The 68,189-nt window shown below is 38.6% G+C and overlaps 2 protein-coding genes across 5 annotated transcripts in view; one reads left to right on the forward strand and one right to left on the reverse strand.

Annotated features, from left to right (window-relative positions):
* Nucleotides 1-8,876: 8,876 nt before the first annotated feature.
* On the forward strand, nt 8,877-60,684 carry LOC149827546 (protein STRUBBELIG-RECEPTOR FAMILY 6-like). Of its 2 annotated transcripts, XM_090019457.1 has the most exons (16): nt 8,877-9,105; nt 9,669-9,801; nt 10,084-10,155; nt 10,232-10,297; nt 10,380-10,451; nt 10,567-10,638; nt 11,931-12,002; nt 12,089-12,154; nt 12,242-12,307; nt 12,447-12,742; nt 23,102-23,385; nt 35,503-35,774; nt 52,509-52,644; nt 55,719-55,855; nt 59,385-59,541; nt 60,260-60,684. In XM_090019457.1, exons 1-16 carry the CDS (start codon nt 9,024-9,026, stop codon nt 60,392-60,394), a joined length of 2,118 nt encoding a protein of 705 aa, XP_089875583.1. In that variant the 5' UTR covers nt 8,877-9,023; the 3' UTR covers nt 60,395-60,684. The 2 variants fall into 2 exon arrangements, with proteins under 2 accessions (XP_089875583.1, XP_089875584.1); XM_090019458.1 differs by lacking the exon at nt 11,931-12,002 and having other exon boundaries at nt 8,889-9,105.
* A 3,258-nt stretch (nt 60,685-63,942) lies between these two features.
* Nucleotides 63,943-68,189, reverse strand: part of LOC149827547 (uncharacterized) — a 9,672-nt gene continuing 5,425 nt past the window's right edge. For all 3 annotated transcript variants that reach the window (XM_090019461.1, XM_090019459.1, XM_090019460.1), the window contains exon 5: nt 63,943-64,297. The gene's annotated coding sequence lies outside the window, so the exon portion shown is untranslated. The remainder of the gene's footprint in view (nt 64,298-68,189) is intronic.

Here is a 68,189-nt window from a genome sequence, read left to right on the forward strand (position 1 = left end):
TTGAAAAGCTCCGCATCGGTTACAAAACCGATTCAAGTATAACTAATAAACAAACCCTTTTTGGATCAGATCTCATCCAGATCTAGATCCAAATCCAGTTTCAATGGATCCCGAGTTAGATGCCTCCGATTCGGATCCAATCTAGATCCAAACCCATACTGATCGGGTCCCAAATTAGATCCAATGAACCAAACCCGATCCAAATGTGGTCCATAATAGGACTCATGTAAACCATACCCAGTCCCGACCCGGATACGGTTGGATCTGAATCTTGACTAAGTCTAACTGGATCAGACCTAAGTACGTGTTCTGGTTGGATCCGGATCGTGACCCGATCTTTCTGGATTAGACCAGAACCCAAAAGGGTCCAGGTTTGATCCAACCAGGTCGGATCCGTTCACCAACCCACTTTTTGGATCAGACCCAAACCTGAAACCCAAATGGGTCTGGGTTCAAGTCTAACCCAGACCCGAAATTTCAAATGGATCTGAGTATGGTCCAAACCCTTAAAACGCATCCGAATTAGAGCCCAAACCGACCAAACCAAGGGCTATAAAAAAACCCGATGCATTTCAGCTTCTCAGAAACCAAAAGGCTCATCCGCCCCCACGATGCCCTGGATGTGAGCGGCCACAGGCAAAGGACACCACCTGCGATGCTCAATGATGTAATATATATATATATAACCCCAACCATCCTGCCTTACGTGCCCCCATCCTCGATAAAGCTGGGGAAAAGTAATACATCATAATAGGATACAAATTATCATTATCGTGTATAAGTGTCTCTTCCGATAACCAACCACGCACGGAGTATTATAATTGATCTCATTTATCTGCATTTATTAGAGAAATTGATAGTTCGCATATACAACAGAGTATCCAGGTGCCACAGAGAATGCAATGTTCCCCATTGTCTTTAATGAAAGGGCAGGGACCGGCCTAGTTGCCTAATTACCCTCGGCATCTAAACCTTTCTGCCAAGCTTCAACATGGAAGACATGACACTAAACTATGAAAGTACCCCTCTAATTTTTATGCATTATTATTATTATTATTATTTAATCAAAGAAGGATGGGCATGATTTCTTGGATTCCCAGCAACTTATATAACAAATCGGACGTCAATCATCATCATCATCAATAAACTATTCAGACCAACCACTTTCAACCCATAATTGAACAAATATATTAAAAGGTATTACAGGTCGAGGAAAGAATATGCAAAAAGACAGGTGGCACTATTAACTTATTATATGAAGGGGACAAATCTGAGCGTCTCATTCATCACCAAGAATCCAGCTTGACATCTCACTTTAAGCGACTCCCTCCGTGACTTGCCAAACTTATGCGTCAAGAGCTTCCATCTCTCTCTCTCTCTCTCTCTCTCTCTCTCTCTCTCTCTCTATATATATATATATATATATATATATATATATATATATATATATATATATAAGTCACTTTTTTTCTTTAAAAAATTCCAAATTTTTGTATATCAAATATTGCAGCTGTGTGCTCTACATGGTTTGTTTAGTAGGAAACTTGTTTTGAATCATGTGATTATGACAAGTAATTAAACTTTTAAAGAGGTCCAAAAATCAATGGCCCATAATGTCCCAAAATTTCATAATTCAAAAAATCATATTTTTACATAAAAAATGCACACTCCAGTTAAACAAACTATGCTGAGCATATGATTTCCTTACCTTCAATAGCAATCAGACAACTTATATATATAGAGAGAGAGAGAAAAGAAAAGCGGTAGCTTCTTACCCCTTTTTGAATCTGCTGGCACAAGTAAATAGGTGTTTCTTAGTTGTTTTTAGCATATCTGACCCTGCAGATGTGTTTGGTATGATTGATTTGAAAATGACACTTTTTTCGATAAAAACCATATCTTCAAGCATTGAATATTTTTAAAAATGGTATACCATCAATTTTTAAATCTTATAAAACCTACTGCATGTCTGAATAGGATGTTCAAAGACTCTGTTCCTTTATAATCATGTATGTAAATAACATTCGTATTGTCAGATTTTAGAAAAAATTGGAAAAAATGATTTCTAAAGCTTGGTAAGGTAACGGTAGTCTAAAAAAGTTGTAGGCAGCTACCATATATATACATAAGGGTCAAAACATGAGGAATAAATCCATTTAAATGAGTTTTTTGTTTTTTTTTATTATTCTGACACTGTATATATGTTCAACGTGATTGAGTTACTAAGAATCAACAACTAAATTAGGTTCCTCAAAATTTTGAGTAATTAATTTTTTAAACCTTCAAAAACTTATTCACGGAATCAAATGCTCTGAGAGTTTATTTCTATAAAAGCATTCATCAAGATCACTTTTGTATTGGTCAAAATAAAAAAGTTTAAAAACCTATATATATATATATATATATGAGTGAAAGAGGAGGAGGGGGCGGGGGCAAGTACAAATATGTTTTTAGAGTTTTGTGTAATATATTAGATCCACGTATATAAATCTTAGAGTACATTTGGTTCGATTACATGAGATTAGGGGTGGCAATCGGGTCGGGTTGGCGAGTCGGGTTGGCGGGTCAGCATACCTCAACCCGAACCCGACCCGTTTATTAAACGGGTCGATTGTGGCAAACACTAACCGACCCATTTAATAAACGGGTAACCCGACATGACCCGCCAACCCGTTTAATAAATGGGTTGGGTCAGGAAAACGGGTTGGCGGGTCAGCGGGTTGGGTTGGTGGGTTGACCCGCCCACCTAACCCCTTTATTAAACGGGTCAGCCGGGTTGGCATACCCCGAACCCGACCCGTTTAATAAACGGGTTAGGCGGGTCGACCCATTTATTAAACAGGTTGGCTTAAGCCCAACCCGAACCCGCCTAAGAGGCGGGTCGTGTCAGGTTTTGCCACCCCTACATGAGATCACTTCTTCGCACACTTTAGAAAGTGAATCTCATTTGCACAGTACCCCAAAAACAACAAAACATAAAAATTATGTAACCCTAAATGTGAGATTTTAGAAAATGAATTTCATTTGCGTAAGATTTACTTTTTTTATAAGCTCTCATGACATTTTAAAAATTAATCTCTTTTAAATAGTATTTTCACTTTTAAAAAACGCAACCAATCGCACCTTTAGTATGCGTCGAGAGAGAGGGAGAACCTAGATGAATGACACGGCGGGCAGAGGTGACACCCTTTGTATCGAAATTACCAGAAAGTTAAAAACAGTAATTTCTCACATGTCTTTCATCAAAAACATAAATATAAATGTGATATTTATGTCTTTTTGGCTATTTATCATGAAAACCATGTAGTTTTTATTTTTAAATGTTTTTTATTTATAGTTTCTTATAAAGAAATATTTTTTATATGTTTACTTTATTTTTTATTGATGAGATTTTGACAAAAAAATGCAAGATTTAAAAAAAAATCAAATTCCTGCCAGTTTTTGGCTGCCGATATTTTGCCATTTTAAACTTTTGTCAATATGCTACCTGGATTTTCCGCTTGGTGAGAAATACTCGTAATGGGTCTGGGCCATTAGTTTTTCAGGTCATATCCTGGTCTGTTCTCTTTCTTTTCTATAAAAATAAAAAGAAGTCGTTGGCCATATGCTGGATGATTTGGATCCAGTCGGATCATATGTTCCGGCCTGGATCAAGCTGAAGACTAAGTATTTTACACGAGAAAAGCAGTCACGTTTTAGTTTTTTTTTTTTTTTTCCTATGACGAGGAACCCTTGCGGAAGCGAGAAAAAACTCAGGTGGGCCTCAGACCACCCTGTATTACCTGACCCACCTCTGAGAACTATGGACATGCCGGTGCACCGGTTTGATTCTGAGCCATCATCTCAGCACCTTCACAACAACCCTACTAGCCATGCGGGCGACCTCAGCGGCTGCATTTGCTAAAGAACTGGTTTGAGCAAACGATGGAGAAGTCAAATTGGATCGAGCTAGGGCCAATAGAATCAGGTTCCCATGTGCATTTCTTTTCTGCATGGACTTTATCCAAGTGTGAACCATAGATCGGATCCATCCTTCTCAGTTGGTCTCATTGGGTAGTATTCACGGGGCCGGTGGGGAGGGTCAATGGATCCAGCTGGTGGACGCGGAGCGTGTCCGACACTCAAATGGTGTCAGACTGGATCTCTCTCTCTCCAATCTCTGATCCAATAGACGTGTTTGCTGTTGATGTGACACCCTTGATTTTCTTTCCCATATTGCTCCCACGCATCCACTCAGGTCCGGCCATAAAGTGGGTAAGCAGCTACCACTTTCAATGTACATGTATGGGTAAATATTGGCTACAAATGAAAGTAAGGAACTAACAAATATAAGTCGCTTTTTTTTTTACATGGTTCGTTTAGTAGGAAACTTGTTTTGAATCATGTGATTATGACAAGTAATTATGCTTTTAAAGGGTCCAAAAATCAATGGCCCGCAATGTGCCAAAATTTTATAATTCAAAAAATCATATTTTTACATAAAAATGCACACTCAAAGGCTTGATCCTTAGTAAAAAACTATGTTGAACACATGATTTCTAGCTCTCTAGTTCCTTACCTTCAATAGGAATCAAACAACTTGCAAACACACACACATATATATATATATATATATATAGAGAGAGAGAAGTGGTAGCTTCCTACCCCTTTTTGAATCTGCTGCCAGCCTACCACAATAAATAGGTTTCTGAATTGTTTTTAGCATATCTGGCAGATGTGTTTGGTATGATTGATTTGAAAATGATACCTTTTTCAATAAAAAACATATCTTCAAGCATTGAATATTTTAAAAAAATGGTAAACCATTGATTTTTAAATCTTATAAAAGCTACTGCGTGTCGGAATAGGATGCTCAAATAGTCTGTTGCTATAAAATCAAGTATGTAAATCACATCAGTATGGTCAGATTTTAGAAAAAAATAGAAAAAACGATTTATAAAGCTCAGTAAGATAACGGTAGGCTAAAAAAGTTGTAGGCAGCTACCATATATATATATATATATAAAGGGTCAAAACATGATGAATAAATCCATTTAAATGAGTTTTTTGGATTTTTTTTTATTCTGACACTGTAGATATGTTCAACGTGAAGAATCAACAACTAAATTATGTCCATCAAAATTTTGAGTAATTGATTTTGAAATGATACTCTTCCCAAACAATTGTTGCTCCCTAAATAATGTATTAAAAAAAACAAGATCTCGAATCAGAAATGGAAAATCTTTGAAAAAAGGATGAATTTTTGCAACACTGCTTTGACCAATGTTGTCAGTATCGGTGGGTATGAGCCTGTATCGGCTGATACATATCGTATCCACAGAAAATCGATATGCATCGCCCTTGAATCAGCTTTTTTTTAATAAATAAAAAAATTAAAATTGTTTTTTAATATTATATTATTATTATTTTAATAAATTTAACACGTGTTACGTTCTGATTAACACATAATTTTTAATTAATTTTTGTTAGATTCAAAACGATTCACTTATCGGTATCGGCAGATTCACCTGAATAGTTGACCAAACTACCCATAGCGATACTGATAACATTGGCTTTGACCTTACAGAAAAGAGACCCGCACTTTCGGATGTAACAAAAAAAACAATGATGCAGTTTTTTTTTTTTTTGATAATCCAAGAAAAAACCCGTCTATCACCGACTGCACCTTGGCCGACTTTCAGTTTGTAAAACCCTTAAGGTCCCCCTGCCCACCGTGGAGTATACTCAGTTTCAACCTTGTGGACTCGTAGGTTTCGAACTTGTGACGTCCCATCGACTTGGTGACATTCACAAATCGCCCCTACCAGATGAGTGGAGCCCTTGTGTTCCAATGACAGTTAATCTTGCCAGGTCCAACGTAGGTATTAAGTTTTCAGAATCAACCGCGACAGAATCGACCGATCTCTCAATGGTAAAAGTGAAAAAAAAACGAGCGGGTCAAATCAATATCTGAGAAACAGTTTCCACCTCGAGATGACGGATTCCAGGGAAAATGAGAATCCGACAGATGAAGGTGTCCGGTAACCGAGGCGCGACCACAGAATTGCCCTGAGCCATAGATCGATCTAAACCCCGGTATCAACGCCTCAGAGACAGTCGTCCCACATCCCGAGCTCCATCGGACGGCCAGGAGGCCGCGACGATGCTCACGCCTCTCCGCCTTGAAGGCGTTGCCGTACTCGAAAGAGCCGCTCCATTGCCGTTAAGAGCTTTTAGGGAATCTCTCTGACGCCGTTTGGATCGTCTCTTCCGCCTCCTGTGGGCCCCAACAGCAGAACACGGTAAATATTTTCTTTTCTTTTTCTTTTTCATGGTTTCATAAAAAGACTTTTTTTGCCAAAAAAGGGAAAAGGAAATTGAGTGCGGAAATAGACACTCGAGATAATTCCAAGTCCCAACAAAGTTTTTTTGTTTAAACTACAAAATTGCCCTTGTCTATATAACAATAAACGATAATGCCCCTGTTCGGGAAGTGAAGTTGTGAACTCCCGATTCCACCAACTAAGACACCATTTTACTGAATCAGTCTTTATCCAGTAAGTATGAAGCCTCGTAACAAACACCTCACTTGGTTTGTTGTCCAACCGAGCTTAGAAGCGACAAAAGGTCACGGGTATGCTGCATCTTTTTTTGTTTGAAAGGCAAGTTTGGGTTAGGCAGACTCCCACAAGTTATTATTCAACGTACCACTCGGATTTGAACCTGCAACGTCCCACTACAACGAGACGTGCACTGACAGCTCCCCCGATGTTGTCAGTATAAGTATCACGCCCTGAATCGTTGGGCCACCGATTCAGCTGTAGGGGTTGATACCGATACTCAAGTAATTCGTTTTGGATCTGCCCAAAAATAAAAAAAAATATTATTATGTATCAATCATAACACATGTTAAAAGTTTAAATAATTTTAAAATAATATTTAAAACTAGGGCAGTCAAAGGGTCGATTATCCGACCCATCAGGGTGTATTCAAATTCACCCAAATAACAAATTGATGGGTATAGGTTTTGCCGAGTCATGACAATGAAATCTCAAACTCGGATCCGTATAATTTTAGAAGTTTACTTTTACTAAAAATACATATAAGATACTCAAGTCAGGTTGGGTACTTGACAAAAAAAAAAGGTTGAGTTGGGTACCTGAAAAAATCTTAACCCAAAACCCAGCGGGAATATTGCCGGGTTGGGTTCAGGTTGGCCCGGGTATTATTAGAGTTTAATACTAAGAATTTTGAATTCGGGTTTGGATCGAGTATCCTATAAAAACCTGACCTCTTAACACCCTCAACAAAAACCTTAATCCTACGATGAATTATGCAAACTAAAACAGCATCCGATCAGGGGACAATGAATTTCCTCTCTCTCTCCCCAAACATGGCATACAAACATAGCCTAATTTGATCTTGGAAAACCTTAGGGCTTGTTTGGAATCTTGGCTCTGGTAAAAGAGTTTATGCATTTGGTGGCCTCGACGTAAAATCTTGGTCAAACTATTTTGATGATCGTATTTGGAATCTCGGCGCTGGGATGAGCGTTTATGCATTTGGGATAAGAAGTGAGGCCCTTTCTCCTTCATACTAAATCATGGATTCGGCAGCTACCACCACAACTATTAGAGGTGGTAGCTGCCAAATCCAGGATTTGGCATTTGCCACTTCTTCAAATGCATAAACTCCATAAACCCCTATTCAGGGGCGTAGCTAGGGGGGTAGCTCAGTCCTGACTCCCGAAACAGTTAATTTTTTTTTTTAAAGCCCAGTCCTTGCCCAGGCCCCGATTTCATATGAAATAGATTTTTATCCATTTTTGTAGCCCAACCCTGACTGCAGCAAATAGTTTGATTTGTCCATATGAAATAGATTTTTATTAATAATTGTAGCCATTTTTTATTTTATCTCAATTTTTTTTTTCGGGGGCACTGCCCCCAAACCCCCGACTATGGCACAAATAAAATTTTTTTGCTACACCACTGTTTGCCCCCCCCCCTCACAGGAATCCTAGCTACGCCCCTGCGCCTATTCCAGCTACATTCCAAACAGGCCCTTACCAAACTCAACTCAATGGATTTGATTTGGTGGAAAATCTGACTTAGACCCATAGCTTTGATACTGCCACCCGGACCAACACTTTTGTAGTGCCTAGTGCGGCTAGTGCCCACAGCTTCAACGCCCTCTCTATTTGGGTCCGGACCCATCTCATTTTTGGCCCAAGTCGAGCGAGCTGGGCCCACCGTAACTCAGCCGAGTGGCAGGGACAGGCGGGGAAGCAGATCAGGTCATGTTGAAAATGAGCGTTTTTGCTCATGCTGACATCGTGGCCATCCGATTTGCATTTTAAAAAGCATAAAAGTCAATAAAACCACGTGGCATTCATCCAAAATGCAAACAGACGGCCACGATGTCAGCATGAGCAAAAACGCTCATGTTCAGCATGACCTGATCTGCTTCCGACAGGCGGACACCCACAGCAAACGCTGATGACTCATCTGTTGGTAGGTTTTTTGTTTGTTTTCTTTTTTTTTCAGAAATGACAACTGTGTCCCAGAAAAGGCAGGAACAGCGGAACAACGTCCATAAATTTTCGTCACAAGAAGGAAGAACGATTCTTTGGTCCAGGATTTGACTTAGCAGGAGTTTTTTAGTAATTTACTGACCCCACAGAAATGATTAATTTTTTTATTTTATTTTGAGGGTTGAAAAGGACACTCAAGGCGTGAGGGTGAGTCGTGAGAACTGATAACGCAAAAAAAGAGTGTCTCATTTTCATCTCCTCTGATTTCTTTTTTATTTTAATTTACTTTTCCTGATTTTTTCCTTTTCTATTTTATTCTTTTTTTTTCTAAATCATCTTCCTTCTTACTTGTTACTCTCAGCTTGGTATAAGATGAGAGAGAGAGAGAGAGGTGGGGTGGTGTTCTAATGGTGGTGCTTCGTTCAGCCGCTTGTGAAGGTTCCGGTTTCGTACGTTGCTTTATGTGAATTTCTGGCGGCAGAGAAAGAGAGAGAAGAAGAAGAAGAACTGAAGAATGTGGGGATATCTGGCTCTCCTCGTCTGCGTCTTGACATCGAATTTGGGATCCGTTCATGCACATACAGATCAATCAGATGGTGAGGCATCGATTTTCTCGATACCCACATCAGCCAAGCTCTCGATTCCATTGTTTGTGTGCACAAATCTCTCTATCTCTCACTCTTTTCTTGGGTTTGAAAAGTTTTTTTTTTTGTGTGTGTTTGGTTCTTTATTTTTTCTCTGGGGGATGAATGTATTGACTGTGATTGCGGTGTCTTGGCTGAAAGAGATTATGTTGGTGTGGTTGTTTTGTTTGTCAGAAAAAATGATTGATAATCGATTTCGAGAAACGCTGAAAATACAGAAACAGGAGATGGGTTTCCATGGATTTTGCATCTCCATGTGATTTCTTATTCTGGGGCGGCATTTGATCGGACCATGAGCGAGAGCGTGATGTTGAAACAACTAGCATTCTTTCTTTATGCGTCAAATATGGGATTTTTTTTTCTCATTTTCGAAAAGTGGGTTGGATTAAATCTAGAAGAAAAACCACATCTGGTGGTTCTACCTGGTGATTTTACTTTTATCGGAACCGAAAGGAGCTGTGGTTTAGTTTTTCCTTTGATTAACCTTGTTCATTTGCTCATTTATTTGAATGCAGTCACTGCTCTCAACACTTGGTATAGCAGCATAGGTTCTCCCTCTCAGCTGAACGGATGGAGTTCAAACGGAGGAGATCCTTGTGGTCAATCCTGGAGAGGCATTACGTGCTCTGGGTCGTCGGTTACAGAGATGTAAAGAATTCTTGTACTTGTACTTGTTTTGTTGTGTTCTGAAACTTCCCATTTTTTTTTCTGTATTGATTTATTTCAAGATCTTATTGATAGACGAAATTTCCTCTTAAAACCAAATTTCCGATGCTAAATGAAAAGGGAAAAACAAAAAATGAAAATCTCCAGACACCTTTGAGCTGTCATATTTAATTTTCGTGTTTTTGTTCAATATGTAATGTTATGTTGCACGCAAGGGATGAGTTGCATATTGTGTTTATTCTGTTTTCACTTGAATTTGAGCAGCAAACTATCGGGCGCTGGGTTGGCCGGATTGATGGGTTACAACCTCAACAGCTTCATGTCCCTGATTAACTTGTGAGCACCTGAGTTTGATTCCAATTTGGTCAGGTTTTATATTTTGGAGTTAATCTGATGGTGCATTACCATGCAGGGACTTGAGCAACAATCTCTTCAATGGAGACATACCTTACAACCTTCCTCAAAGTTCTCAGCAGATGTAAGTTGAGAATGTGAATTTCTATCTTCTAGAGTCCAGTGTCAGCACGGTTATCTGAGTTGTTTCTATGATAATTGTGTAGAAATCTTTCTGGGAACAACTTTACCGGAAGAGTCCCGTATTCAATTTCAAAAATGACTTCTCTTGCATACTTGTGAGTGGCATTCTTGTGGTTTTCCCTTTTCTTTCGTTTCCTTAAAAAAATGCGCATTGGGCCCTGTTTTCACTTGACACTGTGAATAAGATTGTGGTCTTCTGGGTGGTTGCAGAAATCTTGCCCATAACCAACTTCAAGTTCCATTGGATGACATATTTGGACATCTTCCAAATCTGGCCACTTTGTAAGTTGACTTCTTTTTTTTTTCCTCTCGATTGTGGATCCTCCTGCAACCGTTTTGCAGATATTGCTGTATCTGTGGGATGCCATCTTGAATGTGTGTTATATATTCTTGATTGTGTTTGGGCCTTAGTTTGTTTCAGTCTGTTTTTCACTTTTCCCATTCTTGAGTCCCAAAGCTGCATTCTGATTGCAATGTGGGACACCACATCACTTCTGTTGATGGAAAATTGGAAATTTAGTTTTTTTTTCTCACAACGAATTAATCAAATTCCAGACTTCATTTTTTTATGAATTTGCTGAGACTCTTTATCTATTCACAAGCATAAAGATCAATTTAAATCTAATAATAAGCTTGTAGATAAGTATTTTTTCTGTAACTATGGTGGAAGCTATATGTGGAGTTCCCTTCAGTGGAAAATTAGCCAATCCATCATAATCATACTCAGAGTCATCTGTTTCTGGAAGTTATTAATCAAGCAAATGCCTCCAGGCCATGGAATTGACCTGGCCTAATTGTCAGCTTAATCTTCAAAGAGTTAGATGTTGGGTGTACACTATGAACTGCTAATGGTAACTCTATTGTTGAGGCTCATCCTCTTTAAGATGAACGATCTGCTTGCTCCTAGATGTCATGATCCAATACAGAAATTTCAATCTATTGGGTCTTTTGTTCTTATCTATCCTCCACCTCTCACACTGTTTGCATCATTACATTGGTCAGAATTAGGACCCCGATATTAAATTTCTGTCTCTACTCTCACACTGTAAGATGCTATGTGTGCACACCAAGGTTCTGCATTTTGTTACCACCTGCCCTAAGAAATGTTAGGAATATCTTTTGAAGTTTTCGATCTAGTCCACGGTTCAGGTCAGTTCCTGCGAACCAATCTGGTGGTCTAGGTCATGGATCGTTGATGAAGCCTGAGTTTTGCTTCTTGTTGTGGATGGACTCTATCTTTATTCCCTTATTTAATTTTTCATTATAGATTTACTTTACTGGTTTAATTATTATAGATTAGAATCAGATATAAATTGATCATGCTGATCATCTAATTGCTATTCATAAATTAAATGCATTGGAGTACTAGTGTGTACATTGCACCTGAATATATACATGGTGATGTTCATTTCTTACCCTGTTACCCAAAACGAGTTTTATTGGATAATATTGAGAGGCCCTTTCTTCTCTTTCAGAGACCATGGATGGTCATTCTATTGTTGTCATTATTATTTTATTCATTGAAATTTGTTATTTTTTTGTTGTCGCTGGGCAGTCACACTTTGATTTTTCAGGGATTTATCTTATAATAGTTTGCCTGGCAATCTTCCCTCTACTTTTAGCAACCTTTCCAGTCTCACTACACTGTGAGTGAACAACAGAAGACTATTAATTTTTCCATTTCCATGTTGGTCTTATTTATGCAGTATCATTGTTATTTTTCTTGTCACAGGTATCTGCAAAACAACCAGTTCACAGGCTCTATTGATGTCCTTGCCTATCTTCCACTACAAGACATGTAAGTGGAAGATGTACTGTGAGGAAATTTTTCATCTCCTTAAAGCGTGAGGGTATGTAGTACATCATCAATTTATTTTGGTTGCAGGAATATTGCACATAATCATTTTACTGGTTGGATACCAGCACAATTGAGAAATATCAGAAACATCCAGTGAGTAATTTATTAGTCATAAAAGAAATTTCCTATTTATCTGGCTTGAAGAAATTTGAAGTGCTTCTAAATTGCTACCCTGTTATAGGTTGTTTCTAACAGCAATTGTTGTGATATACTGCTCATGAAATTTTTTCAGGACAGATGGTAATTCATGGAACACAGGCCCTGCACCACCTCCACCACCATTTACACCACCACCACCTGCTAGAGCGGGTCATAATTCTGGTGGTAATAACAGCCCAAGTGGAGGAGGCGGAAAGAAATCAAGCATAAGTGGTGGGGGTATAGCTGGAATAGTGATAACTCTTTTAGTTATTGGAGGGATTCTAGCATTTTTCCTATTAAGGAGGAGGAGATCTAGACGCTCCTCTGATGAAGAAAAACTTAACCAGGATCAGCCCTTTAGCCTTCTTGGATCAAATGAAATTAAAGGTAATCAAATAGGTTCCTTGATATTAGGTTTGCAGTTGACAATTTCTATTGTTACTGCCTAATGCTATTGTCTTTTCGTTTTTTTGTATTGAATTACTTGTGCTTGGTGTTCAGCTAATGTATTTCAAGAGTTGTATGTGTAATTGTTAGGTTAAGAATTGTAACATTTCTTCCTGTGCCTCCTATAAGAACAAAACTATTCACGATTCATTTTCATAACAATGCCCGATTATCTATGGACAAGAATTAGACATGGAAAACTACTATGGTGTAAACTTTATCATGAATATCACTGCCTTCTGTTGACATAGTTGGTGTTACATACGCAACATATGTCTATCCTCACAGAACCAGTTGATCAAAGACTGAGGGATTCTTTCAATCACTCATGTTGGATCTTAACCATGGATTTTTTGGAAAATATAGGATCTTGATCCCCCCCCCCCCCCCCCCCCAACACACACACACACAATGGATACATAATTACATATGCATATACATCTCTCTATATATTATATTGGTTTCAGTGTTGCGAAAAGCGTTGAGGCGTAGCGAGGCGCTCCACCAAAAACCTAGGCGAGGCATAAGCCTCGAGGCGTAAATCGTAAGCCTCAATTTTTTTTTGAAACTTTAAAAAAATATCTGAAAATACAAATAAAAAAAAATGCTTTATTGATGAAATAATGACCAATAAAAAATAGAAAATCTCAAATAAGTACTAAAAAATATGAGATTAACATATAAAAGTAACTAAAAACTGATTATATAACTGGAAAATATATGATATTAACCAAAAAAGTTAAAATTTACTAAGAAACTGATTACATAACTGAAATAACTGAAAAATATATGAGATTATTCTAAAAAATATAAGATTAACATATAAAAGTAACTAAAAAAATGATTACATAACTGGAAAATATATGAGATTAACCAACAAAAGTTAAAATATATGAGATTATTCTAAAAAATATGAGATTAACATATAAAAGTAACTAAAAAACTGATTACATAACTGAAAAATCTATGAGATTAACAAGAAAAAGTTAAAATATACTAAGAAACTGATTACATAACTGAAATAACTGGAAAATATATAAGATTAACCTACAAAAGTTAAAATATATGAGATTATTCTAAAAAATGTGAGATTAACATATAAAAGTAACTAAAAATTGATTACATAACTGGAAAATATATGAGATTAACCAACAAAAGTTAAAATATACTAAGAAACTGATTACATAACTGAAATAACTGAAAAATATATGAGATTAACCTACAAAAGTTAAAATATATGAGATTATTCTAAAAAAATATGAGATTAACATATAAAATTAACTAAAAAACTGATTACATAACTGAAAAATATATGAGATTAACCAACAAAAGTTAAAATATATTAAGAAACTAATTACATGACTGAAATAACTGAAAAATATACGAGATTAACCAACAAAAGTTAAAATATAGTAATATACTAATAACTTATTACATAACTGAAATAACTGGAAAATATATGAGATTAACCTACAAAAACTTTGTTGATTGTCTCTGAAATCTTTTTGTAAAAATAAATTATTTTTTTTGCGCTTTGAGGCATAGACGGCCGTGCCTCAAGGCGAGGCACACCTTTTGTGCCTCAAGGCGTGTTTTTGATAACATGATTGGTTTATTTGACATTAGAACTTTTATATTAACATTAGCTGTGTTCAACTGATTCAAATGATCAAAATACCTTAAAAGCGATGGTCTTTTTTGAAATTCACCTTGTTACTTTTTGAAAAGAGGTTCTTTTTTTTCTTACAAAACAAAGGACTCATCTTACCAAAAAGGTAGCCTTACATTTTAAAAAATGCTATTGCTTTTAAGGGTGTTTTGATCTGCTGGCATTAAAATAAAAGGTTTAACATTAAATAAAAACCTTATAATTTACATGCCTATATGTAAAGCAAAATACTATATATTTGTATACATATGGAGAGAGAGAGAGAGAGAGTCTATTGTGGTTTTGAAACATGATAGAACACTTGGATGGATCTAGCTGCGGGATGTTGGATCTAAAAGTACAGGTGTTTAGCATAATTTATTTACTAGGGAAAATGTTTGCTACTAACGTTTGTATGTATAAACGCCTCTAGATCACCATGGCACAGGTTGTTTTGATATAATTGGACCTCATAGCTGGATTTAGCATGACCGAAATAGGAGGGATCAGTTTTTGAATTGTTTTTGAATTTTTTGATGAAAAATGCGATTTTATGACCCAGGAAAGTATTGCACATTGTAAAGGGTTGATTTTTGAAGCACTATAAAACCTGCCTACATGTTTTAATTGGATGTTCTAAGATCAGATTCCCACTAAGAAAAACATTTCGATCACGCCTATAAGATTAGTTTCATGAAAAAAACCAAAAAAAAGGCATTTGTACATACAAACCTTTTTTGCAAATATGCTCCCTATCTACTTCGTTTGTATGTTTGATAATCTCCATTTCCCTGAGATTAATTTTTCAAAGATAGGAACAAATCAAGAGCTCACAATTCATGAATATGAGGGTAGTTTTACACTGCCTCAACTATCATGTTGGAACCAATGAAAATAGTAAATGAAATATGCCAAGCATGATTCAGATGGTAGCTCACAATTCTCTCTCTCTCTCTCTCTATATATATATATATATAATGTAGTCAATTCTACCTACAATCTAGATGGAATTTCACTATACATGTTTTCGCTCAATATAACCTCATAAATGTGTTCAACACAGTTGATTTAGTGGAAATTGACTCTTTGATCATGTTTTTTCAATGAAACAATATGTTTCTTGAGTCGGGAAAAATTAGTGCATTTACAAGAACCTGTACACCGGTCACAATCAGGCAATCAAAAAGCTGGTTCCTACTAAAAATGACATGTAGATCACATTTATGATGTCATTTGGCAAAAACAAAAAAATCAAAGTAGTTTATACTATGGTTATACATATTGTACGATATGGTACAATAGATATCGTTACTTCTGTGTTTTGCGATACAATACACACTCGTATTTCGATATGAGTGTGTATCATACCCGTATAAGGTGTATCATACGATACACATGAAATAATGTGTATTGTATGATATAGTATTGACACACTTAAAATGTAACGACCCCAACTAATCTTCGTAAAAATAGTGCATTTTTTTTTAAACATTTGCAGAAACAAACCCAAGGATCCGGGGCTTCACAGATTTAATATACCAAATTACAAATAGACTGTGCATTGAATAAAAAAAGAATAATAATTCAAACTTTATTAATCAATGAATAAATGTCAAATAAACTAAGACAGTAAAATCGTCTATCACATAATGAGCCACACTATCAGAGAACTCAAAACTAGTCATATAAGGCTCGCAGTCTCCAGTCAGCCAATCGAGACATCACTGAGCATCTGAGCCTGTAAAATAATTTTATGAAAATGGGTAAGAACCAAAGTTCTTTGTATGAATTCTTCTAAAAATTAAAACAATAAGAAAATAATATAAACCAAATTCATGCATAAATTTCAGAAGAATATCACAAAAACAATTTACCACAATTAACTTACCATTCAAGCATTTAAACAAATATCATGCAATAACAATTATCATGTGAAACAAAATAAGCATGAATGCATGAACTAATGCTGAACAGTAAAGATGCATGATTCAATGCACTTGCATGAATAACTTATTAATTGTCACATAGACTCTTCTAATATGGCACCGCACCCGGGCGGGTGCGACACTTGGACACAATTTTCTTTGTGTTAGGTGAACTTAATCACACTGAGGTCCATTTCTATCCAAAAGTAGATTCAATTAACCCTAATCAAGTCCATTTTTATCTATATTATATATATAAATACATAAATGCACACAAATACATGAAGTGTTAACTTAAAACTGTTAAAATTTATATATATATATATATCCTCCCCACACGCCCGCACCCAAGGTTTTTTTAAGTGCCACGTCTCCGCACCCGCACCCGCACCCGCACCTATGTGACATAGCTTGTTAAGTTATTTATCAGAGTTGATTTTGCATGTATGTCCCTATTAAATGCACTCAATTTTAGTTTTCACTTTTTCTTAAACCCGCAAATACTCAAAACGGGTACAAAATTCTCGAAGTCCAAGTTAGGTTTTCAGTTGTAGCTTAATATACAATTTATATTTTATTACAAGGATTCGACCTTATTCCTCGATCAATATCAAGAATCAACACCATCCATCAGAACATTAAAAATCAACATATAATGTCGGGACATCTAGAAAATCAACATTCACTGACGTTATTTTCTTAGTATACTAATAACTACAACTGAGTCAACACCACTACCACCATGCAAAGTGGCAGTATCTTCCTAAAATTGTGGTCACGAGGTGAACCACCATATCGGGTTCAGGAGAACAATCACACATAGAGTTTTAGTATCCTCACGGTTCCCTAAAATCGTCATCTAAGATTTTCACACTTTGGAAGTGACATCAATGATGATATTAATTACACTGTTTGATCTCTTTTACTTTTTTCAAATAACTTTAAGTTCTTTAGACAAGAACCATTTTGTAAATCAACTTGCAAAACCAATTTTAGGCCCTGACCCGTAAAATATAACAATGCAATTAATTTTGGAAAAATCATTAATCTTTTAGAGATAAATTTTGTAATGCATAAATTAAAATCAACAATAAATAGAGCAACACATGCTCCTAGCCTATACGGCCTGCAGTAGTTCACACCTGACCACTACAACATCTCAAAAGTGATTTATGCATCTTTTGCAAAATTTTAGTGAAAATGCAAGACACAACTTGGTTCAAAACATGTTCACAGTGCACATTTAAATACACAACATGAATCCACATAAAGCCAAACGCATATGCATGCGAACAAATGATTGCAACACTCATTATCATGATCAATTCCATGCATAAACACCCAAACATGCATACAATCATATTTATGCAAACATCAAAATAAATTTCAGATTCCATAAGTATAATATGCACATTTGCAACATGGTATTCGAATGCATAAGTATACATAACCAAATCAAAACATATAATCGGATACGTAATCCTGTAGTCAACATGAATTTGAGTTTGCACATGGCAAAATTGTTCAGATTTAACATACACGACACAATAGCAAATCTGATCATATTGCAAACCCAACACACTAGAAAATCTGATCAGATTGCAAATACAACTCACATAGACAAATTTGATCAGAACAAATCTGATCAGATTGTTCATGCACACACCCATCGACAGCCTGACCAGGTTGCACATGCACACATTATGCCAAATCTAATCAGATTGCATACGCACAAAACCTTGGCAAATCTTATCAAAATGCACAAGTTCACACGTTGCCAAATTTGATCAGATTGCACAAGTACAAGACATTGGAAAATCTTATTAGAATGCGCAGGCACATACATGGGCAATCTGATCAGATTGAACATGCATACACATCGACGGTCTGATCAAATTGCACATGTACACCCATCGACAGTCTGATCAGATTGCACATGCATACATACAATGCAAATCTGATCACAGCATAAAAAAATAACATATTGCATGTTTGATAACAATATAAAAAAATAACCTATTGGCAGGTCTGATGAGTCTGCACATACACATCGACAGTCTGATTAGATTGCACAACAAAATACATCGGTAGTCTGATCAGATTGCACAACATATTTCGTCAGTCTGATCAGATTGCACATGTATGCACGTCGACAATCTGATCATATTGCACATGTACACACACATCGTAAGTCTGATCAAAATGCATATGCACAATATATATCGGCAGATCTAAAAACAATATTAAAATATCATATTGACAGATCTGTAACATCAACAAAAACATATCGACAGATCTGATCAGTCTTCATCAAACACATATCGGCAGATTGGATCAGACTGCGTAAAGACAATATATTAGCAGATCTGATCAGGTTTGCTAATATGTTGAAATCGGCAAAATTTGATTAGATCAAATCTGATCCAGTCATTTTTTTTTCAGAACATAAAAAGAATCAACAAATATCAAGGTCAACTTGGGCAATATATATATATATATATATATATTATATTCAACATGCTTGGCTATAAAAAGAAATCGACAACATGTATCTCACATTATGTGCTATCTAAAATCAACAAAAGTTGAATACATTCTTTTCCTTTTTTTTTCCTCCTCTCTCCCACACGAGTTTGGGGCTCTCTCTCCCTCTCTCTCTAGAATCATGATTTCTAGAGAGAGAGAGGAGACCGACCCCCTTTTTATATCTTGTGTTTAATAATTTATTTTATTTAATAAATTTTTTAATTAAGACTTATCTAGAGGGTGACTTTCCCTCTAGGTGGCTTAACACAAATAGAGTTCTACTTTATGTAGAACTCTATATTATCCTTTGAATTATCCTTTTTTTTAATTATTTTATTTTATTTTATTTATTATTTATTTTTTTATATAATATTTTGGGAATATTCTAGAGGGTGTCACCCCCACTCTAGAAGCCTCCCTAGAGTAGAGTTCTACTCCAAGTAGAACTCTACCTACCCAATTTAAATTTCAAAGTTTTAAATTGGTTATATATGGATTTTGGATTTAGATTCAGATCCAAGATCCAAATCTATATCCAAAATCCATATGAATCTGGGTCATGGATTGGGTCAAGATCCATATTTTCTTGGGTCAAACGGAGCGGATTCAATCCAATTCAGAAAAAGACAAAAATAGAAGCATGTCATTTTTGAAAAATGCGATTTTCAGGCCAATCGTAACCCGATTTCAGAAAAACAGAACACCAACGTGCTCAAAATTATGAGGTGCATCTAACAGTATAATTACCTAATTTTCGCCTCCGAATTTCGCCTAAATTTAACCTAGATTTTGCTCAAATTTAAAGGTTAAAAACTAGAAATTTCTCAAATTATATTTAGCTTGACTAGATCTTGTTAGTGGGTTCTGGTTCACGCCCAGACCCAGCTGACGTCACCTAGATTTTAATATATTTTTCATATTTTTTATCATTTTCATTAAATAATTAATTAAAAATTCATAATTTTCAAAATTAAAAATCATAGAAAAATACATGATATTACATGAAAAGTTTTAAAGTTATATATATTTTATTTTGGGTTTAAAAGGCCTCTTGAGGGACGAGTTATTCATATGTCTATAGTTCATCAGAAGGAAACCCACGAACCCTAGGTTCTGCCAATTTGTGAGCAAGGGAGAGGGTTTTTGCGATTTTATCAAGTACATTTTCATTATTTTTTCAGTCAAGAAAGTTGGTTGAAGTACAAAATCCCTAATCTGTGCTTCTTATTTAGTGTTTTTGGGAAAATGTGTGTTTTATGCTTCTAAGTTTTTTAATTGGTTATATTTTATTTTAGATCCTCCGATGTTGTCTTCATGTTTATGTCATATTGGAGGTGATCCTCCATGGCAATACTGTGGAAGCATTGATGATGTACCACGAATAGGGTTACCATGAATTTGAGATGTCTGTTTTGTGATGCTATTATTATAAGTGGATTACATAGATTTAAACAATATATTGCGGGTCAAGATCAAAATGTACATCCATGTGATTCTCCATCTATTCTTGCAACTTTTCATGTTGATGTTATTGTTCAACTAGAAGAATTTCGAAGAAAAAATTTGCAAAAAGGCAAAGATGAAGGATTTTCAACCATTGTTCCAGATTTTGAAGATGATGATGATGATGATAACCCACTTGCCAAAAACATGGCCCAACATAAAGAGATCATCGAGCAGTAGTTGGATGCAGAACTTAGGAAATACAATATTGATGGTTGGCAAATAGGCTCTAGAAGATAGTTTAGTTTTAGGATCTTTATTGATGAAGATTGACATGCAACGCGATGGTTAAATATAATGTTTTTAGTCATCATGAACTCTTAGTAGTTTAGTTATGACTTGTGACATTTTAGTATGACTTGGATGTGAATTTAATATTGTTAGTTAATTGGTTAAATGTAAGGCTTTAATTATGTTTAAAATTTAAATTATGTAGTCTTTTATTTACATTGTCAGTTATCAGTTGCATGGTTTGTTATTAATTTAAATTATGTAGTTGCCTTCATATGTGATTTTATGGTTGTATTTTGTGCAATTCATCATTGTTTTATGTGATATGATTGTTTTAGAATATATGTTAATTTTTTTCTAGATATTTTTGGTATTTTTGAAAAATTTTATTAAAAATTTATGATAAGTTTACAATACAATGTTACTTTGGGCATTTGTACAATTGGAGCAAACTCTCACCCTATGTATATGTATGTATGTACCTACCTAGGGAAGGGGGACCGTCCAACCCAATGAAGGTCCAAAATCTACATGTTCGGATGGCTTTCCTTCTCCAATGATTGAGTGGTTCATCAATAGATCTTATATATTCAATCTTTATGATTTATTAGTAAAAAATATGCTTTACATGAATATTTTACAACATCCAGACATTTTTCAAAACATGAAAAATCAATGGCATACAATGCATTTAACTTTTTAGAATACAAAGTATTGTGTATTGTTGATTTTTAATGCTTTAAAGAGCACATCTAGATATTGACAAATCATAATCTAAAACATGTTGCTTACTAATAATGATAAAAACCCACTATTTAGAGTCCAATTGATGAAAATCTCAATCGTTAGAGAAGGAATGCTGCCTGATCATAGTGAAGGAATGCTGCCTGATCATCGTTGGTTGTAGATTTTGGACCTTCCTCTGGTGTACACTGGTCGATAACCGCTCTCGTCTGACACCATAAATGTGCTCAGCATAGTTTTGTTTGCTAGGGGTCACTTGTTGGATTGTATTTTTTTCTGGAGTACAGTCATGTGCTTTTGAGTTGTGAAATTTGGTAGTTTGTCATGTTGATTGTTTGTACAAAAGTCCTCATACACCTTAATCACATGATCTGAAATTTGTTTTTCACTAAACCATGTTGTGCATATCGATTGTGTTCTAGCCATCCAATGATTTGATTGCATGGTCCAAAATGGGTGCACACCTACCAATTTCTCTCTTTCTACGCACATACATACACACACACATATATATAACTTTAAACTGGTTCTAGCAGTGTTCAACTAATTGAAATGATTAAAACACACTTAAAAGCAATGACATTTTCCAAAATACACAGTTCTTTTTTCAAGGTCAAAAGGTCACTTTTACTTTTCAATTCAATTTACTAAGTGCACCTTTTTGTTTCTTGAAAGTTATGTGGTGTTTCCATCCAAAATAAAGAATCACTCTGTGCCTAATAGTAATTATGTACTTTGAAAAATGCTATTACTTTTAAGGGTGCTTGGTCATTTCAATCAGTTGCATGCTGCTAACATTAATACAACTGGTTGAAAGTTACATAGGTGCAGGTTGTTTTGATCCAATTGGACCTTATAAATGGATTCAGCATGGTTCAAATGCTTGGAATCATTGTTTGAAATTGGGATCATGTCTTTTTTTTGGATAATACAAGGGAGAGATGATTTTGGATTATGTCTTTTGGATCTAAAAGTCATGAAAATATTGTAAACTGTGGGCCTTTGATTTTTAAAGCTTTTCAAAATCATGACTGAACATTGTAATCAGATGATCCAAGTGCCGATTCCCACAAACCAAAACATGTGCATCACACCTATGAGGTTAGATTCGTGAAAAACAATAAAAAAAGATGAAAAAAGAAAATAAAAGAGGTGTTTGTACCAGATATTGACCCATATATATCATAGTCACAGATATCAGCAATATTTTTAAAATATTGCGATATTATAGCTGCATTTTCAGCAAACTATATCAAAGGAAAAATATTGCGATATTTTGAAAATATTGGCAATATAATCATATCATGATATTATCACAAGAATCTCGCGATATTTTCAAGTATTTTTACTGTTTTTGCTTATTTTCTGCATCTTAAATGTCTTTCTTCTATTACTTTTTTTTACTAATTTCTTTTATTGTATATGTATTTTATTACCTAAACATGCTATTTTCTTACTTAGTTTTGTTATTTTTATATTAAAACAAAATTTAAGCCCTGAGTTTTTCCTAAGATTTATCACCTACCTATAATATTGCGAGAAATAGCCTCACCGAGATATAACCAATACTGATATTTGTGACTGATATCACTCTTGCCTTTATTCTTGAATTGAAAATATGATCAACATTCTTTCTGCAAGCAAAACTCTGCCATATAAATCTTCCAGTGTATCTTTTAATTATTTAAAGATGAACTGAGGTACTTGTATTTCATTTGGTAGAAATGAAATCTGTACAATCGTCTGCTTCAACTACACCAGTGACATTGCAGCCAGCTCCAGCGAAGACTCTTAAGCTCCCACCTCTTGAACGACACAAATCATTCAATGATGATGAGCAACCGAAAAAAAAGATCACTGTTAAGAAAGCTAATATACCTCCAATCAATGCATCAGTGTACTCTGTAGCGGATCTGCAGATGGCCACGTGCAGTTTCAGTGTGGACAATCTTATTGGTGAGGGGTCAATTGGGCGTGTTTATAAGGCTCAATTTCCTGATGGAAAGGTCTGCTTCTTTCATTTGTTGCAGAGTTTTATTTTTTAATGGCCTTTTCCCCCTTGCTGTTTATGTCATTGTGATAATTTTGATAGCCAGAGTTTCTATAAGTTTGTGTTATTGTTGTATTTGATAATTGTGTGTGTGAAACTCTCTCTCTCTCTCTCTCTCACACACACACACAGGCGTGTCTGGTTGGAGGGTATGGAAGAATGAAGTGTGTAATCATCTACTTTAGACATTTCCTTAGGAAAGTAAATTGGTAACCAGGAGAAAATGATGAAATAATGTTTGACAATATGGACTAAAGCATCTTGGTGACATTTCATGGACTGAAAGGATCCCTTCAACTACAGCTTCTCTTTCTTCATATCTATACCTGGAGTAGTTAGATATCATAATCTGCTACTCATATGTCCCAGCCGGAAAAAAAAAGATCACTGTTAACAGAGCTAATATACCTCCAATCAATGCATCAGTCTAGTGCTATTTTGCTTTAGCTTGCATTTTAGAGGAGACTTGTTGCCACAACTATCTGTAGACTCTGTACCATCGTTTTTTCCCTTTTGATTATCACCTTGTGAAAGGACATGAAAAAAAAAGGTTTTCTCATCTTCCTAGGACATATTGGACCTCTGGTCACCAAGTCATCTGTGTTCTGGTCATTTAGCACTGTTGAAGCTTTAATGGAGCACACAGGAACACACACAAGAGAGAGAGAGAGAGAGAGAGAGAGAGAGAGAGAGAGAGAGAGAGAGAGAGAGAGAGTCACTCTTCTCATATTAGGGTTTAATCTCTACTTAAATAGAGATTAAACGTGAGCACCAAATTACAAAATAACCCTCACACAATATATAAAAATACGTAAACCCAAAATGCCTTTATAGGCATGTCTCAACACTCCCCCTCAAGCTGGAGCATAGATATCAATCATGCTCAGCTTGTCACAACAGTGAGAGAAACTTGGCCTCGCTAGAGCTTTGGTAAAGACATCAGCTACTTTATCTTCGGAAGATACATGATCGGTGCAGATATACCCAACCTGAACCAAGTCGCGAACATAGTGACAATCAACTTCAATATGTTTAGTCCTTTCATGAAACACTGGGTTGTTGTCAATATATGTAGCAGCTCTATTGTCACACATCATTAACATATGTATGGATACTTTCTCCTGAAGCTCTGTCAAAACTGATTTTACCCACATAATCTCAGTTGCGGTCTGGGCCATCGCTCGGTATTCAGATTCAACACTCGACCTGGTTACAACGGTTTGTTTCTTACTCCTCCAGGTAACAAGATTTCCTCCCACAAACACACAAAATCCAGATGTTGACTTCTTATCTTCAACAGACCCCGCATAATCTGCGTCGGTGTAAGCAACAACGTCCAATGAGGGATTTCATTTAAACAACAGACCTTTACCAGGAGATGACTTTAAGTACCGAAGAACCATCACAGCTGCATCCCAGTGAACTTTTGTAGGTTTGTCCATAAACTGACTGATTTATTCACGGCTAATGAAATGTCAGGTCTAGTAACAGTCACATATAACAACTTACCCACCAAGGATCTAAAGCTGACACTATCCACATAGTCAGACTTCTCATCGAACATGTGAGTTTTGGGATCAATTGGAATGTTAGCTGGCTTAGCTCCTAGCATTCTAGTCTCTTTTAATAAATCCAACACATACTTTCTTTGAGACAACACTAAGCCCTTTTTGTTTCTTTCAACCTCGATACCCAGAAAATATCGAAGGTGACCAAGATCTTTAGTAACAAAGTGTTTCTGAAGATGATCTTTTGTTGCAGAAATACCTTGGGCACTGCTCCCTGTTAATATGATGTCATCGACATATACCACCATAACAACAATTTCAGCACTGGTTTTCTTGATAAACAATGAGTGATCTGAAGCTGACCTGACAAATCCAAAACTCGACATTACCTCAAATAATTTGTGAAACCATGCCCGAGGGCTCTGCTTCAGGCCATAAATAGCCTTCTTCAACTTGCATACCTTCTGACACTCCCTCTGAACCTCGAAGCCTGGGGGTTGTTGCATGTAGACAGTTTCATGCAAATCCCCATACAAAAAAGCATTCTTGACATACAACTGAAACAGGGGCCATCCATGGTGCACAACAATAGAAAGAACGAGACGAATAGTGCCAAGACGAGCAACTAGAGAAAAAGTTTCAAAAAAGTCAACACCATAAGTCTGAGTATAGCCTTTTGCAACCAACTGGGCTTTGTACCGTTCAATCGACCCATCCGAGTTATATTTAATGCTATATACCCATTTGCAACCTACAATATCTGCATCAGTGGGAGGATCAACCAAGTCCCAAGTGTCTCGAGACCATAGGACATCCATCTCATCACGCATAGCCTGCATCCAGTTGGAGTCGAATAGAGCTTGACTCTGATGAAGCGGAACAAAGGAGGCAGACAGAGCTGAAATAAAATTCTTCATAGATGCCCCAAGATTAACTTCTAAAACAAATTGTGAGATGGGATGAAGAGTGCACTGTCTCTTTCCCTTGCGCAGAGCAATGTGAAGATCATCATCAGAAGCATAGACTACAGTATGCTCAGAAATACTTACCTCAAGAGAAGGAGATAATGGTGGCATGGAGGTAGGTGGTACCCTGTGAGTGTATACTATGGGAGGGTTTCAGTAGCGAGACACACCAGACGATGGAGCCAAGGACGGAGGAGGAAGCAACTCTAACGGAAAGGGAGGAATCAATAGAGGAGGGATATCACCAAGGCTCTCTTGTAATCTTGGGGTAGTACTCGAAAAATAAGGAATAGACTCAAGGAAGGTAACGTCCGCACTGACATACTCTTTATGAGATATAGGGTCGTAGCAACGATATCCTTTTTGGTTCTTAGGATACCCAAGGAAAACACATTTAATAGACTGCGCAACAAGTTTATCTCGATCACGACCCAGCTTATGCACAAAACACACACATCTAAAAACTTTAGGGGGGATAGGGAAGACTGGAGCCTCCGGATGGAGAATTTGAATTGGGATCTGGTTTTCTATAGAGCTTGAAGGCATACGATTTATAAGAAAGCCGACAGTCAAAACCGCATCGTCCCAGTATGAAGCAGGCATATTGGATTGAATCATAAGGCACCGAGCAACATTGAGGATTTGTCTATGTTTCCTCTCAACCACACCATTTTGCTGGGAGGTACAGGAACATGTAAATTGAGGTTGAATCCCATTAGCAGAATAGAATTGAAGCAAGTCTTTGGATTTGAATTCAAGAGCATTATCAGTGCGAACAATTTTAACACATACTTTAAATTGAGTTTTTATCTCAGTAATTAAAGATTTAAGAATGACAGGACCTTGAGACCGATATTTTAACAGAAACACCCATGATAACCTTGAGATGTCATCAACAATAACTAGATAATAGCGACACTGAGTCCTATTAGGAATCCTACTCGGACCCCACACATCACATGAAGAAGATCAAATAATCCTTGACTTGACGGACTCTGATCGGAGGGAAAAGAGCTTTGACAATGTTTTCCCAATTGACATGTTTCACACTGAAAGGAAACTGAAGGAGGAATATGAGGAATGACACGACGAAGTTTTGTCACTGGAAGGTGACCCAGACGATGATGCCACAATAAAAGACTTGAGGATGATGTAACAACAGAATAAGCCGAAACCTCTGGTTGATGTAGATAATACAGACCACCTTCCTCATAGCCGTCACCAATCCTTCTCCCCATTAGCAAGTCCTGAAAAGTGCACCCCATAGGATCAAAAATCACTCTACAATTCAACTCTTTTGTCATTCGACTGACGGATAATAAATTCTGTGGAAACGAAGGAGCATGAAGAACATGCGACAATTGAAGAGTGGGGGAAATAGACATGTTTCCCTGCCCTACAATTGGGGAAGAACTGCCATCAACAAGAACTACCCCTTTTTGATCAGTCATAGGTTTTAAACTTAAAAAGTTACTCGAATTTCCGCACAAGTGTCTGGATGCTCCAGAATCAATGATCCACCTACCACCTTGGCCAGATAGGCCATCACCTACCAAGCACGCAACCTTCGCAACAAAAGACTTCGATGTGGATGAGCCTAAGGTAAGGAGCTTGTTATATTCAGCCTGGCTAAGGGTTACATAATCATTGAAGTAATCTGCTTCCATAAGGAAAAGTAATGGTCTTGAAAAAAAAAATTGGTACAATCATGTGCGCACACCAACAACCAACTATGAAACCGACTATATCTGGATTGGATTTTACCAATGAAATCTGAGATACACGACTGCCGCCTGTTTAGATCCACACTTCAAATATAATTTTAAAGGAACTTGACCAAAACCTTCCACCTCAACAAAGGATTGCTATAGGATGTGTAGAATGATGTACCGAACCCTAGGTAGAGAGAGAGAGAGAGGAGGAAGAGAGAGAGAGAGAGACAACAACACATGAAGAGAAACTCGATATCTTAACATTAGGGTTCTCTCTATGTTAAATAGAGAGAGTCCAAAATAATAAATTACATCTAAGTCCGATATTTAATAAACATTTCAAATAACCTCCAAACTAAGAAGGTTTAACCTTAAACCACCTACTCTCAACACTCCCCCTCAAGCTGGAGCATAGATATCAATCATGTTCAGCTTGTCACAACATTTTGAGAAATTTGGTCTAGCAAGGGGTTTTGTAAACATATTTGCAACTTGATCTTTCGACTTTAGATATTTGGTATTGATATGTCCAGCTTGAACCATATCTCTTACATAGTGACAATCAACCTCAATGTGCTTTGTTCTCTCATGAAAGACAAGATTGTTTGCTATATATGTTGCAGCCTTGTTATCACACATCATGGTCATAGGAGATGAAACCTTCACTTGAAGATCATGAAGAACAGTACGAACCCACATCAATTCAGCAGCTGTTTGGGCCATAGCTCGATATTCTGATTCTGCACTTGACTTAGAAACCACATTTTGTTTCTTACTTCTCCAAGAAATCAAGTTGTCTCCTAGAAACACACAGAATCCTGTGGTAGATTTTCTATCCACTACAAATCCTGCATAGTCAGCATCAGAATAGGCCACTATCTCCAGAGTTCCACCTTTCCTGAACAATAACCCCTTTTCAGGAGAAGATTTTAGATATCTGAGAATCATAATAGCTGCATTCCAGTGTACCTCAGCTGGTTTGTCCATAAACTGGCTAATTTTGCTTATTGCTAAAGCAATATCCGGTCTGGTCACAGTCACATACAGTAGCTTCCCTACTAGGGAGCGATAGCTTTTGCTATCAACCGGTTTTGACCCTTCTTTAAACAACTGAACTTTATGGTCCATGAGAATATTTGCTGGTTTGGCTCCCAACATTACCGTTTCCTTTAATAAGTCAAGAACATACTTCCGTTGACACAAAACCATCCCCTCACGGCTCCTGACAACTTCTATACCCAGAAAATACCTGAGTGAACCAAGGTCTTTTGTAACAAAGTGTTTTTGAAGATGAGCCTTTGTGGCTTCAATAACTTTCACATTATCTCCTGTAAGAATGATGTCATCCACATATACCACCATAACAACTATGCCAGAGCTAGTTTTCTTGATAAATAGTGTATGATCGACTGCTGACCTATTAAAGCCAAAGCGTGACATCACTTCAAACAACTTTTGAAACCATGCGCGAGGACTTTGTTTCAAGCCATAAATCGCCTTTCTCAATCTACACACCTTCTGACACTCCCTCTCAACCTCGAATCCTGGAGGTTGTTGCATGTAAACAGTCTCAGATAGATCCCCATATAGAAACACATTCTTCACATCTAATTGGTACAAGCTCCAGCCATGCTAAACAACTACTGAGAGAACAAGACGAATGGTACCCATCCATGCAACAGGAGAAAAGGTTTCAAAGAAATCAATTCCATATGTTTGAGTATACCCTTTTGCTACTAATCTGGCCTTGTACCTTTCAATAGAACCATCGGATTTGTACTTTATTGTATATACCCATTTACATCCAACAATGTCAGCATCTGCTGGAGAATCAACTAGATCCCATGTATGCTGAGATACTAAAGCATCCATTTCTTCTTGCATAGCCAGCGTTCAGCGATTATCAAGTTCTGCCTGCTGATAGTTCAGAGGAATAGTTTCAGTAGATAAGGCTGAAAGAAAAGACTTCATCTGATTTCCAATTCTGGCATCGGAGACAAAATGAGATATGGGATATAAGGTACATTGTCGTGTCCCCTTTCGTAGAGCAATAAGCCTGTTATCATCATCATGAAGATCAGTATTGTCAGTAGAACTTACCTCAGGGGAAGAAGAAGATGAAGGCTCTTGCGGAGATGGAGCTCTACGCACATATACCAATGGAGGATTATTAAATCTGGAAGAGGATGAAGTTTGGTTCGGTAATGAGGGCACAGATTCCAACGGAAAAGGAGGTATAGGTAATGGAAAAGACTCAGCTGGATCAACCTGCAGCGGGAAACCGGTACTAGAGTAATATGGAGTGAATTCCAAGAAAGATACATCCGCACTGACATACTCTCGGCGAGAAATAGGATCATAACATCGATATCCGTTTTGATTTTTGGGGATAACCTATAAATATGCATTTTGTAGCTTGAGCAACTAATTTATCACGGTCAGGGCCAAGTTTGTGTACAAAACAAACACATTCAAATATTTTGGGTGAGAAAGAAAAGAGTGGGGCATTAGGTTTTAGGATATGTAATGGAATTTGATCACCCACAGAAGACGAAGGCATGCGGTTGATCAGATAGCAAGCAGTGGTAATCGCATCACCCCAGTATAATGCAGGAACATTGGATTAAATCATAATGGTCCTGGCAACATCAAGCAAGTGCCGATGTTTTCGCTCAGCCACCCCATTTTGTTGAGATGAATAGGCACAGGAAGTTTGGGGTTGGATGCCATTATCTTGGTAAAATTGTAACAGACCTTTTGATTTAAACTCAAGAGCATTATCAGTGCGAACAATCTTGACAATAGATTCAAACTGAGTTTTTATTTCAAGAATTAAGGATTTGATAATACTTGGAACTTCAGATCGTTCCTTTATTAAAAACACCCATGACAATTTAAAGAAATCATCAACAATAACAAGATAGTAACGACACTGAGTCCTAGTAGGAATCTTATTAGGACCCCATACATCTGCATGAAGAAATTCAAAAACTTTATTACTAGACTGACTCTGACTCGAAGGGAACAAGCTTCGATGATGCTTGCCCAGTTGACATACTTCGCACTGAAATGATGTGGTGGAAGAAATTTGAGGAAAGGCCGAACAAAGCTTTGACAATGAAGGATGACCAAGACGACGATGCCACTGAATAGGACTGGATGAATGTTCCACAACAGCATGAACATTACCCATTGGATGATGTAGGTAGTAAACTCCATTTGCTTCATAGCCTCCACTAATCTTCTTCCCCTTCAGCAAATCCTAAAAATGACAACACATCGGATCAAATATTACTCTACAGTTTTGTTCTTTTATAAGGCAACTAACAGAAAGTAAACTTTGAGGAAAGTTTGGAGCATGAAGAACATTTTGCAACTGTAATGAGGAGGATATAGAAATATTTCCCTGACCAACAACAGGGGAGGAACTCCCATCGGCTAATGAGACTCCTCGATGAGCATTAATATCCTTTAGATCTGAAAAAACAAGAGAATTTCCACATAAATGTCTGGATGCACCAGAGTCAATAATCCACTTACTGTCAGTTGGATGTAGATGATTTCCTATTGAATAGGCAACACCAGCTACAGGAGGGGTGAAACTCACAGGACGAAGAGCTATTAGCTCATCATATTCAGCACGACTGAGGGTGATACTACTGTCACTTGCAGAGATATTTTTCTGTACCTTTGTTGCCTCGAGAGTAGTAACATTTGCTTTAGGAGCATATGAATTTGATGAAGAAGAGGTTGGCCGGCCATGTTTATCCCAACACCGATCTTCTAAATGTCCAGATTTTCCACAGAATGTGCATTGAAGCTTTCCTCTGCCTCCCATACCTCGTTCACGACCTTGTCCTCTGATATTCTGAATATTTCCACGCCCATAACCATAGGAGACAACTAGAGCAGATGACTGGGTCACAGACTGTGATTGTGGAAGAGATATCGCAAGTCTACTCAGGCGATTGTATGCATCAGCAAGAGTAGGTACATCTGATCCAGTCAACATTTGGACTTTTGCAACAGAGAATTCTGAAGATAAACCTGTAAGAAACCGAGCAACCATAGTCTGTTCTTGATGATCCTTCTGCTTCGAACAACAAAGAGGCCTGTGAGCATTGAGTCTTTCAAACGCAGCTTTTACTGATGCATAATACTGGGCCAAAGTCTGATCTCCCTGCTATAAATTATATATCTCCTGTTCGACTTGCAGGATACGACTCACATTAGTCTCTTGTGAATACGTATCTCTAAGATTGTCCCACATCTGTTTGGCTGTATTATAATAAATTAAACCATCTGCAATATGGGTTTCGACACTATTCATGATCCATAACATAACTATGTCATTATCTTCATCCCAGGTAGCATATTTTTCCAATTTTTCAGTGGGTTCTTCTTCCAACAAGATATGTTTTCTACGATGTCCAGATACCGACATCATGAACGTTCTGGACCACCTGGCATAGTTAGTTTCATTTAACCTTACAAAAGATCCGTACGAAAAGGGATTGGCAAATGCCTTATACTCTCCAACATGTTCCAATTTGGAATCACATTTCGAAGTTTCAGCCATACTGAAGATATACTTCTGTTTCAACAAAGATAAAAAAAACTGGACAGACTTCAATCAACAGGGAATAACGTGTGTTACACTCACACGACAACCAGCAGCTGTTCACACACACAAAACCACGACAGTAAGAAACAACAGCCCACAACAAGCGTAATTTCCCAGCACAACAGGGAATCAAGCCTGCAGTTTCCACGACAGTAGTGAACAACAGCCCACACACATGAATAATAGTTCTAAATTTTTTTTTCAGCACAGCAGGGAGTCACGACCAACATAACTCTGTATATGCATAAACTGAATCATACTAGAGGCTGCTCCCAGACATATAGAGCTCGACAATCATATCTTAATCACCAGCACAACACAACAAGTGTGATTGTTGTTTCTCCCAAATAGCAGGAAGTCACGACAAGAAATAAACAAAACTCGACAAGAAGATTGCTGTTGTGCCCAACCATCAGGATATTACGGCAATAAGAACTTGGCAATCAAAAACATCACGGCAGGAAATCCAAAAAATCACGGCAGCAGGAAATCACGACAACAGGAATCACGGCAACAGGAAATCACGGCAGGGAATCACGGCAACAGTAATCACAGTAGGGAATCACGGCAACAGGGAATCACGGAGAGAAAAAAAACAGGAAACTAGAGGCACACATCCTGTTCCCTTAGATCTGATTTCAGATCTGGGCCATGACCTTGGTCAAATCCCAGATCTGTTATCAGATCTTACACAAAAACACAAACAGCTAACCTGAAATTTTTTTCCTTCATTGGTGTAGAGAGAAACTCGGCAACAGTTTGATCACGATCGAGTAAGTTCCCACGATCGATGCTTTGATACCATGTAGAATGATGTACTGAACCCTAGGTAGAGAGAGAGAGAGAGAGGAGGAAGAGAGAGAGAGAGACGGCAGCACATGAAGAGAAACTCGATATCTTAACATTAGGGCTCTCTCTATGTTAAATAGAGAGAGTCCAAAATAATAAATTACATCTAAGTCCGATATTTAATAAACATTTCAAATAACCTCCAAACTAAGAAGGTTTAACCTTAAACCACCTTCTCTCAACAGGATGTATATAAATACCACACGCCCAACACGATAAATATGTGTTTGGTTCATACCTGAAACTGCCAAAACTTCCAGCTGACAATGGCAGATTAACCTCTCCACCACAACAGTCAGTCTGATATAAACTCAGATCAGATCCACAACAATAGACTGAATATCACGACCCATTTCATATATGAATAATACGAATCAGAACTGATCTATTCAGCAACTGCTACCTTAGACAATACTAAGACCGTGACGCGACTGGTTCATGCCGGACTTATCTAACTTATTCGACATCCACACTACCACCATAGATATGCTCTAACTTAGACAGAAAATGTCAGGTAAGAATACGATCTCCAGTAGACATGCCAAAGAGTTCCAGAGTCCAATGTAAAACCAACAACAACCAGAAGACGCAGACAAATAAACCACTTTTTGGATGATCTTAGCAAAACTATTGAGATGCTTACACTCCAGCAAATCAATATTTGATAGGCGCAAGCACATCAAGTTGGTAGCCAAGGTGTTGGTCTGCAGTAGATGACTTCAGCTACACCAAAAACAAATATCAGATCTGAATATGATCTGATTTAACATCACCACGTCAACCCACATGAACAACGACCCACATCAATACAGAGATCGCTGATTGCCAGCACCGCAATGATATTAACAGCAACAACTCATGACCACAACAGATCAGATCTGATCACAACATCTTTAACACGCCTGCAATGGAGACAGATCTGGTCCACACCATGCGACATGCTCTAAATCACCACCAACTGCAACATCATCAATGCCAAGACCTCAACACTCAGATATCAACCTGCTGCTCCAGCTTGCCAAATCACAACAATCTATCTTCAATAGATTTCCAAACTGCTCCCAGATTTGGCTTCAGATCTGAGTCACGACCTCTAGTCAATAGTCGTGACTAGGTCTGACTGCGGATCTGTTGCTAGGTCTGATCTTCACACAGAAGGACCGAACTCTGATCAACAGAGAAGGATGTCGATCTCCTCCGACTATCCGATGAGATGTTGCTCGAAGGAAGATGATGCTGGAACTCAGGCACTCAAGGTCGCACGCTGCTCTGATACCATGTTGAAGCTTTAATGGAGCACACAGGAACTGAGAGAGAGAGAGAGAGAGAGAGAGAGAGAGAGAGAGAGAGAGAGAGAGAGAGAGAGAGAGAGAGAGAGAGTCACTCTTCTCATATTAGGGTTTAATCTCTACTTAAATAGAGATTAAACGTGAGCACCAAATTACAAAATAACCCTCACACAATATATAAAAATACGTAAACCCAAAATGCCTTTATAGGCGTCTCAACAAGCACAAAAGGGATTGACATTGATTCAAGTTCTTTTGTTACTGGACTATCCAAAATAGTTTAGACACTGTTCAATTCAAGGCACAGTAAAATATTTAAAATACCATTTTTCGGTGATGGCAAGCTCATTTTTCTCGGATTCTTTTTTTAGAGATTGGCAAAGGTGTTCCATCAACTATTCTCAGACTCTAGTGCAAGGTTTCATTTTATCGCATGACAAGGGTCATGATTATTTTTATTTTTATTTTTTAACTTTCTACTTCTGGCCCAAGTCAAGAGTGGAGTTTGTGGAAGAAGAAGGTTTGGAACATTGCTGCTATTTGAAGGCAATTGAAAGCTAAATTGTATCTTTTTCCACATCTAGTACGAAAAGATTGGTACCATAGAGACCAGTTATAGCTCTTCATTTCTAAAATAGCTCTCTGAGCAATACTATGAGCCAACTTGAAAATCTGATATAGGAGTTAGGTCAGAGTAATCATCATTGTAGGACTTCCTCACTCCCGAGCTGTCATTTTGTTCATTATATTATGTTAATCATGTTAGCCAAAAGCTGAAAGCATAGGTAATTCATTCAGAATAGTAGTAGGCTATTGGACTTAGCATGAGTGACTTGTTGCTAACTTGCTATTAGTAGCAAGTTATTAGGCTTAACATGAGTGAACGAGAGTGAGCTGTAGCTATGGTTTAAGTTTCCATGAAATGAAAGCTGAATAGTTCTTGAAATTTTGTTTATGTGATCATTTCCTAATGTTTTTAACATGCATCTTCAGCTTCTCTTGCACCTTTTATATTGATAAACTTTGTCAAGTGATTATCTTCAAAAATTAATTATAAAATGATTTTAATTTTTAATGCATTGTTCTTTCTCTAATTTCCTTTTTTAAATCTAACGGTATGTTGTAGGTTCTAGCTGTGAAGAAGATAGATGCATCTTCACTGCCAAATCAAGATCCAGAAGACTTCATGGAAGTTGTTTCAAATATTTCTCAGTTGCACCATCCAAACATCACTGAGCTTGTTGGATACTGTTCTGAACATGGTCAGTGTTTGCTGGCGTATGAATTTCTGAAGAATGGATCACTGCATGATTATGTTCACCTGGCTGATGATTTCAGTAAACCATTGACTTGGAATTCTCGTGTGAAGATTGCTCTTGGCACTGCTAGGGCTTTGGAGTAAGTTGGAAATTGGACCACACTGTGATTAATTGATATCAATTGTTTTGAGTCGATAAATCTACTTCTTACAGAAAACAGCTGCTTTGCAGCTAGATGGAAATATTGGCTTAAAATATTGTGGTTCTTGAACCTAACAAATTTACTTTTCCCTGTTCTCTTTTTTTTTCTTGAACATTACAAACTTAATTTAGGAACTCAATCTCTCGTTTCCCCCCTAGGTGATGGTTTTGCATGTGTAACTACAAAGATTTACCTAAGTCGTGTCTTTTCTTCCCCTTTCTTTCCAGAAATCAAGGTTGTTCCCTTTTATTTTTCTGCAGTCTAAATTATTTCCATGTTCTTTAAGTTTTATGAAACTAGGTTCCCATCCTCACTGTTGTACAGTGGAACTAACTACTTTTCCTGTATTTAAATAAAGTTTTTTTTGCAAATTTGTCCGACTTATGGCTGATTTGTTAAATAATCCCTGCTTCATGTAATTTTGTAAATCCATCCCTGTTGCTTAACCTTTGGAAAGTTGTCCCTGAGGTTAAGAGCTGTCCCACATCCTGTTAAATAGCTGTAAAAAGACCATTTTTCCCTCAATAAAAGTTTTTACTGTGGATTTGTAATTCCTCACTAATAACATTGAAAGGCAGAAAACAACAGATAGTGAAGAACATGAAAGCAGGATGAGTTTTAGAATTTCACTTCGTGAAACACAGACAGTGGAGACAAACCAAATTATAACAGGGTTATAGCTTTAACCCTCAATTGCATGGTGAAGAAGTAAAGAGAAAGAAGAGGGGGAAGAGTTGGAAACGCATAAAAAATGTAAATGAAAAGGAAACGATGGTGGAGTTTCTTAAGAGGGATAATCCTCCTGCATTTGAACATGAGACCCCTCACTTTTTTCTTTTTCTTTACCGAATGAAAATAGTGTTAAAATCTATGCTTTGTATATGCTGTTTTGTAAAGTCAGTTAGGTTAGTTAAATTTGTTACAGTTAGGTTAGTTTCTTTTGTTTTTATTTTATATTTATTTTATATTTTTTATGTATTCTAGCTGTTGGCTGAGCCCAACGGCTAGATTTCTAGCCGTTGGGCCCTTGCCAACAGCTCTCTATTCTCTTCATTTTGTATATATAGGGACTCTTATCCCATTTGTTAGGTATGCTTTTTGCACACCGTTATGAATAAGTTCTTATTTTTTATATGTGTTTAAGTGCACATTTGATCTCTTTATTCCTCTTGTGATTGTGCCTTAGTGCACGGTTTGTGTGAGATCCTTTGAAGTTACTTTTCAAAGCTCTTTTGTCTCTTCATCAGCTCATTTTAGAGCTAATTTTACATGGTATTAGAGCCAGCCGTTGGGAGGTGGTCTTGCTGATTGTGTTGGTTGCACAGTGACCTCATTACGGGCAATGCACACCAACTGTTTGATATTCCGTTCAAGAAGAGATTGTGGCTGTTTCTTGAAGATTTCTTCATTGTGGTGATTGTGCGCTTGAAGGATTCTTTATTGTGGTGATCGTCTTCTACTTTGGATCCACATCATGGCTGAGTTTACCGTCAATCACTCCAACAACAACTCCAACTTCGTCCCCACATTCAAGCTTGATGGAACAAACTACATAGTATGGGCTGGTCATTTGGAGACGCATATCAGAGGTCAAGGTCTTTGGGGCTACCTAAGAGGTACTAATCTCGAACCTAAACCTAATCTTACTAAAGTAGCAGAATGTATTGAAAAAATTCTTGGAGATGATTTGACTAAAGCCATGGAAGAATATTACAAGAAATTAGATGAATGGGAAATGAAGAATTCTAAAATCATATCTTGGATGATTAATGGAGTAGATAGTCAAATGGCTACCAATATTTTGAATTTTAAAATGCTTGTGAAGCTTGGATCTATATAAAGGGTATGTTCACTCGAAAGGATATGGCTCATAAATACTTCCTACAAGAGAAAGCTAAAAACACAAAACAAGGTGATAAAAGTGTTAGGGAGTACTTTCTTGAGCTTTCCGGTATATGGAATCAATTGGCTCAATTTGAGCCTAAGTTTAAAGGAAAATACCTTGTTATGTGGCGAAAGCAAGTTGAGGAAGATCATTTCTTTGCTTTTTTATGTGGCTTAAGACCCAAATTTGAACAAGCTAGGGCTGCCCTTCTTCCCTACCCATCTCCTCCACCTTTACATGAAATTCTTACAAGGCTTAATAGTGAGGAGACTAGACTTGATATGAGTAAAACTAATGAAAGTGTGCTTAATGTAAGTAACAATGAAGAAGATAAAGCTCTTGTCGCATCTCGGCCAAGATCCTATGTTAAACCTTACAAGCCTCCTCATTTCAACAAATATCAAGGTCATGGAAAAGATCATCAAAGCAAAGGGGGAGAATATCCAAGAAAGATTATATGTCATAATTGTGGGGAACTAGGTCACATAAAACCCGTTTGCCCCAAGTTCAAAAGAGAGGAAAAGAAAGTTGCTGCTCCAACATATCCACAATACCTCAAGGAAAAACAAGGAGGATCGTCATCTTTAGCCTCAATGTCCTTGGCCCAACTAGCGGAAGCACTTCAACCTCTTCTCAAGAATTCCAATGCTACGTCGGGTGCCATGGTTTCAAATGTGGCCACTTCTTCTCCCCCAGGTATGATTTCTTAGCTTCTTGATTCCGGTGCTTCCTAAAGCAAATTCTATGGCTTCTTTTGTTTCTACCGCGGATGGCTCTTCTCTTGAAATCAAAAGTAATGGAAATTTTGAACAATGTCTTGAAAATTCAAAAGGTTTTTCAATTCCAAATATTAGATATATTCCGAAATTAAACTTCAATCTTCTATCTGTTTCCCAAATCTCGGACTTAGGCTATGATGTCTTGTTTTCATCTAAAGGTTGTTGGGTGCAGGATCGCCAATCCAGAGAATTGATTGGGAAAGGGCATAAAAAAGGAGATCTTTACTACATGAGTCATTTGAAGATTCCAAAGAAAGCATTTTGTAATTTTTGCAATTCAAAAAGAAATTGATATTTGGGATCAAAGGATGGGCCATCCCAATGTAAACAAGCTTTCTTGCATTCCTTCATTTAAGTTTGTATCTCAAGAAAATTTTGTATGCCAAGATTGTATTCATGAAAAAATGAAAAGATTTCCTTTTTACAATAGCAACTTTGTTTCCAAAAGGTCATTTGAATTAATACATTCCGATGTTTGGGGCTCTTCTTCTATTATGTCAAAGGGAGGTTTATCTTATTATGTCATTTTTGTTGATGATTTTACTAGATATTGTTGGATCTTCTTCCTTAGACACAAATCTGAAGTTTTTGAAAAATTTATGATGTTTCGTAATATTGTCAAGAATCGATTTAATTCTAACATTGGAATTCTTAGGTCCGATTCCGGAGGAGAATATTTGTCAAATGAATTTAAGAATTATTTAGAAACACAAGGAATTCTTCATCAAAGATCATGTCCTTACACTTCTCAACAAAATGGGTTGGCCGAGAGAAAAGATCAATATATTATAGAAACCACTAGAACTTTGCTTGCTTCCAAAGACATTCCTAAAAACTTTTGGGCCGAAGTCGCCCTTACCTCAACATATCTTATTAATAGACTTCCTTCATCCACCTTAAAAAATATTTCTCCTTTTGAAAAACTATACAATATTGAACCCGATTACAAAAGATTAAGAGTTTTTGGGTGTAAATGTTTTGTTCTTGGTAACAAATATGACAAACTTTCATCAAAAGCAATACAATGTGTTTTCTTAAGATATTCCGAAACTCAAAAAGGATATAGGTGTTATGATTTAAAAAATGATAAGCTCTTTGTGTCAAGTAATGTCTACTTTATTGAAAGTGAAAATGGATTTGATGATTGTAAGTCTAACGAAGATGACTCTTACTCATTTCTTTATGATTTGTTGCCTAAATATGATGAATTTGTGGATATAAATGAAAATTGTGGTGAACATGAAATTGATCCTACTAATATTTATGAAACCTCTACTAATGTTCATGAGGACCCAACCAATGTTCATGCTTAAGAACAATCTAATAGAATCATTAGAACTTATTCTCGTAGAGAAAATATTCCAAACTATTTAGGAGAACATCAAAGTTCTAGAGAACCTAACTTGAGAAGATCTCAAAGAATGCAAAGAGATTAGATTTGTTTCCTATGAATCTTTTTCACCTAGATTTAGAGCTTGTCTTTTTAGTATTAATTATTTTTTTGAACCTGCTACATACAATGAAGCTAAAGACTTTGATGAATGGAGAATGACAATAAAGATAGAATTAGAAGCTCTTGAAAAAGCCAAAACTTGGGAAATACAAGAATTACCTCGGGGAAAAAAGGCCATTGGGTGTAGATGGGTTTATAAGGTTAAAACCAAGAGTTATGAAACTTTAGAAAGATACAAGGTTAGACTTGTTGCCAGAGGATACTCTCAGGAATATGAGATTGATTATGAAGGAACCTTTACACCTGTAGCTAGGATGACTACCGTAAGAACTCTTGTGGCTATAACTTTCATAAAATGATGGAATATTTTATCAAATGGATGTTAAGAATGCTTTCTTAAATGGTAATCTAAATAAAGAAATTTATATGGAGAGACCTCCTGGCATGAACATCCCTTTAGGAAAGGTTCTTCGTCTGCGCAAAGCTCTTTATGGGCTTAAGCTGGCACCTGAGGCATGGTTTGATAGATTTAGTAAAGTAATGATTGATTTTGGTTTCAAAAGTTGCTATACTGACAAAACTCTTTTTGTTAAGAACTCTGGTGCAGGAAATGTTATCTTACTTCTATATGTGGATGACATGATTATTATTAGAGATGATAAAAAAAGCGTAAGGAAAATTAAAAACATTTTGAAAACTCAGTTTGAAATGTATGATCTTGGTTTTTTAACATATTTTTTGAGAATTGAAGTTGCCTACTCCCCAAGAGGGTATATTTTGTCTCAAATTAAATTTGCCACATACATTGTCAAGAAAGAAACCGAAACACCAAAAACTATTGGAGTTAAAATGAAGATTGATGATAGAGTTTCTCTAGATAATCCTACTCCATATCGTCAACTGGTTGGAGCTCTCATGTATCTCACCGTCACCAGGCCAGATATTACACATGCAGTTCATGTAGTCAGTCAATTTCAATATGCTCCCACATCAGTTCATATGGCTGTTGTTCTCAGAATTATCCGTTACATCAAGGGATCCATCTCGAAAGGACTTTTTTTGTCTTCATCATCATCTTTAAATCTAATTGCATATACTGATTCTGATTGGGATGGTGATTCGAATAATAGACACTCCACCACTGGTTTTTGTGTATTTTTAGGTGAAAGTTTGATTTCATGGCGGTGCAAGAAACAACAGGTATCACTTTCGTCAACTGAAGCAGACTATCGAGTTATGACTACAACTACTGTGAAAGTGGTTTGGTTATGTCAATTACTTCTGGACATGGGGCTCATCAGTAAAGAACCAACTAAGATTTGTTGTGATAATAAAAGTGCCATCTACGTTGCTAGCAATCATACTTTTCATGAAAGAACTAAGCACATCAAAATAGACTGTCATTATGTACAAGAGGAATATTTGAAGAAGACCATTGATTTGCTGCTTGTATCTTCAGAATTCTAGATTGCTGATTTCTTCACCAAAGCTCTGTCAGCTCCTAGATTCAAGTTTTTGCTTAGCAAACTGTCGGTTTTGACACCGACAGTTTGGGGGGGGGGGATGTTAAAATATATGCTTTGTATATGCTGTTTTGTAAAGTCAGTTAGGTTAGTTAAATTTGTTACAGTTAGGTTAGTTTCTTTTGTTTTTTATTTATATATTTTTTATGTATTCTAGCTGTTGGCTGAGCCCAACAGCTAGATTTCTAGCCGTTGGGCCCTTGCCAACAACTCTCTATTCTCTTCATTTTGTATATATAGGGACTCTTATCCCATTTGTTAGGTATGCTTTTTGCACACCGTTATGAATAAGTTCTTATTTTTTATGTGTTTAAGTGCACATTTGATCTCTTTATCCCCCTTGTGATTGTGCCTTAGTGCACGGTTTGTGTGATAGCCTTTGAAGTTACTTTTCAAAGCTCTTTTGTCTCTTCATTAGCTCATTTTAGAGCTGATTTTACAAATAGATACCTAAAACCTATAACTAAAATCAAAACTTTAATAACCGTAATATCTAACGGAATCTGAAAAATTGGGTTTTATGAGCATGGATGAATCACTTAAAATGATCAAGTGAGAATGAAAAAGGGTGGGAGAGAAAGTCATTGGTGAGATCGAGGAAGAGATATGTCGAGTGGGGTAATGTTGGTGAGAGGGAGGGTGAGTGGAAAGTGGGTAGTTGGGCAGAGAGGGGAGAGAGAGAGTTGGGGTTGAATCATCAACAGGTAGAAGAGAGGACAAATGGTGTTAAAACGTGAAGACCTCCACATTCACCTGTGCAGGAAAGAAGAAAACGAAAATTGAAGAAGTGGCTGCAAAACACGTCAAATGGTTCCAGCGTGTTTTCATTGTATTAGAGATTGAGTATACAACTAATACATAATTTTAGGGTACTAAACAACCCTTTAACAATATACATAATTACAACAGACTTTCATCATTTGGATCTGGATCCGATCCAGTACAAAAATCGGGTCTGATCATGCACAGACCCGACTTGGGTTCAAGACCCAGAAACAACTTCTTTTCAGCCTCCCTCAAGTTGTGCATGGTCCTGGACCATGAACAACTTGCCTTTTAGAAACCAGAATTTGTCCTTTGTCAGTCCTTTGGTGAATATATCTGCAACTTGCTTTTCAGTTCGCACAAACATAGGCTTAATCTCCTTTTCTTCAACCTTTTTCCTAATGAAATGTTGATCTATCTCAATATGCTTTGCTCGACTATGATAGATGGGGTTAAAGGACATATTGATGGCACTTTAATTATTACACAACAGAAGTGATCGAACAATCGGTTCTCCCATCTCTGTTAGGAGATGTCTTATCCATGTAGCTTCAACAGTGGCAACAGCCATCGATCTGTATTCAGCCTTTGTACTCGACCTAGCAACTGCCTTTTGCTTTCTACTACTCCAAGAGACCATGTTCGATCCAACAGATACTGACCGTCGTTCATCTGGGTCACCCGCCCAATCATTATCAACATAGATAATGATTTCATGGCCACCTTTATTTAATTCACTTTTCCTGTATACCAGCCCATCACCAAGTATACCCTTTAGATAACAAAGTATTCGCTTAACTGCTTCTATGTGCGATGTATGAGGTTCATGCATAAACTGAGATACTTGATTTACCGAATAAACTATGTCGGGTCTAGTAAAAATCAGATATTGTAACATGCCCACGATGCTACAATGTCTAGTGGGATCTTCATATAAGTCTCCTTCTTTAGAACTCAATTTTTGATGGACGATGCTTGGAGTTGCCAATGGCTTATAATCTTTCATGCCTGCCCTATTAAGAATATCCATCATGTATTTGTGTTGAGTAAGAGTAAGTGCATCACACGTTTTATCAACTTCCACCCCAAGAAAATATCGCAGACCACCGAGATCATTCATTTTGAATCTCTGATTTAATAGCTTCTTTACTTCCTCAATATGGCTTCTGTAGTTCCCTGTGATAATAATATCATCGACGTATATTAACGGAAGAGTGGTCACATCTCGTTCATTGTAGATGAATAATGAGTGATCTAGAAGAGACCGAGAGAAACCGTGCTTCTGTATTTCCAACGAAAAACTCTCGAACCAGGACCGAGAAGCTTGTTTCAATCCATAGAGAGCTCTTTTCAACTTGCATACATAGTGATTGGCATCTTGTTCTGCATACCCAGTGGGTTGTTCCATATAGACTTCCTCTTTTAGGTCCCCATGTAAAAATGCATTTTTTACATCTAACTGGCTCAACGTCTATTCATGTTCAATGGCTAGACCCAACACAATACGAATGGTTCCCATCTTAACAACATGACTGAAAGTTTCATCAAAATCTTGTCCTTGTTCTTGTGTGAATCCTTTGGCTACAAGTCTAGCTTTGTACCTTTCAATGCTCCCATCTGGTTTATATTTTTTCTTGTACACCCATTTTGACCCAATTACATTTCTATCTAGGGGTCTAGGCACAACTTCCCATGTACCACATTCATGTAAAGCTTCCATTTCTTCATTCATTGTTTCAATCCATCTTCTAGAATTTGTAGCTTGATAAAATGTGAGAGGCTCAGCCTCTTTATTTATGGATGTTAGGAACAATTGAAAATCCAATGAAAATTTTTTATAGCTTACCCACCTGTCAAGTGGGTGTCGGGTCCGGGTGGATCTTCTGATGTCCAACATCTGTGGAGCGGAAGTAGAAGGATCAAAATCGTTATCACAAGAAATGGATGAGGGCTCTTGCTCTTTCTCTCGCCGGGTGTATACAACACCCTTATACCTTACAGGCTCCAAGTTTTGTGTGGTAACCTCTTTTGGTTGGGATACATTTGATGACTCCTGACGTATCTCCTTCTGGCTGCAATCTGTAGGACAATCTTCTCTAGCATTGGAGAAGAGTTCTGAATTTAACCATGGATAGTACACCTCCACACTGGGACTTGAACTAGCAATATGAAAACTTGGATTAATGGGCTGATCGTCAAAGTTCATCTCGTCAAAAATGACATTCCTCGATATTTTGACGCATTTGCTCAATGGATCATAACACCTATACCCCTTATAGTCTTCAGCATATCCCATAAACCTGCACTTCAATGCTTTGTCCTAAAACTTATTTCTCAATGAGTTGTCAACGTGAACATAGCAAACACATCCAAACACACATAATTTATGATAGTCAGGGTGTATCCCAAATAGAGAGAAAAATGATGACTTATTTTCTAAAATGGTCATGGGCAATCGATTTATCACATGGACTGTGGAGTGGAAAGCTTCTGTCCATAGAGTGATAGGTAAATTAGTCCTGTGCATCATGCTCATTGCACTCTCAACAATATGTCGATGCTTTCTCTCTGCAATTCCATTTTGTTGAGGTGTATGTGGGCAAGACACTCTTCTCTTTATCCCATTATGTTGAAGGGAACTAATAAAATCACTGAAAGAGAATTCACCTCCTTCGCAACACTGAAAATTGAGAATGTTGGTAGAGAAATGATTTTTGAAAAAGGAATGAAAATTTTGAAACAATCCAAATACTTCTGATTTGTGTTTCATGAAGAATATCCAAGTATAGCGTAAATAACTATCAATGAAAATGAGGTAATATTTGCTACCAGAAACAAAAGCAATTGGGGCAGGGCCCCAGACATAAGAAAATATGATCTCAAAAGGCCTTGAAGCTCTCTTATTAATTGAATTGAAAGACAAAACATGACTCTTACATAAATGACAACTAGGACACTTTATTTCACTGGCTTCTGAACCTAGACTGAACTTAGGAATGAAATTATTTGAGACAAGTTTTTCAATAAAATGACGACCACAATAACCCAAACGACTATGCCAAAGAGTTGGCTTATTACATTCAGAAATGGCAAACACATATTTAGAAGAGACAAAAGATGAATGTTGATGAGGCTTCAAGGGTGAATTAGCAGAATGAACTGAGAAGGAGGGATCTTCTTGGAAGATGTACATGTTGCCTTCTCTCTTTCCCTCGTGCGAAGATCCTTGACATAAACAAAAGAGGGAGTAAATTCAACTGAGGCATTAACATCATCAACAAGTTTTAAGACAAAAACAATGTTCTTCTGGATATTAGGTGCATGAATAACATTTGAAAGATCAAGAGGAGACTTGGGCATGGGTATAATGACATTTCCAATATGTGAGATGGAGTGATGAGAACCATCTCATGTGACTATGCTATTCTTACCAACATAAGGAGTAAGATTCAAGAGTTTACCCGCATCACCTGAGATGTGTGTCGCTGCTCCGGAATCAACATACCAAATGCCTTTATCATTTTGTTTCATATTTAAGCCTGCTAAGGCTGCCAATAACAACTTTTTTACTTCTCTATCCTTCTTAGCCTCTGTTTGTGGAGTTTTTCCCTTATTTTGAGGGTTGAACCAACAATTTTCCTTAATATGCCCTTTCTTATTGCATAGGAAGCAAGTAGCAATAGGCCTTTGTCCCTGTATATTGGGCGTTGGAAGTATACCACGACCACCAAAGACATTTCTCCCTTGTCCTCTATTTCCTCGAAAAGAATTTCCTACTCTGCCTCTACCATAAGTCAGTCCCGTGGCCAGCACATCTTGAGTTCCTGAATGAACATGGGTGTCCTCAGAAAACCCTTTCAGGGTCATTTCATACTGTAGTAGCTTTGCACGAAGATCTTCAAATTTTGGAAGCTTTGGGAGACACAACAAAGATGTCATCAGAACATGATAGTCCGGCCCCAATCCACTCAAGGTCTGTTGCACTTTGTCTTTATCACTGACGACACATCCCACAATAGCCAGTTGATCTGTAATGCCTTTCATTTTATTCAGGTACTCCATAATAAACATCAAATCTTTCTTCATCATTTGAAATTCTCGCTTGAAAAACACAATTCTTGTTTCAGAGATCTGCGAATATGTCTGAACTAACTTGTCCCATAGCTCTTTGACTGAACAATCATCGGGAATGACAACAAGAACTTCCTGTGAAAGTGTTGAGGTGATGTATGCCACTAATGCTTGATCTCTTTTCATCCAAGCAACATAATCTAGATTTTTGAGAAGAACAATGGATTGTGCCCCATTATCGTCCGTCTTTTCTTGCGAGGTGAATTCTGGAGGGGTTGATTGTAACGCTCGAAAAATCCAGGACTTGTAACTTTTTAGAATAGTTTAGAAAGCTTTGAAATCATACAATAATCAGAGTTTAAATAATACTTCAGCGGAAAATGATATTTTTAAAACCACAAGTCAATGGACCTTGAGCGCATTACAGCGTAAACTTTCATTTTGTCAAATCCCGCACAACCATTGAAATCAAATGGTTTAGAAACGAAGTTTCAATAATTGAGAATTCGTTTGTTGAAACCAAGAAGAAGCTTACTAAAACAGTTTTATTAACTCACGGTTTAATAAAAGAGAAATTTTGAAACACTTTATACTAATTTTACCAACATGTCCTCAGGAGCGAAACGTCAGGGAAAGAGCTCTATCTTGATCCCATCACGCCATCGTGCCATCGCAGACTGTATTACCTATCCAAAACCTGCCCATAAAATGGGTCAGTTTCACTAAAAACTGGTAGGTGCACATACTGGACAATATTGAACATAATTAAGCAAAATAATTTAATATGTCAAGTAGACAGACAATTAAATAGCAATTTAATTTCAACAGATTCATGGAGCAACTATCATGAGCAAAATGCTAAAACTATTACAAGTATTTCACTGACACAAGTAGGCTAACTATTACAAGCAAAGCACTGCACAAGAAAGTTAACTAGCAAAATACAATGCTTCATCAACCATACACACAATTCCATAAGTATTGAACCTGTTGTACCCTATAACTTTCATACGTGCATAACTGAACACATTGTGTAATCGGATTTAAATTATGTTTCGATATTAACTGGCCAAGCGGGTACGCACAAGGCACGACTCTAGAAACAACCTAGACTGATCCGGGGGTTTATTATGCTATGTATTTTATGATAACCCGGATAGCTGACTGAGTCCGCACCTAAGGGGACGGTCGGTGACCAAGAGAGAAATCCTCGAAGCAGCATAAACAATGGATGCATCCCAAACATTGAGAGCTACCACCTAGGATAATTATGGTAGTCCCATTCCCCTAACTCTGATGATTGGGGAAACCGAGTCTTTTGCTCGTAATTGCCATTAATGGCCTGTCCATCGAAGTTTTGTACCTTCCCGTTCTCTCTCCTGACAGGAGTCAGCGATTCAAATGAGTATATCAGGGGTAGTTAACTGAAGACTCATTCTACATACTCTGGTCTTTCGACCAACTTGAGTATCTTGCCGGTGAAGGCGAAAACATCACTTATTTAGGTGATATCAACATTTTGTTATTTGCACTCATCGAGGTTGCCACAACCTACTCATCCAGTCATCGCAACGTAAGAAGACGTACTTGTCAAAAAGTACGGTCGTACTTGTCAAAAGTACTACTACGATGAAAGGGAAATGGTTCCACAAAAGAAACCCCAATAGATATTATCTGCAAAAGAATTAATACAACACATCCTGGCAAGATAAGTCTTGAATTCACTTCAACAACATTTTTCATATTTCATGATTCAAGGTCATCTCGGATCTCTCGTCCGATCAACAAAGTACTTAACATGTTGCGCATGTCTAAAAGTACGCTATACTGAACCAGGGAGGTGTGTGGGCTTCTCAAAAGAAACACCCAACACACAACTTCATAACGATCCAAAGAATACAGGAGTGCTCATTTGACACGATTCCTCCTTAAAAGTCATAATGCCACATTGAGTAATTCACACAAGGCACATCACTATCAAACCTGCATCCAAAATTTATCTTAACATCGACATGATTCGCACGACACGCAACACTAGGTTTAATAAATGAAGAATGGGTCCTTCAACAGAACCCCACTCGATCACAGGCTCCTGCCCCTAATCGGGGTTATTCGAATTGGGTCGCAATTCAAATCGGGGTTATAAAATATTTCTCCCAAGTGTGTAGACCTGGGAGGGCCTATATGTGACTTCGAAATCCGACAGGACTAAAAACTTAACTTTGCAAAAGTTGTGTATTTTGAAGAGCACTGGGTTCGCAGGAGGAAACCTTCTTTTAAAGAACTGCAATGCACAAGTAGAACTTCTAGTGTTTTGAAAACAACTGAAATCAGGTTAGGCACACGACTACATTTATGTAAGTACATATTCACCATAAGTGTGAGCATATGCAGATTATAACATGACAACAAGCAACTCTCGATTTGCAATGCCGCACATCGAGCGAAAAGCACACAAGTAATACACGATGTATCAAAACCATACCTTGACCACTTAGATAGGCAAACACGTAAGGTCATAAGTAATACACGAGACACGAAGTCGTACCTCACTCAAACGAAACGTGCAGGCAAAAATGTATGCAAGCAAACAAGGGCATATGTATCTCAAGAAATATGAAACCACCCCTCAACTCATAAGCAACTATGCAAAATAATGATCGAAGAATGAAATTGTACATCGACCCATAGGAACATACAAGCAAGTATATATGCACGCAATTAAGGGCACAAGTATTGCAAAAGTACGAAACCACCTTCAACCACATAAGCAAATACGCAAATTAATACTCAAAGAGTAAAATCATACCTCGACTCATAAATATGCAGGCAAGAAGATATGCAATGCAAAAGCAATATAAATCTAAGCATATCTAGCATGGGCATCTTAATTATTTCAACTTAAATAGGTTCATTTATTGCCCTTTGTACGACTTTACCCTACATTGGGATGTCGTGCAGCTGCGTACGCCTACGCGAGAGGATAATACAAGGGTTGAGCCGTGGAGCACGATCGGGACCTGTTGCGTAAATATGCAAGTGTTAAAAATTCCATTATGCTAATATAATTAATGGTGCAACGGGGCAAGGGTAGGATTAGGCGGCACAGATTGATCCCCTGACTGCCGACGACAACAGGGCGGCAGAGAAAGAGCCATCGAAAAACATAGCGAGGCGGCAGGGGGCGAGCTCCCCCGCAGACAGCACTGAAGCGGCAGGGGTCGCGCCCCTGCCGACAGTACTGAAGCGGCAGGGGTCGCACCCCTGCCGACAGCAGCGAAGCGGCAGGGGGCTAACCCCTGCCGACAACACTGAAGCGGCAGGGGTCGCACCCCTGCCGACAACACTGAAGCGGCAGGGGTCGCACCCCTGCCGACAACACTGAAGCGGCAGGGGTCGCACCCCTGCCGACGGCAGTGAAGCGGCAGGGGGCTAGCCCCTGCCGACAGCGACGAATCGGCAGGGGTCGCTCCCCTGCCGACAACACCGAAACGGCAGGGGGTCGCACCCCTGCCGACGACAGCGAATCGGCAAGGGCCGAGCCCCTGTCGTCCGGCGAAAGGACGATGACAGGGGGACAAACCCCTGCCGAAGAGAGAGAGAGAGAGAGAGAGAGAGAGAGAGAGAGAGAGAGAGAGAGAGAGAGAGAGAGAGAGAGAGATCGGGGCAAGGGGGTGTCGCAGGGGCCATTGGCCCCCTGCCGGCACTCCGGCGAACCCCCAAAAGAGAGAAGGGGACGACAGGGGCCCTGTAGGCCCCCTGTCGGGTCTTCAATGGCAAGGAGGGAGGTGGGAGGGCGCGGCAGGGGCCGTGCGCCGCCTGCCGGCGTCCTGGCGAGGTGACAGAGAGGGAGATGGGAGGGGAAGGAAGAGAAGGTGGAGTGGCGTACCTGGGAGGCGGTGGCCGGCGTCGGCACGGGGTGCAGCAACGGCTGGGGTGGCGAGCGCAGGGAAGGAGGAGGCGGCACAGGGGGGCAAAAGGGTTGTGTGCCTTCCCCCCCCCTGTAGTGCTTTTAAAAGCCTCAGGGGGGGGCGACGAATGGGGAAACCCCGATGGGTTTCCCTAAGTCTTCCGAAAACGAAGGTGGAAGGGGGCGGCGCTCGGGAAGAGGATTTGAAATCCTCTTCCTAAGTCGGGTTATTAAAACCCTAATGAAGAGGGGCCCGGGTCGGGTCCGGACCCGACCCGGCCCGGGTCCATTTTTTTTAGCGGGTTTTACATTGAGACTGATCCATCCAGATGACCAGAGAGATCCTGGCTCTTTATAAAAGGAACAATCTGCCTTTTCAGGTCAAGAAGTTGGAATTATTCAGCTTTTTAGAGACCAATTGGCTAAGAAAGTTAGAGGAAAGGCCTGACTGTGGGAAGGGTGAGTCTATTTGCAAAGATAGTGGAAAAGAAGAGAAAGAAAGAAAAAGGAAAAGTCTGAATCAAACAGAAATTCAGTTATTCGAATATCCTGCTATTTTTTATTTATTTAGGCAGATGTATTATATTCGGGTATGATAAGAAAAGTAACTGATTGAACAGTTTTCAAAACAAGACCTTAATATCAAAAAATGAATCGTGAATTCTGGAGGGGTTGAGACTGATCTATCCAGATGACCAGAGAGATCCTGACTCCTTATAAAAGGAACAATCTGCCTTTTCCAAGTCAAGAAGTTGGAATTATTCAGCTTTTTAGAGACCAATTGGCTAAGAAAGTTAGTGGAAAGGCCTGACCGTGGGAAGGGTGAGTCCATTTGCAAATATAGTGGAAAAGAAGAGAAAGAAAGAAAAAGGAAAAGTCTAAATCAAACATAAATTCAGTCACTCGAATATCCTGCCTTTTATTTATTTATTTAGGCAAATGTATTATATTTGGGTATGATCAGAAAAGTAACTGATTAAACAGTTTTCAAAACAAGACCTGAATATCAAAAAATGAATCAGTGTCAATGTGAAAATGTGAAACAGGATCTTGCAAAATGAGGCAGCACAATATTGATCTCAGAGTGTATAGTATTCAGACTTAAACAACTCAATAATGAATATCAACGCAGAAGTGGTTCCAGATCTGATAAATCATGAAACAGGGGTATCAATAATTCGAAAACAAGAAATACCACAAGCATTAATCTTAACAACTGAATATGCAGATTGAGGTATCCAAAAACGAGAATCGCCTCTGGGATCAGTTAACTGATTATGAGAGAATTAGATCTGAAGAAGATAAGGACACGTTGACGTCAAAACGAGAAGAGAAGATAAACAGAAAGGGGAGATGTTAGGGTTCTTACCCGAACCGAAACAGAAAAGAAAAAGAAGAGGACACACGCTGAAGAGGACGCACACCGGAAGCATTCTTACCGAATCCAAAATGAAAAGAAATGAGGGAGGAGACGTACCCAGAAATCGGGTTCTTACCAGAACCAAAATAGAATAGAAAGAGAAGGGGAAGAAGATGCACACAGAAATCGGGTTGAATAGAGATATTTTTCCTGACTTGAAGAACTCAGATTATCTCCTTGGACATTCCTTCTGGAAAGCAATCTCCGGCCCAACTTTCAACACTGCTCTGATACCATGTTAAAACGTGAAGACCTCCACATTCACCTGTGCAGGAAAGAAGAAAACGAAAATTGAAGAAGAGACTGCAAAACACGTTAAATGGTTCCAGCGTGTTTTCATTGTATTAGAGATTGAGTATATAACTAATACATAATTTTGGGGTACTAAACTACCCTCTAACAATATACATAATTACAACAGACTTTCATCATTTGGATATGGATCCGATCCAGTACAGAAATCAGGTCTGATCATGCACAGACCCGACTTGGGTTCAAGACCCAGAAACGACTTCTTTTTAGAGGGTTGTTGGAAAAGAAAAGGGGAGTCTTTGACAGGGAAAGGGCATTTTGGTTGTTCATATGACCATTTAACCATGGTCATTGTTTGACTATGGTTAAACTAACGTTTCTTTGATGGAAGGACCATTTTGTAACAACAGTGAAAAATCAAGGGACTGATTTGTAAAATCCCATAAGACGGACCATTTTGCATATCAGTCATAAGGCAGGGACTAATTTGCAAAAACCCTTAAATAAAAGGTTGATTTTTCTTTTTACTGATTAGCTCATTTGCTTCATTTGGTGATGAAATTGTGTCATAAACCCAGAAGTACCATTGACACTAAGTGCATTTATGTTCCAGGTATCTACATGAAGTTTGCTCGCCTTCTGTGGTACATAAGAATTTCAAGTCTGCCAACATTCTGCTAGACATGGAGCTGAATCCTCATCTCTCAGATTGTGGATTGGCCAACCTTGTCCCCAGCACAGACCGCCAGGTGTTAATCTAATCTATCTCTACATTTATATTTCCAGTGGGAAATCAAATTATTCTTTTACCACATTATAATTAGGAATAACATAAAGAAATAAACAGCATAACCGTTTTTCTTGCCATGCATGTATGTTTAAGGGATTTCTAGTTCTGCTTTTGAAGTATGGTCATATGAGTTGTAATATTTTGCAACTATGTGAAGGTCCAAATGTGAAATCACAAGAATAATTTGTGTTTCTTTATTTTGTGTGAGTTCTGCAAAATGTGAATTCTTATAAAAGTTGGCAATTGCTCATGCCAAAGAAGAAACCATTATTGTGATAGTTTTTTCATTACAATCATAGATTTGTTACAGTCCATGAGAAAAAATAATGTCCATTATTATTTTTGGTTCATATCGCCAACCCCAATTGTTTTGGGATGAAGGCGTAGTTGTTGTTGTTGTATTATTTTTTCTGAAGATTCCAAACAGTCATTCATTGATGGTTTATGTTTGCTAAGGTTTTGATGATGTGTGCACCTAATGTGACATGGGTTTACACTCAGCTAATTAATTTGGTTGACAGGAAAGGCATGTAGAATAGCTATATATGAGTGTGAGCGTAAACAATATGAGAGCACTCGTGAGGTTTTGTTTAATTGGCTCTATCATATAGTGAGATGGCAGTGTCAAGAAGAAAAAAATTGCTAGTAGGATGGTGCAGAATGGCTTGACGGGAACTTGTTATAGTGTTTATTGTGTAATAGGCATGTTTATTGTCTTTTGGATTAGTATGATAATCTCCTAACGAGATGACAGTGCATCTGGTGAAGATGCATATGCGAAAGAAAACATCAAGTAATCAGAAAGGATAGGATGAAATGTGTGTTGGAAGCTTCACAAATAGTCTGCTATTCTTTTTTTTTTGAAAGGCAAGCTGGGGTTAGGTAGACTCCCACCAGTTATTAATCAACGGTACCATTGAGTTTTGAACTTGCAATGTCCTAACACAAGGTGACATGCACTAAATGCTCCTACCAGACAAGTGGAGCCCCCGTTGGTAATAGTCTGGAATTCTTCATAATTGATGAAGATAAGGGAATGATGTTTCAGATTGTCCAAGCGCTCTAAGGGATCTTGACAAATATGTATATTTTTTTTTAGAATCATTGATAAATACATATACAAAGGAGCCCCTTGGTGTATGTTGGAAGGATAAGAACTATGTCACATGGGTGCGGGTGCGACACAGGTGCGGCGCAATTTCAAAAATTTTGGACACAGGGACTCAGCTATATATATATATATATATATATATATATATATAAGACTCGGTCAAAGTTTTGCCCATTAGGGGACAGGTGATGAGTTGTGAAGCCTGATTCAGGGTTTTTTTCCTTAAGGGGGGGGGGGGGGGGGGTTCCCCCGGCGCGGGTCCTGCTGTAGCCCAGAAAATTAAAAAAAAAAAAAATCCAAAAAATGAACCAAAATGACCCTGGGTGCGTTGGTCGGGTTGACCGAGTCCGAGCCGCACCCGTGTCGGTGCGTGTCGACGCGGGTGCGTCGACCTTGGAGCCGAGTCCGTGTGACATAGGATAAGAAGTGAAAGGCCATTAAATACAAGTGATTGCTGCAGGTAAGATAAAAGGAGATGACTTTAATCTGCGGTCATTAGCTTAGTTTTTGTTATGGCCCAAATTGGCACAAGTACGTAAGTCCAACCCACGATCCAGCATACCACAACCTCTAAAGTTGGAACACTTCTCTTACATTTGGACGTGGAGGCAACTATTTACTCAAAATTCTATGCAAGATAAATGTGCATGTACATGCATACACACATGCACGCACACACACACACACAGAGGATTCACAAACCAACCTTATATAGATGCATAAGGTTTGAGAACAATGGCGATAATAAAATCAAATGGATGAGGTGGAAAGTTAACTTTTGACAAAAGTGGAAGATCAAGACTTTTGAATTCTACTTGAACTTGTGTCATTTTATTCTCCGTAGTCTATGTTACTTGGACATTGACATTGACACTGATGCCAATGTCGGACACGGGAAGAAGTGTCAGACACGGCAGGTCTTAAAAAACTAGACACTTGGACACGACTATATATATATATATAAAGAGAAAAAAAGTGATTTAAAGAATTATGCAAACAAAACCATAAAATATAAAATGCACATTCTTTTCTCATTTGTAATATGATCCTTGATTATTTACGCAAATGTTAATGACATAACATAAACATGCAAGATTGTAAGTACAAAAATAAATCATTAAGACTAATCAACAACCACCACACTTCTAAGGCAAAGCATAGAGCAACAAAAACATATAATCAACACTTCCTTGCTTAACAAGTGTCCACAAAGTTGGACACTCGCGTCCATAATGCACGAAACAGGACACTTACTGGACATGGCGTGTCCAAACACATTTTAAGGTGTCAGACACTCAACACATGTCCAAAATTTTGGACACTTCTGATGTTAAAAACGACGTGTCGGTGCCGTTCCCGGAGTGTTAGTGTCGGGAAGTGTCTGACACTGACACTTCAGCCTGGAGAAGTGTCCATGTAACATAGTTTGTAGTCAATCTGAGTGGTGGGCTGACAAGTTGAACATGAAGGCTCTGATTTCATATAATTCAAAATTTTATTGGCAATGTAGAAGGATATAGTGGCTTCCATTGTGGACTTTCCGTAGTTGGAGCTGTATGGTCAATTAGGTACTTCTGTTTGTGGACCAGTCTTAGTCCGGAAAATTCAGAATGGTAAAGCCTAATAAAATCTGACTTTCTCTAAAAAAGAAAAAATTTCATCTTAAGGATGCATTGCACATTTTATTTTTCTTAAATGTTCATTACTGTTGTGTTAAAAGTTACTGAACTAAAAAACTTTTCATCTATGTTATGTGCTGAACTTTCATAGGGGGTGGTGTTGCATGCAATTACAGTTCATCATTTGAACAATTTTGGTTAAAGTGTTCCACAGTTTCCTTTGGAATCTTCCTTTCAGACGTTTGGGGTATTTGGTACAACCACAAAACTAACAGATTAGTCATGTGTTTTCTTTTTTATCAGGCTTCACATCAAAATTCTGGTTCTGGTTACAATGCTCCTGAGGTTTCAATGTCTGGTCAATACACACTCAAGAGTGATGTTTACAGCTTTGGGGTAGTCATGTTGGAGCTTATGACTGGTCGGATGCCATTTGACAGGTTAGAACTTAAGCTTAAATGAATTGTCTAAATCTTTACATGGGTGATTTTCATTACCCAGGAAGGACATTAATAAATCATTTCTCTGCATTGGCTAGAAAATGTGTCTCAAGGGTTGAGAAAATCCCTCTTTCAAATGTGTCTGGTTGCTAAAGTTGCTGCAAGTCTTGATTCAAATGCAGGGAATGACTGGCTGAGTTTTCCAGTGTTGTTTATTCTTCAGTTATCTATTACTGCCCTTTCACATAGCAACCTAAATTAGAAACATAATGCATTCCTAAATGTGTAGCACTTTCAGATGTGGAAGTTCAATAGTTTGATTTTTCTGTAAATACTTGCATAACTTGTGAAAGATGGGGAAAAAATAGCCTTCTTTTGGGTGGAAATTGAGAACTGCTGGGAACCTTCTAATCAGTCCCTATCCAAAGTGCTGTATGTCCTTTATCCTGATTGACTTATTGATTTTACCCAGAAAAACGTATCCCATTGCCCAAGACAAATTGTTTCTGTCATAAATAATTTTCCATTTGGTTTAGCCTCATTAACCCTCAGATGGAGTTGTTTCATGGCCAAAACAAGCTAATCACTTTAGGCACCTTGGTGTTGCATCTGTCCAAAATACAGAGAACAGGTAATTAATTTTTAACCAAACATATGGACAATTAAAGAAAGATGCAACTGTTCCACTGAGCAGCTCAAAGTCTGAATAATTTTGAATTGGATATGATCATTGATATTTCTAATAGATATTATCTTAGGAGTAATTTAGTTGAGAATGTGCTATAAAGCCAAGTAACTTTATTGTCACATTTTTTGCTATTCTTATATTTTTGAGTGACTGCGGAGGAAGGGTGGCAAGACTCAAGAGTATGGTGGATGATAGAAGGAGACAGAAGGGAGTTGGCGAGGATGTGGATTTTGGGGACTGTACTAGAAGTAGCAAGGGAGCTGAGCTCCTTATTTCTTGGCTATATCTGAAGGTATTTGGCACATTTTTTCTGGGGAGAGTGGGAAAGGTGGGGATTAAATTCTTCCAAACCCTAGTTGCCTGGGTTTTTTTTCTGGAATAAAAGGAGGTTTTGTTGGACTGCTTAAAAGCTGGTATACTGAAACTTTAGGATATAAGAGGTTTCCTACTATCTTGCACGGAGGGCTGTTGGTGGGGAAAACAATCAATATAGCTTTTTCTATCGTTCTTTGTGAGTAACCTTAAAGTAGAAAAAAGCTAAATATGTGCAGGGAGAGGGTTGGGGGACTATGGAATCAAAAAAATCTTGACGACTAAAGACGATTCTAAGTTTTCTCTTGCCCCATCAGAGATTGGTGGTTTATGAACTGTATCATGCTAAAATTCAAGAGAAGGGATCTCTATGCTCTCTATAGTCTAAGGCGGGAATGAAACAATCCAAACTTGATTTTATTCGTGATGGTACAGGAAATGGAAAGCCCCAAGCAAAAAGCACAATAAAAGGATTGTTGGCGAATTAAGTCCATGTGCACAGGGTTTGGGGATCTTTTTCATCATCTTCTAGGTGAGGTTAGCATCTTACTCAAAGCTGGGAGGTCTGCAGCAGAGGCATTATTGAAGAAGGATATTACTATTGGTATATCCCTAGTTCAAAATGTTCTAAGAGATGGTATTTTTTTGAAGGTCTAGAATCTGAAGTGCTTGAGATAGAGGTAGCATCTACAAGAATCTCAACAAAAGCTCTATCATTAAGGCTGATGCAAGTGGTCAGTGCTTCAATTTCCCTATCCCAATTTGCATTTGTTGCTGCTCGAAGAATACACGAATGCAGGATAATCACAAATGAGGCTGTTCATTTTCTAATCAATTTGAAAACACCAACCTTGAAAACAGACTTTGAAAAGCCTTTGATTTGTGTTGGATTTGCCTACTTGAGAACATGGAGCATGTGGGCTTTGGGGAGAGATGAAGAACATGGGTTTCAAGAATATACTTGAAGGTGCCTCCATTATTGTTCAACTAATGAGACACTGGGGACTCCATTCCTAGCTAATGGGGTTTTATGCAAATTGTCTTGGGGAAGCACTCAACCCGTAAAATGCTTAGTCATGTCACCAATATAGGGTGGTTCTAAGCAGTAGAGCATTGGGTGACAGTGGAGGTTTGTGTCTTGAAGAAATCCAAGGTTAGTAGGCTTGCAACCTCTCGCTGGTAGGGAGAATCACTTTGGTAGATCATGTTATAGCAAATATAACCTCATATCTCATGGCTATCTACAGAATGCCAAGGTGAACTGGAAGGAGGGTAAATAGAATAATGAGAATGTTTATCTGGAAGAGATCCTAAATTCTTAGAGGAAAAAATGGAAACATAGTGAACTGGAGGATTGTAACAATGCCAAAAGATGGAGGTGGCCTAGACATTATTAGGCTGGAAGTATGGAATAAATCGCTTCTAGCTGAGCAAGGATGGGCCATCTGCTCTGAAACTAAAATGTGGTTTCAGCTATGCAAGGCAAAAGATCGTATCTCAGACAAGACAAATGCACTTCAAATTATAAATATAGGACTGTATCTGATGGTGAAAAGGTTTAATGTCTATTATTGACCATTTCAAGGAGTTTATTGCGGCGAAACAGGAACAGGTCCAAATTCAGAATTTGGATTGATCCCTGGTGTAATCAGTTGCTCTAGTTATCAAGTTTCCAAGACTCCTTGAATTAGCCAACAGTTATCATTGCAAGGTTTTGGAGTGCCGGACACTGAATGGTGCATAATCACCAAAGAGCTTTTCAAAGAAAGTAAGATCTCGGGTTGGATGACATTACTTGGGCTGCTGGACTGCTGGAAGGCGAATAGCAAACATGATCAGATAATTTTTGCATGGTAGTAATTCTGGAAATTTACCGTCTCATTGCTATGCTGCATGGTGTTGGACCAGGTTTATAATGGCTCCCTATATATGCATTATGGAGTGCAGGACTTTTGCCACGCGCCAAAACTTTTGCATTGCTGGCCTCCCTGGACAAGTACTCAAGGTAACTTCAAAAAGAATGGTTGCATCTGGCGAGCAGATGCCCAGTGTGCGAGGACAAGCAATACATGATGTACCTATTAAGGTTTTGTCCTATTTTTAGAGGTCTACTACATACCCTAACCTGGGTGGAGCTGAATTTAAATTCGGAAACATGCATTAGAGCTCTCCTATTGGGGCCTGTAAACAACAAAAAATGAGCACAATTTGGAAATGGTGGTTGCATGCCGTAGAGTGGATTGTATAAAAAGAATGGAACCATTGACGTTTTAAGGTGAATATAGGAGACTTGAGGCTGTCCTTGTACAAGTGCAAATAAACTTCACAGCTTGTGCTCACCCAAAACGGTCCAATTTGGGTTTGTAATGGATATGGGAATGCCAAAATTGGGATGTACATTTTCTGGTTTTGTATCTGGTGGCATCTCTGTCACATCTAATTGCTTTTTTAATAAAATTTCTCTTTTATGTATTCTCAAGTTAAAAGTAATTTTACCTAATCCACCTGATGGTAACAATTCCTGTGCAGCTCAAGGTCGAGACAGGAGCAATCTTTAGTTAGATGGGCAACACCACAGCTCCACGATATTGATGCTCTCACAAAAATGGTTGATCCAGCACTCAAGGAACTTTATCCTGTCAAATCGCTCTCTCGATTTGCTGATGTGATTGCCTTATGTGTACAGGTGAGTATTTTCCTTGTGGTCAATGCGGTTTCTCAATACAGGATCTATTTTTTTGCATGTTCTTTATCCTATCAAAACATGCATCAGCCTGTTCTTGAGCAGTGATTGCAGGCATGTGGGTGTCTCAGCTGTATCTTAAATTATGTTCTTTCCATTTGTTAAGTAGAAAACAATAGATGATATCTTGAGATGGTCGGGTTTCTTAAATTTCATTCTTTTTGTCATAAATTTGACAAAATTAGTTTAGAAATTAGAACTAATTTGTGTTGATTGCTATATTTCGGATGAAATACTATATAGACAGCTCGACCTGCACAACCTGATTCACACCTACATTGATGGCTGTGCATGCTCAGCCTTTTTTTTATGATGAGGAACCGTCACCGAGAATCGGGTTGCTTAATGACCACCCCTCTGAGAGGTGAACACGGATGGGGTCCACAACCACCTTGCTTTACGTGCCCCAACCTGTAAAATCTGTGATATGCTCACCTGTTGAACTAAGGTTGTCATAGTCGCATCCAAATCTTGATTTGGCTTTGGTTGAAACTGCTGTCAACCTGAACTCTTGCACTAACTTTGCATGCCCTGAGCTTGGTTTATGATCACAATCTAGTTCTTAGATGATAGTTCTCGACAGTCCAATTTGGGTGCTTTTCCAAACTGTCAATATTTTGCACACCTAATCCTGGGTGATCTGGTTCTCTCTTTGTTGCAGCTGGAGCCTGAATTCCGTCCACCAATGTCCGAAGTGGTGCAGTCACTTGTAACGCTGGTGCAACGTGCAAATATGAGCAAGAGAACGATTGGAGGTGAGTCAATGAATTCACGCTCTGTTGATGCTGACAATTAGTGCCTAAATCTGATCACTGAGTGAAGATCAAGGAAGTAATGTTGATTTCAGCCCCTCCAAGGTGCTGGTTGGCGTTTTGGTTCTGTTTCTCTCTTATGGTTTCCTGCTGAGATGTAGAATACAGGTTGTGTATAATTGGAGCATACAGGGAAAGGAAAGTCGCTTCTTTGAGTTGGGTGAGAATGTCTCTGATGAACAAATTTATTGTAGTATTTATACAAAGTGTCCTAACGTCTTGTTCTTGTTAACAATACAAGTTTATAAACAAACTGCCCCTTGCCTTGAGCGTCCATCCTTTGATACGACAAATGAATAAATACGAAAAGCCTACCAATAAATGTAACACAATGAAAATCTTTTTGACTCCATTTAACCTTGTAGAGGTGGTCAGCATTGTCGATTTAATGCAAATCAACCTTTTGATGATGTTTTTTTCAATGAAAAACATATTTTTTTTAGCCAGAAAAAATGGGTACATTTATAGCCATTATTTTTTGCATCGCTAGAAAAATTTACTCACTGGTCACATTCCGGTAATTCAAACACTGATTCTTACTAAAAGCTGCATTCAGATGACATTCATGGGGTCGTTTGACCAAAAAATAAATACAAGAAAATAGAGTTTGCCAAGTTGTTTGTACGTATAGACGATTGTAGCAAGCTTGAGAGAGAGGCCTATCGGATATCCACAGCAAACATGGTGCTTGAAAATGAATAATAATGCTTATAACATTAAATTCGATGGTGCTTGAAAATGAATAATTATAACATTAAATTCGATGTAGTGTAGAATATATAGTTGAAGTGTTTGGCTTGCAAACAAAAGATTTTTTGGAGTTCAAATCCTATTGCTTCCAAATTTTAACTAATTTATTTAAAGTAAACAAGTGAACTTGAGCTTGGCTCAAGAGCTGTGCACGTTTGGTTGGGTGGGGAAGCTTTAAGGTGTTCAAGTTGCCCAGGGTGTGCATCTCTTGCCGTAAAGTTGAAATCAATGAACAATTATCTTTGGTGGGTAGGGAGGGGGTAATCTTGAAGTTTTACAGACATTGAGATAGGGTCAGGGTCAACATAGCACCAAGGTTTTTACACATAATGAGGTACTTTTGAAAAATATTAATCAAGTGTAGGCCTTGAGGCGTAACAAGGAGTAAGCCTCCATATATTTTAAAACATAACAAACCCAAGGGGTTTGGCGTAATGGGATGGGGCCTAGACCTTTTGATGGGCAGTCTAGGTTCAAATGTCATTGGCATCACCCCGCTGCATAAGCCGAAGCTTGGCGACTCCCTGGGGTCGAGGGGTAAGTATGGCAGGTTGATCCAGCGTGGTTAGGTCTATGCGCCTGGAGTGGTTTCTCTGAGTAAAATTAAAAAAAATTTAAAAAAAGTTTTAAAACATAACACTTAAGAAATGAACAAAAAATTGAAGTAGCTAAAAAAGACATTTCATTGTTGACAAAACATAAAAAAGTAACAACAGTTAATGTAAAATAAATCCACAGCAATGTTGAAACTTAATAATTTAATAAATTTACAACTAAATGAAGATATGATGTAAGTTGGATTTTGTCCAAATGCAGGCATTACTTAATTGGATTCAGATTTAGATAAAAATACACCACATCTAATGTTTTTTAGTTTTCAAAAATTGTCTATAAAAAAAACTAAAAGTTGGCTAAATTAGCCCCAAGGGGTTTGGTGTAGCCGGAGGGGGCCTTGGCCACAAGCCGAGTGGTCAGGGTTCCTTCCCATGGGCATCAACCCTTTGCATATAAGAAGGGGCAAGGGCATTACGTCCTTTGCTTGTGCCGAAGCAAGGCAACTCCCTGAGAGAAAGGAGCATGCCACAGGTTTACACTGCCGAAAAGTGACCATAAGTATGGCCACCGTGAGTAGGTTTCTGATCTCAGGGGTGGTTTCCCCGTTCCTCATGAAAAAAATTTGTTTATATTAATCAAACTTAATTAAATTCAGATTTAGATAAAAAAGCAAACACCACATCCTTTTTTTTTAATTTTAAAAGTTGTCAATGTTAAATTGCATTTTAACTTTCTCTTTAGCTGATATCCTAATCCAGTTTTGGATCACTACCTGATGCCTATTGGCCCATTAGTCAGGACCCAAATCCTTACGAGCTCCAAGATCATGTTTAAGAGGGTGTTTGAGTGGTAGGACAGGACAGTCTGCATGGACTGCTGTCCCATCTTGTGTGGGGCCTACCGGTACAATCAAATGCACAGACCTGTGCCCATGAAAAAACAACCCAAAAAAAGGGAAGCAACTGACTTCCATCCCATTTTATTTTGTACCCCTAGGGATGCAATTCCTTTGTCCAAGAGACACTGGTCCAGTATAAGTCCTAGACGAGGTGTCCTGGGAGGCAAATAGGGTCATGTTTGCATCCCAAGGCATGGGCCGCCCAGATGTCCACGTCCTGGGACAAAACAGCCCTTGCTAAGGGCTGTTTTGTCCCCTATCTGCATATTTTGCAAACGCTGGACAAGCAACCGATGGAGACCATTCCACCTCAAGGCAGGTTTTATCCTACGTTTCAAACCGGACCCAATGGAGTTGCTAATATAGCTTTGGGCTTGTGGATAGGAAGCTTTCCCCCTATCCCAAGTTCGAGTCTTATCACATGTGGTAATCGGGGTCCTGTGCCAAGCTGAAGGCCCAGGTTCGAATCCCTCTGCCACATGGGGCTTAAGAGATATCTGGTAGGGGTCTGCCTAACCCCAGCTTGCCTTTCAAAAAAAAGTTAGCCCTTTGTATGCACCCTCTTCCACAAGGCAAAGCAGGAGGCTCTCCGGGGGTCAAGGAGGGCGCCCATGACATGACAGCAACCATACAAAATAGGTATGGCAAACATAAGACCAGTGCAACCAGGTCTTTGATCCCGATGTGCTTCCACCATGTAATAAACAGAAAAAAAGGGTAACAGAACCGAACCCTGTTTAGATCAACCCAGTTCCATCAACAGTTTTCAATCGTACTCGGCACAAGCCTTGGAATGTTAGTGTGCACGTATTTTTTACAACCAGGTTTAAGCGCAACACATCAATCTCAAACCTGCATTGCAAGTCCTTTAACATGATGCTGGCGTTGTCTGGCTTTGCTATAAATGGGACTCCAAGATAGGTCCATGTCTGATTGGGCCGACCCCTGGGCTAAACCCTGAGCCCGACCTTCCTTTTGCCTTTTGTGCAGCCAACCTGCCCTCAATGAAGCCCAACATGATGTCTGCCCCTCATCACCGACGGCACATTGGCTGGCCTCTGGTTGGTAAAACCCTCGGGGTCCCACCGACTAGGGAGGAATAGGCCCACATTTTTGGTTCAGGAAACTCGGCCATTGGAGTTCCTTGCCTAATTAATAACACAACAGCAGCGGCCAGTTTTGATTGCTTCACAGCGTGTATGTTTACAATGTACTAGCATTTGAGGACTTTAAAAAATTTTGATAAGCGTTCCTAACAGACATTCAAACAAGAATTGGCAGAAGTTTGTAAAAAAAATACGAAGTTATAAAAGAATATCCTAGAATGTATTTTCATAAAGATACAAACCAATTAAAACAGATAAACTTACATTTACAGAATTGGCAGAAGTCCTTATGAAAATGGTTTCTTTCAATACTCATTTACAATGCAACAAAAAACTAGTTCGATAGCGAACAATAGATTTTAAACAGCTTAGCAGCACAGATGCGCTCAAAGTGATCAGAATCTCTTGAGGTTTTAGCCTTTACCAATTATGGCGATGAAATGAGACTTCATTTGCATTTGGATGTTGCAAGGAACTTCTCATAACTCATTTATTGCACCAGGAAAAACTTTTTCTTTGCTGAGGTCGATAGCAGACAAACAATCCTCTCCTTCCATTAGCTCATGAAAGGGCATAGTCTGCACATGGTATTGGCAGAATTAGAACAATAAACAAAAGATATCAACCAAACCAATGAAGTTTAACGTTCATAGAAATACGGATAAGTGGGGGGCATAGTCACACATTGCAACCCAACTGAAACAAATGATCAGCTAACACCGTTTTTGCTTCTGAACTTGCAAGATGTATCAATGAGATCAAAATATCGCATTTATTGCACATTGGATATTTCCTGCTGCAAATGTGCACATTGTTTCAAGAAGCAACAAAGACAAGTTCTGGAGCATGCAACCTCAGATAAGCCTCACAAAAGTACATAGATCTCCGAAACCATGTCAAGCATTCAGGTAGTGGATACAACCACGTCTCAAAGGGCTGGAGGCGTGGGGGCTCAGGTGAGGTCGATGCTTGAGGTGTGTATCGCTTGCAAGGTGAGGCATGCAGCTCAAACATATTAATTTCAAGAGGGCATAACGCCAATAGAGCATGAAGCTTTCCTCTAGCTGTACTCCTCAAGCTTTAAAACGCCATTCCACAACTGTTACATTACAGACCCTGATGGGAACAAACTAAGTCAGATAATATCAGATGTGGACTGACATCTGAACGGACCGGCACCGTAAAACCCACGTTTAAAAAAAAAAGAAACAAAAAAGAGGTTTTCGGACCCGGGTCAAGGCCGGACCCGACCAGGGCCCGTTAGGGTTTTAAAAACCCGACGCAGGAGAGAGGGTTTTTAAGAAAACCTCTCTACCCTGTGCGCCGCACCCCGCCCGTGCCGTTACCCTCCCTCCCTCTGCAGAAATGGAAACCCCTTTGGGGTTTCCCGAATCGGCGCCTCCCCGTGCCTTTAAAAGCATGCAGGGGGAGGGTACCTCCCGGTGCTCCTCCTCCCCTCCCTCTCGAGTCTCCTCTCTTCTCCTCTCGTTCCCTGCACGCGACAGCACGGCCGACGCCGACGGCGACGAGCTTCTCCCAGGTATGCCCTTCCCTTCTCCTCCTCCCCCCCCCCCCCCATCTTCTGGTTCTCTTCCACCTCTCTCGTATGTATCTCCTTCCTCGCCCTCCTTGCGCCAGCACCCTTGCTCGCAACCCCCGATGCCATCGGCTCCCTGCGGGCGGCTGTGACCCCAACGCCATCCTCACCCTCTCTCTGTGTTCACCCACTCTCCCTTTCTGATGGACCTTTGAGCTCCGGCCTGCGAGCCATCACCTTGTCGGCCCCTTCTCAGGTAACTCTCTCTCTCTTTCTCGCTCTCCCTTCGTTGTCTGCTTCCTCTTCTTCTCCTTTCAGCAGGGGCGCCGCCACTGTCGCCTTAGATTTCTGGCAGGCAGAGCGACACCATGCCTTGGTCTGGCAAGGGCTTTGCCCCTGCCAATTTCCTTTTCGCTCGCCCTCCGACAGGCTGGCAGGAGCCGAACCCCTGTCGCTTGGGCCTTCTTTCGATAGGTCGGTAGGGGCCGAGCCCCTGCTACCTTCGGTTCCTCTGACAGGCCGACAGGGCTATGGCCCTGTCGCCTCTTTTGGCAGACCGGCAGGGGCCAAGCCCCTGCCACCTTTACCTTCTCGGCAGGGGCTTCACCCCTGCCCTTTATGTCTTTCACCTGCAGACAGGGGCAAGGCCCCTGCCACCTTTGGCTTGGTCGGCAGAGATGATGCCCTGCCCCGCTCTGTCTCCCTCTTTTGTTTCGGCCGGCAGGGGCGATGCCCCTGCTGTCGTTGGGATTCCTCCGACAGGGGCTTTGCCCCTGCCCCTTCTTTTTCTCGATAGACAGGAGTTCACCCCCTGTCTCTGCCCCTTTTCCCCCCCTCTTCGGACGTGTTAGCCAGGGGCTTCGCCCCTGCCTCCTCGTAGTTTGCTCAGGCAGGGGCCTCACCCCTGCCATTTGAACCTTCTGTCTGGTAGGGTAGTCGCCTTGCCTCTCGGTTCTTATCAAGCAGGAACTATCGTTCCCAGGTTTTGTTAGGCAGCCCCTGCCATTTCCAGATTTCTGACATATCCTCTGCCCCTTATCTTTCTTTCATTCTAATTTTACTATACTAATAGTTTACTTCTCTCAGCTTGCACAACGAATCTTGTTCGTGCCCCGCGACCCGAGCCGTCATCACCTACGCTCAAAGGCGATCGAAACCTCGCAACTTCCTAAGGTAGGGAAAAGTTGCGCAAAAAGGACAGTAGATGAACTGAATTAAATTGAAACAATTAATAGTCATGCTAGATATGCCTAATCGTACTTTATTTCCTTCCTGTACTTATCTGCTTTGCATATGTACTTGCATGCACGCTTATTGGTTGAGATATGGTTTCATACCTCGTGGCTTATTTGCACATTTACTTGATTGCTTAGATATTTGACTAATGTATGGTTTCGTACCTCATGCATTATTTGCATATTTACTTGCTTGTTTAGATATTTGATCGATGTACAAATTTGTACCTCGTGCATTTTGCTTATACATCTTTCGCTCGATGTGTGATTTTTGCATATTGAGTATTGCTTAGTACTTTGCTATCACGCTATAATGTTCCCATGATCGCAGTTATTGTATACAAGTCGATGCAGCCTTTTATATATCCTATTTTTGTTAATTTACGAAAAATGCGAGTTGTGCTTGTGCGCAACGGTTCCTCTTAAAAGGATTCCTTATGCAAATCCAATTTTCAAATGCACCGTTTTGTAAAAGCGAAAATTGGAAGTCTTGCAGGTTGGGAAAGTGCAACTAAGTTTTCCAAGACAACACTTTCGAATAGAATGTTTTACAACTATTTGATATTTTGATATGATTCAGAAACTCTGAAAAGGGTTACAACTTATCAAGGTCACAACCTTGCAAAGCAAGCTCGAAGGTTTTGGGAGTTGCAATATATCAGGCAAGTCTCTTAAATAGTCGTGTCTTTAGAGAATGGAAGCAAGATCTGCAACGATCTCCTGCATGCAATATTGTATCGTCACTTCAAAAGAGTGATTCGAGGAAAATCTCGTATTGTGCAAGATGTCATTGTGTTAATATAAATTAAGAGACTTGATCTTATCAAACTGAGTAATTATTGTATCACTTCTCTTATAAAGGATAAATGTTGGGGGTTTCTTTTGAGAAACTGTTTCTCCTTTTATCGTAGTCGTACCTTTTAACAAGTATGGCCATACCTTTGAACATGTATGTCACATTGGTGTTACGATGACCGGATGAGAGGTTTGGGGTAACTTCGAATTGTGTTTTGGCACCTTATTGTAATCATGTAATGTTGATGATCGCCTAACAGGCAAGAGGCTCGTGAGGGTCTAAAGGACCATAGCATGACAAATATGAAATTGATTGATTATACTGTGTACTTTTACAAAGCAGATATGTTGGGGATTTCATATGAGAAATCCATTCTCCTCTCATCGTGATTATACTTTTGAACAGGTACATTGCGTATTACGATGAGTAGGATGAGAGGTCCATGTTTACCTCAAACGTGCAATGACGCGTATAACACACATAATGGTGATGATTTCGCCTTCACAAGCAAGATGCTCGAGTGGGTCGAAAGACAAGAGCATGTAGAACGGGACGGCGGTTAAAAAAACCCCGTCGTGCTCGTTCGACATGGTTCGTCAAAAGAGAGGATGAATGATACAAAACTTCGATGGACAGGTCCTTTAATGGCAGTTACAGGCAAAAGACTCAGATTATTCAGTCATCGGAGTTAGGAAAAATGGGCTACAAATGGTAGCTTATAGTTGGATGCATCCACAGACCACCTATGCCTTTGGGGATTTACTCTCTTGGTCATTGGCCATCCCCCTAGAAGCGGACTCAGTCAGCCATCCGTGTTATCTAAAACACATAGCATAATAACCCCCTGGACTGGTCTCGACTGTTTCTACGTTTCGTGCCTTGCACGTACTCGCCTGACCAAC

Source organism: Nuphar pumila, chromosome 10 (genome assembly GCF_984573655.1).
Source record: "Nuphar pumila chromosome 10, dmNupPumi1.hap1.1, whole genome shotgun sequence".
Classification (NCBI taxonomy): Eukaryota; Viridiplantae; Streptophyta; class Magnoliopsida; order Nymphaeales; family Nymphaeaceae; genus Nuphar; species Nuphar pumila.

Coding starts and splice junctions, on each gene's coding strand:
- LOC149827546 (XM_090019457.1), top strand. CDS start 9,024: ATGTGGGGATATCTGGCTCTCCTCGTCTGCGTCTTGACATCGAATTTG. Junction 12,003..12,088: donor CTTTCCAGTCTCACTACACT/GTGAGTGAACAA, acceptor TTCTTGTCACAG/GTATCTGCAAAACAACCAGT. Junction 35,775..52,508: donor GGCACTGCTAGGGCTTTGGA/GTAAGTTGGAAA, acceptor TTTATGTTCCAG/GTATCTACATGAAGTTTGCT.